Genomic DNA, 60,948 nt, shown 5'->3' with positions numbered 1-60,948 from the left:
AGGTGCAACCACTATTATAGAAATCAATGCGCAAGTAAGCCAAATCTCTTTTTAAATGTATTTATTACATATTATGGGGTCGTCTTGGGTACTTTGATGTATGTCATATCCTTATTTTTCTTTTATTTTTTATTTTTAATAAATTAATGTAATGGAAACCTATTGAACCGGTTAACAAGTTACCCACTTAAATGTTGACATATGTCATTTAAAAAAATTAAATTTACTATATTAATAGCACATTCTTTCTTGATATGTAATATTGTTCAGAAACAAGTAATAAATAATGTCAAAATAATAAATTACACCAGTAGAACTAAAATTACGACTCATGACTACACTGATTGTGGTTATTATAATTGAGTGGTCAAAGATGTAAATATCATAGTAGGACAACTTTTATCAACTGGATAACATTGATTATCAAATGGAGAACCTCCTTACAATACTGAGTACTTACATATATTTTGCTATAATATTAAGTTTACCATGTTCACAACACAAATGTTGTTAGAATTGTAAAATGGTTGATAATCTTGTAAATGATATAGTTTTTGAAGTAGTTACTACAAATAGAACAAAAATTATCACTTTTACATCAATTGTTGTGGGTTGTGGTAACATGTGTAGTAACTGTAGTAATCATTTCATTAATTATAAAAACATAAAGATTTACTACTCTGACAACAAATTTGTTGTCACACTTGCTAAATTGTCCACAAACTAATACATTAGTTTAAGTGGAGTAATTACTACAAATAGAACAAAAATGCCCATTTTTACATCAATTGATGTGGATTCTGGTAAAATGCATACTCATTGAAGTAATCATCTCATTAATGATAAAAACATAAAGATTTACCACTCTGACAACAAATTTGTTGTCAAACTTGTTAAATTGTCCATAAACTAGTAAATAAGTTGTAGGTGGAGTAATTACTACAATTACAAGTTTAGAACAAAAATTATCGTTTTTACATCAATTGTTTTAGTTTGTGGTAAATTGCGTTGACTGAAAATAATTACAACCTCGACGATGGAAATTACACAATATATTAATTAAATTATGCAAGGGAGAACTTCATTACACCAATGAGAACATACGTGCTTTTAGTCCAAATATAATGGTTTACCTATATGATAACACATTGTGGTAGCATTTGTAAATTAGTTCAAAAAACAGTAATAACAAGTTGTACGTGAAGTAGTTATTACATCTAAAACAAAGATTATCTTATTGTGGTTGTCGTAAAATACATGTAAAAAGAATTAGATTTGGTTAAGGAAAATACTAATGCTATAACTAATTAGCAATAAAGACCATTTAATTAATACTAATTCCATGAGCCTAAATTAGAAGTTTTTTGTTTTTAATAAGAAAAAAAACGTAGTTGTCAATAGTGTAATTGTTAATTGATAATCAAACATTAATTGGCTAATGATAAAATTAATTAGTAATACATACTATTTAACTAATAGTAATTGGCTAAGGACTAAACAGGCTACCAAATTTTAAATATTTTGGATTATTGGATATATTACTAATCCAATGGTCCAAAATATTTAACAAAATGGGTGTATGACAAACACCTGGGTACCTAACAAAATTCCACATTTTCTGCGTTACCAGTTGTTGTATGTGTGTGTGAATTCTGTGTGTTTGTCATGGTTTTCAATGCAAATCATGCACTAGTAGCTAGAATTCCATATGTTAATAACCTTCTATCTACTTCTCCAAAAGATCTGCACAACAAACCTGGATATATGCATGCTTCCTTTAATTTTTTATTTGATGTTCATAGCATAGGTGCTATTGCTAATACTATACTCCTTTTTGTCTTGATGTAGTATTACCAACAGGAATCGGCAAAGCTGAGGCACAAAATTTAAATGCTGCAGAATTCTAACAGGTGATATCTCCACTAGTACTATTCATTTCTACATTCAACTGGCCAGCATACAACACATACAGAACATTTGTTTACTCATGAATATCGACTTTATAAACAAAGATATTGAATATAGATCAATCAGTGTCAGGTAAGGGACTGAAATGTTTAAATGGTTGGATAATGCATTTTAAGGGTTGGATTCAATCACGTCTATTAGTCCTGCAGTTTTAAATCCACCCATTGAACGCATTATTCGTCACTTGTCCCTTAACGTAAGTCCCTTAAGGTGAATAATCGGGCAAAATTATTGAGCAATATTCTGCTGTTGATTTGTAGGCACTTAATGGGAGATTCGTTGACTAAGACAGTGAAAGAACTAAAGCAGCTAGAGAACAGGCTTGAACCAGGCCTTACTAGAATCAGGTCCAGGAAGGTAAAAATTGATGAAAACGAATGTAAAAGTTACGAAAATGCATGCATGCATGCATTTCAGGACAAAGACCGAGCAAGAACAGGCTCTATCTCAATGACACACTAATTAACCTTATGATTAGACTTAGTACTCCATCTAGCTAGTTTGTGCTGTGTGATATTGTGACGTACATTTAGTCTTCACATGCATATTCTAGGCATGATATGCTTCCTTCCTTCTTAATGTTATCTTTTTGACCTCTTGCATGCAACAGCATGAAACGTTGCTTGCTGAAATTGAATACTTGCAGAGAAGGGTAAATCTTCTCTTTCAATTCAAGTTTGCATATGTCTAGTTTTGATCTGTTTGAAGAATTGCCAAGTTTTGTATGGAATGATAATGTTCTAAATAATTATTTCTGTGTAGGAGGTTATGCTGGGGAAAACGAGAATGTTTTAATTCGAGCTAAGGTATTCAAAGAAATTGTATTTTTGGAAACACACTGTAAGAGCTATCATACTAGCTAAATCTTTTACATTATGGGTAAAATGTAGTGTATATACACTTGTGGATTTTCATGTTAGTAATGTATTTTCTTATCTAAAGGCAACCAATGAAATCACCTGGGAACTCTTGGAAACACAAAAGATGCATGCACATGTTTTTCTACCATCACTTCTTCTATATATGCATCAAAGCATATATATGCTTGCAAAGATCCTCAAAATACTTGTGACAATGATATGAAATAGTAGATTACCAACTCTTTGCTGCTGCTGCTACTTTCCTGGTATAGCAGAACCACGGAGCAGTGTGGTGATGCTTTACACAGTTCTTGTGTATTGATTAGAGTGATTGAGTGAGTAAGACGTTGTGAATAGTAAAGCGTTACCTCTGCATGTTTTCCTCAATCACCAATTTTTACTAAACTTCATTAGTAAAGCATTACCACTGCCATTGTTTGAGCTCATAGCCTTGTTTCCTTGTCCTGACAAATTGTTTAGGGATGATACTGACAAAGTAATCTGGGGTTCACATCCAAAACTAATTGGCAATGGATGGAGTGGTCCAAACCCTTATAAATTCATAAGCAAAGTCCCATTTTTCCCATGTGGGATTTATACTCTCAACACGCGCCCGCACGTGTGGCGAATTTTCAAACCATACACATAGACAACTTATATTAGGTGACGTGGAGTTCGTGTGGCCGCAAGGCATGCACACGTGGAATAACTCCTTACATGTTCCTTCTTCTCTTTTTGCATCTGCATCTCCCAGTGTCTTCCTTCTCTTTCTCTACCACAATTCCATAGCTGCCACAACTCCTACTCCCTCTCAAAACACTGCCCAATTCACCAAACTTACCAAAATCAATTACTTAACTTGGCTCCGCCAAATCAAATCTTATCTTCATTGTAACCAACTTTGGGGCTATGTTGCTGGGTCCATTCCCAAGCCATCTCCCACCACCGTGACCACTGCCACTGACACTCAACCGGCATGATCTATTCCCAACCCCGAACACGTACCAAAAATGGTTCACAGTTGATCAACAAATCGTCAGTCTTCTGACCACCTCTTTGACTGAAAGTGTTGCCCAGCTCACAATTGGCTTCGACATGTCCAAAGCAATCTGGGACTGCCTTGCCCGCCATTTCTCTTAACTTTCTGCCGCCAGCTCCTCTAGTTTTAAGCTCCAGCTCCTTAAACTTCAAAAAGGCTCTTAATCAATTGACGACTATCTTCGTTATGCCAAGTCAATTGCCTACTCTCTGGCGGCTATCAACAAACCAGTTCCTGATGATGATTTGGTGCTTGCAACACATCATGGTCTTGGGCCCGACTACCTTATGCTCCGGACGGCTCTGACTCAAAATTCGACCCCTCCTGACTTCATCGAGCTCCGTGCTCGTATCCTCTCTTTCGATGCCCAGCAGTCTAGACCCTCTGAGCATGGTTCAGCCACAACACTGTTCTATAACAACTCCACTCACCATGACAACCGTTCCACCGGCCGCTGTTTCAACTCTGGTGGTCGCTGTGAATCTCGCCCAAATGCGTCGAGGCTTCAACTCTAGCGGTCGCAATTTTCAACAGCAGTTCCAGTCCCCTAGTTTCCAGCCGCAGTAGCCTTAAACGCCCCTAATCAGCCTTATAGTCCATACTCTAGAAATTGGATTGCCCGTCCCTTACCATCCAATGGGCTTCTTGGCCCAACTCCAGTGTGGTGTCCCAATTGTCACACGTACAAGTCAGCATGGGCTGAATCAATGCCCTCATAGGTTTTCAGGCCCATCCACTGTTGCGCCATTTTCTGGAGCCCATTTTGATGCTGATCTGACTTGGTACCCCGATACAGGCACCACCCATCACATGACTGCCATGCCTCTCAATAATCCTCAATCATATGGTGGTCCTCATAACGTTTTTATGGGTAATGGGGACTCAATGCCCATTTCCCATACTGGTAACCTTCCTTTGTCGTTAGGTCCTTCCCACTTCTCCTTACAAAATGTCTTTCGTATTCCTTCTATTCATAAAAATTTGCTTTCATCGCTCCGTTCACTAAGGACAATCAAGTAATTTTTCTCTTTGCCCCAGATTATTATCAAATCTATTGCTTACATTCTAGTCGTCTACTGTTTCAGGGCCCCTGTAAGAATGGTCTCTGTCCCCTCCATCTATCCAGCGTCTTAACCACTCCTCAAACTCTTGCTTCTATTCACTCTTGCATCTAACACAACCGTCTAGGCCACCCGTCATCTGATGTATTGTCTCATTTAAGTTCTTCTATTGGCTCAAAGTTGTCTTCTGGTACTTTCTGTAGAGATTGTGCATTCAACAAATCTCATCAATTGCCTTTTAATTCCAATAAACAGTTTGCTACTTCTCTTTTTGATATTATCCATAGTGATTGTTAATGTTAATGACCAAGGAGTCCATTTACCGTTTAGAGAAAAGGGAGAGTGAGAGAGAGAAGAACAAGAAGTATAGTAGTTCGTCTCCCGCCTTAGCAGGATACTACGTCCACTTGAAAGCTTAACTATGTGCGTTGGGCCTTGCAGCCCAAGAGGATTACAAGAGATATAATGGGATGGATGTTTAAGTGGGAGGAGGGGTCCCTTTTATAGGTAAGGGGAACCCCTCTCCTTTACATTTTCTTAGATGTGGGATGTAAAAATCACTATTCTAGTCTAGAAAGCTATATTGTGGAGGCATGTTGGCAAGGCCGGGAAGGTGGCTTCCCGGCGAGGTATTGGCCGCTTCCGACTACTATGGCGTAGCTTGGACATCGAGCTACGAGATGCATGTCTCGGTTGGGGCCCACCATGGCTTGTGGGCCCCCCTAAGAGGGTGTTACTTATGCTTGGTGATGTAGCAAATCCTCCATATTGTTGGAGGTATGTACAAGTCCCCGAAGTCCCCAAATAAGAGGTGCTTCTTGGTTGGGGAGTTATACACATGACGTCATCAAGTATAAGTAACGTCCGCGAGGCGCCTAGCCCCTACAAGTCCCCGAACTCCATAAGCAAGAAGGGACTCGTTAGCCTGCACAACAAAGACAAAAGCGCGCATATGTAGAATGCTTGTTGTATTGGGCAACGTTTGTGAGTTGCATTGATATGCATTAACATATACGAATGTATGAGGTGCATGATACATGTTGATATATACATGTGAATGGTGCCGAGTATGATCGATTATGATGTATAAACTCGAGAACGCGTATGGTTGTGTGAACATATCACGAATAAGCACATGAATTGCATATGATGCACGTGGTGCTCGCAAGAGAACAAACGTGGTCGAGTAAGGACGAGGTTATGCTTGATTTAAGTTGCTTGATCGAGTACCATGAAGGCAAGCGTTTGTAATTCGTGAACGATGAATAAGCGAACGCTTGTGTTTGTTTGGTTTTGTGTTCTTCTTCAAGAACGCGAAAAGAATTCGATTTGTTGCAAACGATAAATGGTAGAAGAATTCAATGTTCCAGTAATGTATATTATGCTGAGGAGAAGTGAGTGTAAAGCTTGGAAATGCCGGAAGGCAAGAGAGTGAAAGCTCAGGGTTGCCGGTAAGGGGTGAGTGGGAAGCTCGGGGGTGCCGAGAAGGCGTGAGCGGGAAGCTCGGGGGTATCGGGAAGGCGTGAGCGGAAAGCTCGGGGGTTCCGGGAAGGCGTGAGCGGAAAGCTCGGGGTTACTAGGAAGGCGTGATCGGGAAGCTTGGGGGTTACCGGGAACGCGTGAGCGGAAAGCTCGGGGTTGCTGGGAAGGCGTGAGTGTGGAGTTCATGAGGGGGAAGCTAGGGGCGAAGGCATGAGCGTTAGAGCTCGTGAGCGGAAAGCTCGGAGGGTGCTGCGGAGGCGTGAGCGTTAGAGCTCGTGAGCAGGAAGCTTTGAGGTGCCGTGAAGGCAAGAGCGTGAAAGCATGGTGGTACCACTGAGGCAAAAGCGTGAAAACTCGACGGTGCCGCTGAGGCAAGAGCGTGAAAGCTCGGCGGTGCCGCTGAGGCAAGAGCGTGAAAGCTCGGGGACGCCATTGAGGCAAGAGCGTGAAAGCTCGGGGATGCCACTGAGGCAAGAGTGTGAAAGCTCGGGGATGCCTGTTGGATCATAATTTATATACATATTTGTGCCCTAAAACATGAAAATTACTTGTTATAAAGTCCAATTTGATGTTGACTAATCCAATTTCATTATTTTTCTAATCTTGTACTTTGCTTAATCTTTGTGTTTATTTATATATATTTATTTTTCTTATCATGTAATTAGGAAATAATGGAGAAGAGAAAGTGAGCTAGACAAGAAAGGAGGGGTAGCCGCCTGACCAAATGAACTCTGAATGAGTTGAAACTTTTCAGATTATTCCTAGACATCCCAAGGATCATTTGTTATGAAGAATACCAGAGCTAGTTTTGAGTGGAAAGCCTTCAAACAGTCACTCCAATGTTCTAAAAGATGAAAACGGGAAAACCTGACCTGTACGTATTTCAGAAGTATTTACGGGTCAACCACAGTGAATTTAACTCTAATATTTTACCAGGATGATATGCACTCATAGAGGAACATTTTATATGAAGAAATCGGAGGCTCATTCTGAAGTCTTGGTGGAGAATTAATTGAAGGAATAAAGGGGCAGAAAGTGACCTAAAACCAGCTCAACATTCATCATGTTCATGTTTCCCACCCACATAAAGAAAGCTAGATGCTTTTTTCTTTTTCCTTGGATATATTTTTCTACTCCATGCTCCTTAATTTATCATTATCACTTCCATATTTCTGCACCTTCATGCTTTGCTTTCATTTCATCATTACTCCATCTTTTCCATATTTTACAAACCACTTCCATACTCCACTTTCATTATTTTTCTTCCTCTCATCATTTCACTCTTCTTTTTCTTCCCTATATAAACACCTTCTCCTCTCACTCTCAATCACCAATTCCACCCCATTACATCTGCTTTCTCTCTTCATCTTCTTCACAAAACCTCCATACCCACCTCCCAAAATCCAAACCCACAATACCCAATCTACTCCATCTCCTCCATCATCACCACCACAACTACCATCTTCCACCACCATAAACTTCATCACCACCACTCAAAGTTAGCCAAAAGAGCATCATATCTTCATCACCATTCCATTCATCATCACCATCAAGAAGTTCATTATCCATCCATTCCACCATCAAGGAGGATTCAACGAGCATTGAAGGAGAAAAATGAAGGAGAAGCTACCCATTGATTTGTCAAGCTTCAACTAGTTCTTTCTTCCCTTAACTCTTTAATTTACTTTGATTTACTTTATAGATTTGATGCTAATTTGTATGACTATGAGTAAGTAGTTACTTTGTTGGGGCTAGGGTTGAAAGCCCTAGCCAAACTTGTATGAATTGATGTTTTAATTTACATTTGATGTTATTTGTGATTTTCATCTTCATATGCTAATTCAAGAAGTGAATGCATTCATTCAAATTTAAGTACTTTGAATGTGTTGTGTTTGTCATCTCATGAAAAAATGTGTAGGGAGTAGTTAACCTTGAGCATTGATAGCATGATAGCATCCTTTATATGCATATGGAGGTTGTGAGTTAAAATCACCTAGATCTAGGATTGGTTTGCTTGCATGATTATCTAAACTCAAAGCTTTATACATCTAGGAACAATGAATTGAGACTTAACCGGTAATATGAATTGTTCTTAGGTAGTTAATTCTAGACTTATCAGGTTGGAATTGATAACATTAAAGGAGTTTAAGCCTTTGTAGTCTTATCCGGATGCAAAGAGGGTAATTGGAAAATTAGAATATCATCACTTGTATTTGAATTTCAATACTTACAAGGGAGGTTAGTGGTAGACAATCCAACCCCTAACTTCATCCATTTTATTACTAGTTTAGTTTAGAGTAATTTAGTTTACATTTGAGCATTTAATTTAATTTGGTTCACTACTCTATATATCCAACAAACAATTTCACTATCACCACAATGTACATACTCACCATGAGCCTAGATTTCCTTGTGAATTTAGGTTTGTGATTATACATTTGCATATTCTAGCTCTCCTTAGGTTAACACCCTAGCTAGTGAAAGGAATCTAATCCTCGTGGGTTCGACAACCTTTCTTAAATCCCTATACTATTACTTGTACCCCTTATACTTGAGGGTGGCTATTTGGCTAACAATGCCGCTGAGGCAAGAGCGTGAAAGCACGGGGATGCCGCTGAGGTAAGAGCGTGAAAGCTCGAGGATGGCGCTGAGGCAAGAGCATGAAAGCTTAGCAGTGCCACTGAGGCAAGAGCGTGAACGCTCGGAGATGCCGTGAAGGCATGAATGTAACCATTGCTAATCATGTTAGGCTGTATGTACAAGTCCCCGAAGTCCCTAGTGAAGGAGGGTTTTCTTGCGGGGTTGATACCAAAGCGTAGTTTTGTGCCGTAAAACGAGCATAATTAGTGCAAGTGCGTCGTCCATCTAGAATTTTGTCAGAGCGAACGCTTATGCCCTTTCAGGTGGGCCCCCTGCTAGGTCCTCAGAGGAGTCCCCAACTCCTAGCTATAGACCTCCGTATGGTCGGAAAATTGTTTGATGAGGGGAGCTGCGAATGAGCAGTGGGTGTTAGGTAGCGAACCTAATCTTTGATACCCAAGCATCAAGAGCTAACTGTCGGTTCAATGGTTGCCGTGGGCTGCATTTAACCGGTCCCTTTACTCTTTCCCAGAGGAGAAAAGCTTGACTGCAATGCCTCGTAGCGGTCATTGTCATTATGAGGCGTTGCCTTAACACTTGGCGGTTGGTCGTGGACCATAGATTCGTGGAGTTTTAGACCAATTTAGGTCTCTTTCCCGTGGGGAGAGTTTGACAAAGTATGGTGCCCGGAGGCTAGACCATATGTGTACATATAGAGTATATGTAAAGTTTGTAATTGTATGAACAATGACAAATACGTATAGCAAGTAATAATATATGGATCTTATGGTCATGTGACATGCATATTAGACAGTTGCAAGTGTGATGGGTGTCCATATAATATTTTGAGAGTAGCTTCCGATGAAAGCTATGAAGCATTGTGAACCTAGAACTTAACTAAAGCATGTTGGATATGTTTGAGCGAGTTAGGTTGTGTTCGAGCAAGTTGGGTGTAGTTGAGCGGATAGGCGCTGTACGAGCATGTGGGGCATGGCCCAAGCAAGTCGTGGCCATGCTCGATACCCAAGCGAGTCGTAACCATTGCAAGTGTTTATCCGAGCATGTTTAATTAAGTCATAAGTGTCACAAGCTTCTAGATGTGGCATAGTTTGTTTAAGTGAGTGTCACGTGTTTATTTAATTTTGCAATTAAATAGAATCATGGCATCTGTAGCATGTACTTGTAGCGAAGTTGCTAATAACATTTTTGTATTTTGTAAACATGCTTAGAGATCATGGAGATATGTTAAGGCATGGCAATAGCATGTACACCTTGTAGGTGTGCTATTAAAATTGATATATGGTATAAGCATGTTTAAAGTCATAGAAGCATGGCATATATCAAATGTGATATATTGTGGTCATGCTTAAAAGTAGTAAAAGCATGTAAAGGCATGGCAATAGCTCTAATTGCAAGAGCGTGTATTGAGATATACTTACTTATCTCATGCCGATTTGGAGTGAATTGGAGTTTGAAATGGATATAAGTTCCCAAATCATGTTGGAGTTGTCCAAGCATGACGCTCCATTGCTCCGGCGAAGCATCCTAGTAGAAGGGTGATGATTTCGCTATTTGGAGAGGTGATCAGTGATTATGTCACCTTAAAACAAAATAGGTGATTAGTACACTAGTATGTAAAATCAACACTAGTATTTTGCATATGTATTTTGCACATGTACTTTGATAAAAATAGATTTGAATACATGTATCAACGAATATGCATGGACTGTTCGTAGATGCCAACAATGGTTTATGACAAACCAAACTAATCTTGTTGTGACATTGCTAACATGTGATATACTAATTATGAAAAACTTTGTGGCGAACACAGCAGGTTTAGTGTGATCGTGCTATGGGTCAAATATGCTTGACCTATATGTCCACTTTGAGTATGATATCAATTAGAGCCAAATATGGCTTTGTAACAAGTATGGGCGGATGGCATATATGGATCATGGGCCTTAGAAATATATGATCTTAGAAATATATGATACAACTGATGAGTTGACCACTAACATGGGAGAGTAGCACATGTCAATGTAAAATTTTGCATGCTAGTATACATGCTACATTTGCAAGCTATCATGTATGTATGTGCTGCGCAAGAGAGAAGCTGGCATAATTTGATTGCTCGTACTTGTACAACTAGTTTATAGAAGGCAAAGACTATCATGCTTATATGAAGTCGTTGGGGTCACAAGAACCTCATACTGTACATGCACATTTCTGAGTGATTGTAAGACGTGTGAGTAAACTGTGCAAAGATGAAGACCGGACGTGGCGTCCATTTAAAATCAGCAAATGAGTTTGTGACAGTTCACCTTGAAAATTTATGAATGTGAGCAATCTCATGTGCCAAGTCTCTGCATACTTAAGAAAACACACACACACACACAGATATATAGCATATTAAGAAGACATACTCATGGCATGTATGATGTATCTTTGGCTAGTGAATAGCAGTCATTCGTTTAGTAATAGTAGCAGAACGAGCTGCTATGCAAGTATATAGCAGTAGCAAGAAGAAACCAGATTGATGCATATTGACTCGTGTTGTGGGCGGTAATTGCATAGGAAGCAACAATAGGCATATCATAATTGATGATTTTGAAGGAAGGTAAGAGTGAATACTTAGCTTTTACCCATGTTTGCTACTCGGAGCAAAATGCATTGTCTTCAGCTTCTTTGAAATTCACCTCTGAGCATGAAGAAAAGTAGTGTGATGAGTGTTTGCTGCGTCAAGACCGGTATTTGATCAGGAAGACCGTTGGTGGTTGCCGCTGATGGAGCTTAGCGGAAGAGAATTGTCGCTGATGGACCTTAGCGGAAGAAAGTGCCGCTGATAGAGCTTAGCAGAGCTTTGTTGTTGGCATTTTGAAGATCAAATTCATGGCTTTCCTTTGTTTGTAATGATTTCTCGAAGAGGAGAGTGAGCCAATTGCTCGCATAAGGAAGAACTCTGGGATGGCCAGAGAGGGGCATGGATTAATTCTTGGATGGATATTACAGATGGGTGCCTAAAGGAAACGTCGGGGTGTGAAGAGGAAATCGCTGAAGTTGGTAGGAGTGCCAGCCCAGCTGGCGGTAGAGCTCGCTGGCAGTAGACCTTTCTGGCAGTAGTGCCTAGCTGTTGGCACCTAGCGGTGTGTGTTTAGCGGGTTGGGGCTGGTCTGCGCACTGGCACTGCCACTGGTATAGGTTGTTTACATGTATGCGGTACTTGAAGTTCGGTGGTGCCTCTGACGACGCTGGCTATCCTTGCTGCTGCCTGAGGTTCAGCGGTGCCGCTGACAGAGTTGGCTACCCCTGCTGCTGCCTGAAGTTCGACGGTGCCGCTGATGGAGCTGGCCGTGCCCGTTGGGTTAGCGCTGGAAGTAGCCTTGCTAGCGGATGTTCAAGTTTGGCAGTGGGCACTTACTGCTTAGCGGAGGCCCTTGGCGGAGCAGCAAGAAGAAGGATGTGATGGTGCTTCAATGTGCTTGGCGCTGACGAAGCAAGCTTCTCTTGTCCTTTCTGGGTGTCCAAAGTAAATGGCACCAATTTTTTTTTTTTTTTGAATAAGTAGTGCAACGTTGACCTTTTGTTGTTGGCGTTGACCGGGCCTTGACTTGGAATTTTTGTAAGCACTGCTCAAGTTGAACTTGATGCCAAAGAAATTTTTGTTTTTGTTTTACCGCTAGGTTGTGTTGGCGGTGGCGCTAGAGTAGCATGTCACTTTTTTTTTTTTTTTTAACCGCTGGGGCAATGTTGATCATAGTTGGGCATAAGTTGCCGCCAAGAAGCAGTAACTCAAATTTGCACTCACTGGGAGCCAATGATAACTCAAGAATGATGATTAAAGAAAAATAGGTGCCTAGTGAGATTTAAATAACTCAAAGAAGAAGGAAAAAATTTCTCTGAGCTCTGATAAGCGGACTTAACGCATGGTAAGTGACGAAGCCATTGTATCGGCTTCCCACAAACGGTATCAATGTTAATGTTAGTGACCGAGGGGTCTATTTAACGTTTAGAGAAAGGGAGAGTGAGAGAGAGAAGACACAAGAAGTATAGTGGTTCGTCTCCCGCCTTAGCAAGAGACTACGTCCACTTGAAAACTTAACTATGTGCATTGGGCCTTGCGGCCCAAGAGGATTCAAGAGATATAATGGGATGGATGTTTAAGTGGGTGGAGGGTTCCCTTTTATAGGTAAGGGAACCCCTCTCCTTTACATTTTCTTAGATGTGGGATGTAAAAATCATTATTCTAGTCTAGAAAGCCATATTATGGAGGCATGTTGGCAAGGCCGGGAAGGTGGCTTCCCGACGAGGTATTGGCCGCTTCCGACTACCTTGGCGTAGCTTGGACATCGAGCTACAGGATGCATGTCTCGGTTGGGCCCCACCATGGCTTGTGGGCCCCCCTAAAAGAGGGTGTTACTTATGCTTGGTGATGTAGCAAATCCTCCATATTGTTGGAGGTATGTACAGTGATGTATGGGCATCATCTACGCTATCTGTTAGTGGTTTCAAATATTACATTCTCTTTACTGATGAATTTTCCCGCTATACTTAGATTTACCCTATGCGTCGCAAAACTGAAGTTCTTACTCATTTTCAAACTTTAGTTGCCATGATTCAAAATCTCTTTCACACCATATTAAAATTTCTTCAAAGTGATTATGGGATTGAATACGTCAATCATGCTTTCTCACACTACTGTAAATCTTTGGGAATTCAACAGAGATTTTCTTGTCCCCACACCCTAACACAAAATGGCCTTGCCGAGCGTAAGCACCGTCACTTCTCCAACATGGCTCGTGCTCTTCTCCTCAGTTCTAGTCCCCCCACACACACACACAACTTTTAGGTCGAAGCTGTCATAACATCAGTCTATCTCATCAATCTTCTTCCTACACCCATCCTCAATTGGGCCACTGCCCACATTCGCCTTTACGGTACTCCGCCTTCTTATTTATCTCTTCGAGTCTTTGGTTGTTCCTGCTTTCCTCATCTTGGACCTTTTGTCTCTAACAAACTCTCAAGTTGTAGTATAGAGTGTGTGTTTCTGAGTTACAGTCCTCAACATAAGGGTTATTGTTGTCTAGATCCCACCACTAGACATGTTTATGTCTCTAGGCATGTTTTATTTAACGAAACATCTTTTCCTTACAAGAATTTGCAGGTACAATCTTCTGCCCATTAGTGCAGCCCATTGACCCAAGTTCCACCTCTGGTCAAACTCCACCATTGGTATCCCTTGCCCCAGATCCGACCTCCACTCTACTTCCACTTCCTTCATCTCTAGCCCAGCCAGCCATCGCTTAGCTCGCCCCAGTCATCACTTACTGGCGCCGTCACCGATCACCACCTACAACTCAGTCTGCCGTCACGCTTGCCCAGCCATCACACCGATGCTACTCCCATTGCCGACCAGCAGCTCGTCACTAATCCTCCACTTCCTAACCCTCTATCACTGGACGACCTTCTCATCCAATTCCGGCACCCGCCCCTACCCCAATTCCTGTAGCAGCCCTTCCACCAATTCCGTCACCCAGTCCTCCAGTTCCTCCACCCATTCATCCAATGACAACATGCCTTCGCGATGGCACTGCCAAGCCAATAGTACGCACTGATGGCACAGTAAAGTACCCTCTACCTCGTGCCCTCCTTACTACTCTTGATTTTGCTGAACCTACAAGTTATACTGAGGCATCCAAGCAGCAGGTGAGGCATTCTGCCATGGTTGATGAAATTAATGCTCTGTTGAAAAATAACACTTGGACCTTGGTTCCTTCCTCCCCATCCTAGAATACGATAGGTTGCAAATGGGTGTTCCGAGTCAAGCATAATCCAGATGGCACAGTGGAAAGTCACAAAGCCCGTCTTATGGCTAAAGGATTTCATCAACAACAAGGTATTGATTATGAAGAAACCTTCAGTCTTGTTATTAAACCTGCCACTATTCAAATTGTTCTTTGTCTTGTTGTATCTAGAGGCTGGTCACTTCGTCAATTAGATGTTAAGAATGCATTTCTTCATGGTTTCCTCAAGGAGGATGTCTATATGACTCAACCCCCAAGGTTCATTGATCAATCTCGACCATCTCACGTTTGCAAACTCAACAATACACTTTATGGGCTCAAGCAGGCACCCCGTGCTTGGTTTCACTGCATGACCTGTTTCTTATTGTCAGTTGGTTTGTTCAAAGTTTGTTGTATGTTGATGACATTGTGGTTAGAGTAGTGAAAATCAGCTTCTCCAAGGATTCATTGATGCATTGGGCCGTGGTTTTGATATTAAGGATCTTAGTCCTCTGCATTACTTTCTTGGTTTATAGGTCTCCTTTCACAATCATGGACTTCATATCAGCCAAATCAAGTATGCATATGATCTGCTTGTGAAGCTTGATATGTTGCTTAGTGAACCAGTCAGCACTCAATTGTCTGCCAAGGCTGTCCTAACAGCCACCGAAGGAAACTCTCTTGCCAATCTGACCTCATTTCTAGAAATTGTTGGCTCCCTCCAGTATTTGACAATCACTAGCCCTGACATTGCATTTGCAATGAATTCCATTTCTCAGTTCATGAGTCACCCCTACACACTGCATTTGATTGCTGCCAAACGTATTCTTCACTACATCAAAGGGACTCTTGCTCATGGATTGTTTTTCAGTCAACAACATCAACCTGCTTATCTTGCTGCCTATTCAGATGCTGATTGGGCTGTTTTTCCTGATACTCGCCGATCAACCTCTGGCTATCTTTATTATCTCGGCACTAACTTGATCTCTTGGTGTTCCAAAAAGCAGCCTACCATTACTTGTTCCAGCACTGAGTCTGAATACCAGGCTCTTTCTCATGCTAGTGCCGAGACCACTTGGTTAACCTTCCTACTTTATGAACTGGGTTCTCACATACAATTTCTTATTTAACTGCATTGTGATAACCTAAGTGCAACATACATGGCTTCTAATCCAGTTTTTCATGCCCGCACTAAGCATATTGAACTTGATTATCACTATGTTCGTGAGAAGGTCACTCTTGGTAGTCATTGTGTTTGTTTTATACCATCCATTAATTGATCAGCCGACTGACCTTCTTACCGAACCCCTTCACAAGCACCATCATACTCTTCTTACTCATAAACTTGTCCATGTAGGACCATCAAGTTTGAGGGGGGATGTTAGAGAGAATAAATCATTGGCTACAATCAAGCCATAACCTAGCCTTCTGTTTCTATTTTGTTCTGTAATTGCTGTACTAACATTAGTTTAGTATCTGCTGTATATTTGTTTGTAAATGCACTTAATTCTCTCTATGTAACGGTAGCATATCTGCTGCCATATAAGCTGTATAAGTTGTACAAACAAACTCAATGAAAATCACATTCAACAGACATAGCTTCATAGGCTTGGCATGTATACGTTGAAGATCAACACTTATAACTGTCTCCAATAGACCCTTCCAATGTTGTACCATGTTGGACGCTATTGGAAGTATGGTTGTTTCTATTTAGTGATGTTAGCATTAACTTTTTACTGTTAATACCTTACCTCAGTTGTTAGAGTTGTTAAGATAGTTATGGTTGGGTTGTTCCTTAAATTAAGGTAAAGCCCTCATTAAGTGTTTTAAGGGTGATGGAAGTCTGTTTCTTTCCTCTTCTTTGTGTCTATATACGATAAAGTTTGTAATCAGTTTTAACAATGAAGTAAAATCAGAAAATCTTCCACAAGTTTCTGTCTAGTTTTCTTCTTGGTATCAGAGCAGTAATTTAAGGCCTGATTATGTATTTTCTTCTTGTGTAGTTCCTGAGTTCGTCAGCTTAGCATAGCTGGGAAAATCTAGTTCTAAACCTGAGGAATCTCTTATAACCTCAAATCCTTCTAATGTTGAGTTTAATCCAAATCAACGCCTTAGCTCTATTTTGTTGAATTCAACTATCTTTCTTGGGCTAGAGCTGTTACACTTGCTCTTAAAGGAAGGTCCACGCTTGGCTATGTCAATGGAGTTATACAGAAGCCTAAAGCTGACTCTCCTACATATGATTCTTGGCTGTGCAAGGATCAACTTGTTATGTCTTGGTTACTTAACTCTATGGAGAGCAGAATAGCAGAGATTTTCAGTTTTTTCTGAGTCTTCTATGCATCTCTGGGAACATGTTAAAGAGATGTGTGGAAATCATAATAATGCAGCTTGAGTTTTTCAGCTCAAGCTAGATATTGCTTATCTGCAACAAGAGAGTAAGTCCTTTGTGCAACACCTTGGTAGTCTTACAAGCATGTGGAATGAGCTAGATGTTTACAGACCTCATACCACAGAGGCTAGTGTTTTGGCAAAGAGAGTTGAGGGGGACAAGATTTTTCAACTCCTTGCAAGCTCAAGCTCAGATTATGAAGATTTGAGAAGTCATATTCTCATGAATGCTGAGCTTCCATCTTTCAACACTGTATGTGCTACGATTCAAAGGGAAAAGGTTCAAAAAAAGGTGATGAATATGGAGAACAAGACAAGCCTATCTGAAACTAGAGCCTATGTTTCAAATCACAGGCAAGGTGAAGTGAGAATATACAAAGGCAAGAAAACTTATTTGAAGTGCAGTTACTGTGAAGGTGTTGGGCATGTCAAGGATAGATGTTGGGCTCTCCATCCTAGAAGAAGTCAAAGTTTTCAAAGGCAAAATTCCTCAAAAAGGCTGGAGTACTTCATCACATAGAACAAACCTTGCAGATGCTTCTTCTACTAGGAGTATGATGAATTTCACCTCCAATCCCACTACTTTGATTAACGAATTTGCTGCTTATCCCAATAAGAGGCGGATGCATGGTGAAAAAGAAGAACTAGCCATAACTGGGAGTGAAAGCCACACTGCAGTCCTTGGAAAGTTTGCTGGTTTTCTTGCTGAAACTGATTGTGTCCCACATGAAGAAGCTTCATGTATTCTAAAATTCTTCTCAACTGCTCTCAATGTTTGTGCTATGGATGATTATTGGATTATAAACTTGGGAGCAACAGATCACATGACAAATAAGCTCGATAATTGCAAGATTTTGAAAAATTTCCAAACATGCTAAATTGAATATTACCGGAAGAGGAAATCTCAGATATATTACGGGAAAGAAAAAGGCTCCGTCTGAAGATGATGATGAATATGAAACATGGGTCCAAGAAGACAGTCTTGTTCAAGCCTGGCTTCTCAATTCCATGCACAGGGATGTCAGAGAAAATTATGAGGCACTTGAAACTGCTAAACAGATTTGGGATGCAATCAAGCTGACATATTCAGTGGCACAAGATGATTCCCAATATTATGAACTGCAAATAGCTACAATGTCTACCAAACAAAATGGGGCCCCACTCCATGATCACTATAGCAAGATTTAAAAAAATGTGGCAACAACTTGATATCCTAGATCCTCTTAGTCTCACATGTGCAAACTGCATTGTTGTTGCAACAGAGAGAATGAGTATACATCGTGTGTATATGTTCCTCGAGAGTCTTGACCCTCATCTTGATGCTGTAAGAAACAGGGTGCTTACTACCATACCATTACTTAAAATTGAGGAGGCATACTTAATTGTAGTGCTGAAGCTAATAGGCCTAAAACAATGATGTTTGACAAAATAAGGAAGTGTCAGCTATAGTGGCTAAATAGAACCCACCACACATATCAATCTCCAAATTTTGTCCAGATTCTGGTCCTTCATGGAGAAAGCCACAGGGTCCTATGCATTCTAGTTATTTCAAATCAACCAAGCACAATGTAGAATCTTGTTATTAGCTGATAAGGTATCCAGATTGGTGGGATGCCTATGTTGCTAAACTCAAAGACACGAAGGCAAAGGAAATTGCAGCCACTCTCAAGAATGCTACTGGTCCAAAACCAAGAGGTAAGGTCAAAGCCTCCCTCCAGGTTGCCTCTCCAGATTTAGAGGTCAATCTCGTATGTGTTGCTTTAGAGGACAATACTTCTTGACATTTGCCTTCGTGACTGATTCAAGTACACTTGGTTCTCCTCTAAAACTTTTTGGCTTTAATTGGAAGGATGTATGGATAATTGATTTGAGTGCAATGGATCATATGATTCATGACCCAAGTATACTATAGACCCTATCTTTAACCCACAGATTAGGTGTCACTAATGCCAATGGTGATTCGTATCTCATTACTGGTGTTGGTACAGTATCTGTGACTCCATCGATGACTCTTGATACTGTTTTGCTTGTCCCTTCCCTTTCCCATAATTAACCTGTTATCTATCAATCAGATTACCAAAACACTTTATTATTGTGTGACTCTTTACCCTTGATATTGTGTTTTTCAGGACATCCTCACAGGAGAGATAATTGGTCGTGGTGTTGAGAAAGGGGGGCTCTATTACATGGAGATGACAGCTGCTAGTAACCGTTGTGCTAGTGAAAGTGCAAACCACTTCTTCTGATAAGGATAAAGTTTGGTTATGGCATAAGAGACTTGGAAACCCATCATTTAGTTATCTTAAAATTTATTTCTTTTGCTCTTTCAATATTGTAAGGAATCCGATTTTCAATGTGAGACATGTATGTTGGGAAAAAAGTCATCTTGTAACCTATCTTTCCAGTTTCAATAAAAGTAGTGCACCATTGATTTGATTCATTCTGATGTTTGGAGCCCTTGCCCAGCTACTTCTTCGGGTATGTGATGGTTCGTACTCTTCATTGATGATTATATGCGAATGTGTTGAGTTTACATTTTAAAACATAAAAGTGAGGTTTCTTATGCTTTCAAGACTTTTCATGCCATGATTCAGACTCAATTTCATACTCCTATCAAGGTTTTTGATTCTAACTGTGGTGGTGAATATGTCAATCATGACCTTCTTGAGTACCTACATAGAAATGGCATTATCCATCAGACCACATGTCCTCAAACACCTCAACAAATGGTGTGGCTGAACGAAAGAATCTACAAATTCTTCTTGTAGCCCGCTCAATCTTAATAGATGCTCATATGCCTGAATACCTTTGGGGTGATGCCATCCTCATAACCACTTATCTTCTGAATCGCTTACCCCCACAGGCTCTTAAGCCACCCACTGAAGCCGACCATTTCACCCCAAAAACACCACTTGAAGCTCTTGGACAATTCTTCACTCTTCCACCCAAGATCTTTGGTTATGTGGCTTATGTCCACATCCCTCGTAATCAAAGGAGTAGGTTAGATGCTTGTGCAAAAAAATGTGTTTATGTGGGATATGCTTCTCACAGGAATGATATAAATGCTATAATCCCTCTACTCGCTAAATGCATGTGACCATGGAAGTAACCTTTTGTGAACTTGATATTTTCTTTTCCTGGAAGACTCCTTTTTAGGAGCGTCTTTCTTGACACTAGAGGACTTTCATTTCATTGTGGAAAATGATATTCAAGGAAGCCAAGACAATGGTGATATGACAAACTCTTCGTAGAACCCCCTTACTCATACGACACCAATACCAGTATCTCCAGAGGATGCTCCCAAGGTAAATTCAAACCCTTTACTCATAATAGATATATAATGTTGTTCATGATGAGTCTAATCCTGAGCCTCATAATGTCATACATGATATGCCAAATCTTGAGTCTAATGATGTTGTGCATAATGAGGATGCCATACTTGATGAGACCAATATTGAGTCTAACGACCGTATACATAGTGAAGGTGACTCTGAAACAAGACCCACCCTGGAAGGAAGTGAGGTCGCAAAGTATCAGTTACCATCTCGATCTATGAGAAGGAGAGCTAAAGTTAATGATGAACCAGATCCTAAAGCCAAGACCAAATATGCCATTAGCAATCATGTATCAACCCATAGATTATCCGAGTCATATGCATCTTTTGTATTCCAATTATCTACTATTGTCATTTCAACTAAAGTGCAGGAAGCCTTGGCAGACGCTAAATTGACCCAAGCAATGAAGACTGAGATGGAAGCCTTGGAAAAGAACGGTACATGGGAGGTTGTGCCAAAACATGTAGGGAAGAAAACTGTGAGGTGCAGGTAGATCTACACATTGAAGTATGCAGCTGATGGAACACTCGATAGGTATAAAGCAAGGCTTGTTGCCAAAGGCTACATAAAAACATATGGAACTGATTATCAAGACATATTTGCATCAGTGGCCAAAATCAGTACCATTCGCGTATTAGTGTCTTTAGCTGCAAACTTGAATTGGCCTCTCAAGCAATTTGATGAGAAAAATGCATCCCTACATGGAGACCTCAAGGAAGAAGTATACATGGACTTACCTCGAGGATTATAGCACCATCACAAAAGGTATGGTGTGTAAATTGAAGAAATCCATGTATGGGCTCAAGTAATCTCCTACCGCAGGGTTTGGGAGGTTCAGTGAGTCAATGAAGACACTTGGCTACAAGCAGATTAACTTTGATCATACTCTCTTCTTGATGACTGCTCTAATTATTTATGTAGATGATATGATTGTAACAGGAGATGATCAAGAAGAAGCAAAGAAGTTGGAGGATTTCTTGTCATCTGAGTTTGAAATGAAAGACTTAGGTGGGCTGAAATATTTTCTAGGCATTGAGGTGGCTAGATCAGAAGAAGGCATTTTCTTATCTCAAAGAAAATATGTCTTGGACTTAATCACTGAAAACATGTGTTTCTGTGTGAGAATTTGGAGACAAAGTATGAAGCATAATAGAGAGAGAGAGAGAGAGAGAGAGAGAGAGAGAGAGAGAGAGAGAGAGAGAGAGAGAGAGAGAGAGAGATGACTGAACATGTATAATGGTTCACCTTGCCCAAGAGGCAAGGCTACGTCTACTTAGAGATTTCACTATGAGTGAGGCTAAGTAGCCTTTGTGGTAATACAAGTGTAGGTATCATGGATCCTTTCCCTTTTCTAAGAAGGGGAGGACTATCTTTTATAGCTAAAGAGGTCTCCTCCCATTTACATATTTTCTATGTGGGACAATATATGCTTATTTGTTTCTCTTAAAGCCTTTTGGAGAGCATAGGAGGTGGCCTCCCAACGAGATACCGGCTGACCTCCACCATAGCTTGGTAGCTCGGGTGTCAGTCTACTAGATGCAAATCGTAGGCTGGACTAACCATGTCACGGGGGCCACTACAAGGTCGTTGCTTATTCTTGACGATATGTAATATAGGTGGTATCTACAACATGTATGTTAGCTTACAAACCTGCTAATACGCCAATGAACAAAATCACAAGTTAGGGGAATATCCTGATCAAGTGCCTACCAACAAGGAGAGGTATCAAAGACTAGTTGGCAGACTCATATACCTATCTCACACATGCCTAGATATTGCATATAGTGTGAGTGTGGTAAGTCAGTTCATGTATTCCCCACGTAAAGCTTACATGAATGCAGTTTACTATATTCTTAGTTACTTAAAGTCAGCTCCAGGTAAAGGAATTATGTTTTCAAAGAATGGACACTTGGAGGTTGCAGGTTACACTTATGCATTTTGGGCAGGATCTATCATTGATAGAAGATCGACGTCAGGATACTTTACTTTTGTGGGAGGTAACCTTATTACTTAGAGAAGTAAGAAACAAAAAGTAGTTGCCAGGTCTAGTGCAGGGGTTGAATATATAGGAATGGCCCAAGGAAGATGTGAAATGTTGTGGCTCCGTAACCTATTGATAGACTTGGGGTTTAAGCCTAAACAAGCTATGAACCTATTCTATGACAACAAGGCCTCCATAGACATAGCACAGAATCTAGTTCAACATGACAGAACCAAACATGTTGAATTGGACAGACACTTTGTCAAGGAAAAGCTAGAGTCAAAGATCATTGATGTGCCACATGTGAAGACTGAAGACCAGCTTGCAGATATTTTGACTAAAGTTGTTTCAAGTAATGTATTTCACAGCTCACTTGACAAGTTGGGCATTCGACACTACTACAGAAATTGAAATAGACAACGGGTAAAAACTGTCGTCTGATATGGAGGCTGACCGTCGTATATCAAGGCGCCGTCTAACGAAAGTCGATTGGAGGGAACCGTCATATGAAGGGATCATCGATGTCAGCAACATATCGGCAGCCTGCCAACAACATTAGCTGTTGGGTGACTGTTATTCACACAACGAGCAACTTTAGCAGCTGTTGTGTGATTATGTTTTAGAGGTCACTTTATTTTCTGGCCGTTGTGTGAGTTTTATTCACACAACGCTCTCTACAAAGCATCCGTTATCTGTTTTGAGTGTAGGTCATAGATGTTATTTTGTGTCCGTTGTGGGACTTGTATTCACACAACTTTTTTTTATAAGCATCTATCATCTGTTTTGAATTCAGACAATGATTGTTTATTTTTGTGCGTGTTGTTGGACTTTTATTCACACAATTCTTTTTTATAAGCATCCATTATCTGTTTTGAATTCAGATGATAGAAAATTAGCCAGATGTAGGCTTTCACCACGACACGCCTAAATCAGAAATTACCAAATGAACAGTAATTAGATTAATATATATATATATATATATATATCAAACACGGACTTACCTCCAGAATTATAGCATCATCACAAAAGGGTATGGTGTGTAAATTGAAGAAATTCCTATATGGGCTTAAGCAATCTCCTAGAGCATGGTTTGGGAGGTTCAGTGAATCAATGAAGACATTTGGCTACAAGTAGAGTAACTCTAATCATACTCTCTTCTTGCTAACTGCTCTAATTATTTATGTAGATCATATGATTGTAATAGGAGATGATCAAGAAGAAGCAAAGAAGTTGGAGGATTACCTGTCATCTGAGTTTGAAATGAAAGACTTAGGTGGGCTAAAATATTTTCTAGGCATTAAGGTGGCTAGATCAGAAGAAGGCATTTTCTTATCTCCAAGAAAATATTTCTTGGACTTACTCACTGAAACATGTATGTTAGCTTGCAAACCTGCTGATACGCCAATGGAACAAAGTCACAAGTTAGGGGAATATCCTGATCAAGTGCCCACCAACAAGGAGAGGTATCAAAGACTAGTTGGCAGACTTATATACCTATCTCACACACGCCTAAGTATTGCATATGCTGTGAGTGTGGTAAGTCAGTTCATGCATTTCCCACGTGAAGCTCACATGAATGAAATTTATTGTATTATTAGTTACTTAAAGTCAACTCCAGGTAAAGGAATTATGTTTTCAAAGAATGGACACTTGGAGGTTGTTGGGTACACTGATGCAGATTGGGTAGGATCTATCGCTGATAGAAGATCGACCTCAGGATACTTTACTTTTGTGGGAGGTAACCTTCTTACTTGGAGAAGAAAGAAACAAAAAGTAATTGTCAGGTCTAGAGCATAGGCAGAATATAGAGGAATGGTCCAAGGAATATGTGAAATGTTGTGGCTCCGTAACCTATTGAAAGACTTGGCGTTCAAGCCTAAACAAGCTATGAACCTATTATATGACAACAAGGCATCCATAGACATAGCACACAATCTAGTTCAAAATGACAGAACCAAACATGTTGAATCGGACAGACACTTTATCAAGAAAAAGCTAGAGTCAAAGATCATTGATGTGCCACACGTGAAGATTGAAGACCAGCTTGCAGATATTCTGACTAAAGCTGTTTCAAGTAAAGTATTTCACAGCTCACTTGACAAGTTGGGCATTCGAGACATCTATGCACCAATGGAGTGTTGACATGAGCTGTATCATATCAATTAGTCTTTATTATGATTTATTTTGTGTATCAATTAGCATTAGTGATCGATATAGTTGACTTAGATCGGCATTTATTACTTTTCTTTATATGTACATGGTTGTAATACTATACAAACCTCCTTAAGAGATGAATATACTTACAACATTATTCCCATTCAGTTCAAGAGTTTAGATATTAAACTTCCAACTGTGAGCCAGCATCTTTCACATTTACACAGGATACAATAGCCATTATCAACCAGACGTCGCAACAGTTGCCGCAAACTCCACAATGTCCTTACCACATAGCCTATCAATCATTACATTAAAGAATAGGACATATGTCTCCGAGGCATATGCGACCTCTGCCGTTTCTGTCTCGTATCCGCTTCGTCTCTGCTTGTGGATCGTATCTAAGCCCTCGGATCTCATTCTCAGACCTTTGTTGAGCCTCTTGGGCGATCTGCAGTTCTGCTCTTAGTCGTGCAGCATGTTCATCTGCTAACTTTTGTTCAAGTGTCATAGCATTCACTCTCATCTTTAACTCAAGCTGCATATTTGTGATTCAGATGAAAGTATACATGAAAGTAAAAGTTCAATATTTACAAGCATATAAAAACAACTTATTAGTAGAGGCAAACACCTTGTGCTTTGAGATCTATATTACCCACTCGATTTTTCAAATCCAGAGAAAGGAAAAATGAATTGTTTTTATATGGGAGACACCTGAATCATAAGATTCCCAATGCAAGATTCTAAACTCAATAAATGAAGATGATATGGCCACTTAACTTGTTTCATTCTACCAATAAGTATTTCATTCTACAAATTTTATTAACTACTATCAAGTACATTAAGCTTCACTTAAGTCACATTTAATGTCGTTGCTATTCTGTGTATCCAGATTTCTACCCAACAATTCAAACTTCTCCCAATCTCGTGTCTCCAAGATTGTGAGAGTTGTGGGGAGTGTTAAACCACCTTAAATCACATTTAGTATGAATGCTAATATTGTGTTTACAGATTTCTATTTAACTGTTCAAATCTCTTACTCTAAATTTAAGTTTTTTAGGCTCTTTCGATTCATTGGACAAATAAGACCAAGAGCTAATTCAAAAAAAATATACACAAATTCATTCTTTACAAATACAAAGATCTCGATCAGTTTAGAGGGGTTGGTCAATAGACACAGGACTATGGCACAGGATGCAGCAAAGTGCAAGTTGTTGTTTTAACTAAGCCAACTGTTAAACATGCTGATGGCAATTATTGGATGCAAACAAAATGCAGATGAAAATATACCATCTCAGTAATTTGTTTAAGCTGCTGATCATGTGCAAGCTGTATCTGCTCATTCAAATGAGATATTTCTTGTTTTGAATACCCCTTCAAAGAAGCAACCCCTTCTTGTTGATCACTAAGTTCCATAGCCCCTTTCTGTCCAGATGCAACAATGTTTTTGAATACCAACATAGTAATAATCTCAAGAAATTACTATAAATAAAAAACAGAAAACAACATAGTAATAATACCTTAACTTCAGCAAATATCTCATCCGTGTATGGGCGCCCACCATTCTGTGCTATAACCGAGTTTACAAGCGAGAGAAGCTGCTGCACTTGTTCGACCCTCTTGCTTTCATCCTTAGTCTTGTTATCAAAAAGCACACAACGATTTCCACACAGACCAAGGATTTCCTAAATTATTGCAAGAATTGATTAAAAGTCCAGTGCATGATAGGCTTATATCAAAGAGAGTACTGGATCAAGCAATAAAAATAAAAGCAAACTTTTACATAAAATATGTCAAAATGATCTTCCATTAATTCCTTGTTGCAACTTCTAATGATACTGGTCGTTTGAACCAATCTACCTTATATCACCACACATCGTTAATAAAGACCAACTTTATTTCAAGGAACAACAAACGACAATGACACCAATATTTTTCGTAAAGAGGTAAAAACACATTTGATGTAAGCAATGAACGGGGAGGAGTTCCCAAGAACTGTCTCAGTTTAGAGAGGACAAGCATTTTCACTAAGTTTGATATCATTTGGAAACAAATTTGGGGAGCAAAGAAAAGAAAAAAATGGAGAACCAACAGGAATGCTTCAACAGAACTTCAATACTTCTAAACTCATGTCCCAACTTGACTATATTCTTTATCAAACTTATAAGTCCAAATGAAATAATACACGATGATGTAACAGATACAGTAAAAAAGAATATCATATCCCGCTCATTCAGAAATGGAAACGAAAGTAGTGATGTTATCATGACATTTTAAACTAGGGAAAGGAAAACAAAATTGAATAAACAAATTTACCTTCAAAGGCACCGGGCAATCACGGCCCAAATAATCTTCCAAAGTCTGATCATTTTCTTCCAACTCATCTCCTCCCGTAAAGACAACAATCATATAGTCAAAGATTTTACTTCCAAATAGAGTTTCCAAGCTACGGATTGCAGACTCCTCTTCTTCAGATAAGCGAGTTTTAGTTGAGAGAACCACAAGAACAGCATGGATTCCATCCTTGGCCAATTTAATGCTTTGGACAATTTCTTTGCCAATGAAGTCTGATTTGGCAGAATTATCAAAAAGACCTGCAGCATACCACACAAATCAAAAGGAAAGAATAACCGTTGAAAAGCAGGTTCTTAAATGCAACTACTTTATATACTCGTAGTGCTACTCCTAGACACATTTTTTAGATACATAATTACAAAACAAATACTTGTCGGCAAGACTTTACCAGGAGTGTCTATAACATTAATTTGTTGTCCATCTCTCAAGATAGCAGTCTTCAATTCAGTAGTGGTCGTGACCCTACTAGAGCTACGCTTGGCCTTGAAGGCATTTTTGCCAAGAATGCTGTTGCCTGTTGCACTCTTTCCATTACCAGTGCGTCCAACTAAGACCACAGTGCGAGCAGCATTAGAAAAGGGAAGTTCCTGGTCAACATCAATCGAACTTCCATCCATCATACAAAATCAGAATACCTGCAACCAATATATGTTTTATATTTTGTCAATGCTTCATAAATAAGGAAAATATTGCAAGTAGAAAGAGTATACCTAGCAAGCATATAGTCTATATTATATTATCTTTTCTCACTGCTTCAGAATGACAAAAGTACGGCAATACTTGCATTACTTAGAAGACTCACGCAGACAATTGCAATGACTTAAGTTATATGAGTAAAGAAAAATTAATTTTTGATTTGAGAAAAAGACACTGATTTTTAAACATGTAAGCCATATGCAGTTCTATAAGTCAGCAGCACAAATAACTGTAGACCTATCTATGGAAAAAAAAAAAGAAAAAAAAAGAAAAAGGAAACAATCATAAACGGTCAACAGTCCAAAAGCTAAACCAGCTGAAGACGCTAACCATAAGATCCACAATCATTCTGTTCAGGGGGAAAAGAGAGAGAGAGAGAGAGAGAGAGAGAGAGAGAGAATCGTCCGATCGATGAACAGCAGGCACGCGGACAATTGGAACAAGGAAAAAAACCGTAGAGTGAAAGAGATGGTACGATTGGAATAAAAGCATATAAGATCGTCTCGAAAGGAAACTCAACTCAGGTAGAGGAAGAGTGAAGCCAAGAACAAAGAGACCCTATTTCAGAGGCCACACAGAGAGAGAATTAGAGAAGTTTTTTGTTATCACTCTGTGTGTGTATGAGTTGTGAATTTATACGATCCCTCCTCGAGGTTTCTGCTCGTATAGTCTCCTACATTGATGCTGACTTAATTTACACAGAAAGAAAGGAATGGAAATCAATTCCTTGCTCTTTCCAAGGGGATGGGAAATTGAAATTCCCATCCATTTTCCTTTCCAGTGTTTGGAAAGGCCAGGAATATGGTCATATATTTTTGTAATAAATGCAGGAAACTTTATCACCAAGGGTTTCTTCATTCTACAGCACATCCATCTGGCTTCACTCATACAAGGCTAATACTTTCTGTCAAAATGATATATCCTGCATTCAAGGCCTTAAATCTTTGAGTACCATATTTGACATGAAGACATTAGGCTTCTGCATTTCTGTGTTTCAAGCAATCCTAATAGTTAAGATCAAAGGTATAAAAGGACTGCAGATCCTTTGTCATGCAGGTTCATTTCTTCTTTTTTTACTGTTATCTTTTTCTTGTTCTATACCACTTGCAACAGCATGAAATGTTGCTTGCACAAATTGAGTTGCAGAAAAGAGTAGATGCTTTGTTTTAATTCTTCTTTCTTTGGTACAATGGAGGAAAATATATGCATTCCTTTGCCGGTGCCGGCACTGTGGGAGAGATCTCGCAAAGGGCACAACAGTTGTACTGTTTAATTCAATTTTGAATGTCTCTGGTTCTGATGTTCGAGCAAAACTGTAGACTTCGACCAAAAAATTAAACAACAAAGCAGTATTGTAAATCCTGCTATGGAAATATCAAATATGGAATGATGAAGTTTTGAATAATGAGCATTTATATCAGTGTGGAAGGAGAAGCTGAAAAGAATTGTCTTTCTGAAACATAATGAAAAGAAAGCAGCAGCAAATAGTTCACTCATTTTGAAAAAAAAAAAATCTCTATCAAAGATTGGTTCTACATCTTAAATCATCCTTCCCTCAGTGTTTAATCTACCTATATTTAGCTCCTACAAATTTCTTTCTCCAAACACAACTAAACTCTGTGTGATACGGTGTGAAAGGTATATTAGAGAAACTAATGAATCGGTTAGTCTTACAAATGCTTGATCTTGGAATAGGCCAAGCTATGTTTGGTATTGAAGTATTAAAGTTAATTCTATTTTGTCATCACCTCGAAAGAGAACTCTTTCAGCTGACACGGCTGTGAATTGAATGAAGGCAGTGATTAATTCGGAACCATCGGCAGAGTTGAGTTGTGTTTGGAGAAAGAAATTTGTAAGCTGTAGAACCAATCTTTGTTAGTGATTTTTTTTTAGGACTCATGTGGTTTTCTTAGTTTCCACAGTTTCTCTAATATACCTTTCACACCGTATCACACTGGCTGGATGCAAAACCTCTTAACAAGATTCTTACGAATCTCTGCATAGATCACATTGTGTAGTTAATTGAAGTACTTAAAGGTGTACTTTCGAACAATCTTAATATGCTACTTTCGGTGAATCAACATGTCCGGAGACAATATGCTTGTTAATTGTTTCCTGTATATGTATTGTTTCTGGTATATGATGAAAAATAACAGGTCCTTCATCTTCAGTTACACTTGCATTGAAGTTTTTATGTATGGAGCCTCTTCACCAGTGGTTCAGTGGTTTGATATGTTAGCCGGGTTTGTACATGAATGATTCGAGTCGATAACCAAATCAACTCTATAACCTGCTTTATATTTTAAAATAGTAAGGGCTACCTTACCTGTCGGTCCAAGATGCAACAGCTGACTCTGAACTTGATTAAATATGACTAGAAGACATATTACATTTAGATGCAACTCATGAAACAAAAGAGATGATCATAAAACACTACTGAAATCACAGGGTTGCTGATCCCATCTTTCAAAGTCTACAAATAATTTTGCGGAAATCCCACTCAAACCACCCAGCATCTCATATAAAAAGGGGGAAAATATGTTTATGTTGACATGCATGAGCTGTATCATATCAATTAGAGTCTTTATTATAATTTATTGCATGTGTATCAATTAGCATTAGTGATATAGTTGACTTAGATCAGCATTAATTATTTTTCTTTATATGTACATGGTTGTAATATTATATAAACCTCCTTAAGAGATGAATATACTTACAACGTTCATTATTCCCATACAGTTCAAGATGGTATCAGAGCAATACACTCTTGAGACCTAAAACTCTCATACCCAATTCCGCTGCAGAAATACAAGTACCATAAGGACTTTGAAGTTCTTCATACTCATATTAGTACCATATTCATACCTATACTAATACCAAGACTAATACGACTATACAAGAGAGTAAGCCACTAGATCCGTCCCAACACCCGACCCGGTTTCATTTTGCCTCAACACCGACGATCAGCAGCCCATCTGCAAGCCAACGTCCTTCGACCAGAAGCCTTGTGCAGCACCGACCTCAACGACTACCGGCCCAGAACCAGTCTCCCTTCGACCGGAAACCTCCATCTGCATCTAGATCACCGGTGATATTAGCTATCTCTGCGACGACCTCCAGCAATCTCAGCGTCCTCCTCGCCGTGAGCCTGAGTCCAGCTTCACCTGTAGACTTTATGCCAATCCTGCCACCGACCTCCTCGGACGCCTCAAGGCCAACCCTGATTCAACCAGCTCCAACAGAAGCGACCTCAGCTGCACGACCGATCGACCAAGACTTGCACTCCACGACCCTACATCTGCAGGTTCAGCCCGACCTAGCCTCGATGTCGACGACCGGCGCAGGGTCCCCTCGTCATGGCTTCAGACTCACCATGAACCAGCACCACCCTTGTAGCCAAACGTCGACCTTGACTTGTCCTTGTACACGACCTGCACCTGCCGCCGGCAATTCCAACCTCGACTGCTCACTTCGACAACTCAGCTCACCGACATTCTTCCCTCGGACTTCGCCTTCGACCCTGACCAGAAGCTATCTGCCAAGGCTCCGTCTTCTGCATCTGATCGAGTCTTCTGCATAGTCAGATCGACTACTAGCTTTCAGACTTCGACCTCGTACACCCACTCTTCGAATTAAAAAAACCAACACTATGGTTGACCAAGAAGTCAACAATGACTCGTCGCAGAAAGACTCTCTGAGAAAGGCTGAATTTTCATCCCAGTTTATGGGACGATCCTACTCAAATGATCATGGTCCAATTGCTCTTGATAAGTTGGACAGCATAAATTTCATCTATTGTCCAAAGTCCCCAAAAACATGCTAAATTGAATATTATTGGGAGGAGGAAAACTCAGATATATTACGAGGAAGAAAAAGGCTCCGTTAGAAGATGATGAAGATGAATATGAAACATGGGTCCAAGAAGACAGTCTTGTTCAAGCTTAGCTTCTCAATTCCATGCAGAGGGATGCCAGAGAAAATTATGAAGGAGTCGAAACTGCAAAACAGATTTGGGATGCAGTCAAGCTGACTTATTCAGTGGCACAAGATGATTCCTGAAATTATAAACTCCAAATAGCTACAGTGTCTACCAAACAGATTGGGGCCCCACTCCATGACACTACAAAAAAGAATTCCAATGGCTACACATAGCCAGCGTTGGCACTGAATCGCCGTCGCCTTTGCTCCGATATTTACTTCGGCAAATGATGCCATCGCGAAATTAGGTTGTGCATGCTTCGGCTACACCAATGCTGTCGCAAAAGTAGATTATGTTTGCGACTGTGCATGTTTTCCGTCGCTGCATTTCTTTTCCTTTAACGATGTCGTCTTATTTTCTTTTCATCGACTTTGCCTATTTTGCTTCACTTCTGGTTTTTGCATCAATCCCTCTCTCTCTCCCCACCATCGTCTCCAGTTTCTCGAGAAGCCTCCAACCGCTGACAGTATCAATCTCGTCTCACACTCGCCGCCAATCTCCATCATAGTTGCTTTGTGATCTCACATCTTTTGAATCTGTGGTAAGTAAGTCTCCTGTGAGATTTGATTTGCAACCCTAATAGAGTAATACTTAGTTCAATTTTTTAATTGTGAAGATTTATCGGTTATAACTTGTGGGCATTATGTGATGAGAGGATTCCTCCATCGCTATTGCCAGTTTCTCTCTCGCAATCTCACAGTCGGCCGGCATCCTTGCTTTGTGGTAAGTCTGTGGTACTTTGAATGAGAGAGGGAGAGCGAATCTGTGGTTTTGATGGGTTTCAATGTCCCTAAAACGCCGTCGTTTCACTGCGATCTGAACCATCTCCACTCTTCGCTTTAGGTAATCATCCTCCTCCCTCCCCATTTCTCAGTCCTCTATTCAATCTTTGATCGCTCTAATTTTTTGTACCGAAGCTTATACTCTTCTTCTGTTAATTTTCCAAAATTGGGTTAGCTCGAGCGAATGTAATCAAAATTAGGGTTTTTCTTGGTCTCCGATTTGTATCCCAAACTTCAATTGGGGTTTTTGTTCATGGATGGAATTGGATCATCTTTCGGTATTGTTTAATAATTGCTAGCCCTAACAAGTTTGGAATTTACATAAAAATGAAGGGGGGTGTATTCAATTAAGAGTCTACAAGATTTTTTTGTATTTTACAAGTCTGTGGGTATTCAACTGAGATTTTAAACAGTCCTTTAAAATCTTGATGTATTCAATTAAGATTTAAAATTATCCATTCAAATTTGCTGATATTCAAAAGTATACTGATTTTTAAGGATTTCATTAAATACTGGATTTTGGAGGATTTTATAGTGCTTTTTATACATATCAAAACTCAAAAACAATCCAACCACTTCCCAAAAGATTTTGATGGACTCTTTCTCACTCAAAAAATGAAGAACCTCTTCACCCAAAAAAATAATTAAATAAAAAGTAGGTATCAATAGGTGACACTCATCAATTTTGTCTTAGACCTATTTTCCCACTATCTTCCTCTGCCTCTGCTCTCATCTAATAATTTTTTCTTTTATTTTTATCACTATAGCTCTAGAAGCCTTAATCCTTCTAGCTAATGAAGCTCATTTTCAATGGTATTATTAAGATGATACATACACACATGATTCTTTTGTAAATTATATATGTGTTTGAGCCCAAAAGTAATTTTGGCAAGATCCTTTGGTGGATTTAGCACAGCGGGCCGATACCTGCGGCCCAAAAATAAGCTTGCTTGGGTTTGGGTTACAGCTTCTCCCATTCCGTAATCCATAAGGAAAACGAAACCTTATTGGAATCAAGTAGCAGAGATTGAATAGGAAACTTCAATCAATAATCCTTCTATAGCAAGAAACAGTCAAAGCCCTAGGTATAAATACTAGGGTTCAAGGACAGAAGAAGGACCTCTCTCGAATCAATCAATCCTAGCGATTACAAAGCCTCCCGGGAGCAAACATTCAACCTTGTTGAAACTCGGTGACCGCACGCCAGTCCTAGTCTCCCCGCGAGCTGACTGTCAGCATCACCAGATCAACCCGGCGACCGTGCTTCCAGTCCTAGTCTCATCGTGAGCCGACTGCCAGTATTACTGCCACCGATACTACCAGCGAAGCAAGGGTAACGCCCTCGCAACCCAGCGAAGCTAAAGTCACGCTTTAGCAAAACCCGTGCTTTCTCCAAACTTCCCAGTGATTGCTCTGCTTAGCCCACAACGTTGAGTATCGATTCGGTGACGCGAAGAGATCACAACTAAAGTCCTTATCCGTAAGGCAAGAAGTCCTTTCTCGGAAGGCTAGAGAAGAACCTTGTGGCGAGGTTGGTGCTCTCCTCGTCCACAAACGCTTGAAGAAGAAGTCAGGTCAAGGGACTTCCCCCAACGACTGCACCCCACGGTGCTGGCACGCCCCGCAATCACAGCAGCAAAAAGAGACAGTTTGCACGCCTACCGGTTTTGGAGCCAAACATTTTGGCACGCCCAGTGGGACCTGTAATAGTGTCTCTTCGTGAACGTAACCATTGGGAAGTCGAGCGAAAACCCTTACCAAAAGGTTTACGCCAACTACTCAAGATACAAGACTTCCAGTTACAGACCGCATTCTCGCGCGGACTGTCGTGGTCTTTCTGAAGAACAGGTGACTCGATGATTTTCTCATCCTACTCAATCATCCAACATGTCTACTGAACAGGGAGAAAATCACCCGACTGCTACTGAGGGTCAGAATGTCACTACCAATCAGGTCAGCGAGCCTGTTATCATTACTGCTGTCCCCAATACAGCGGAAGGTGGAGGAAGAGAGGCTTTCACCGCGAAGCCTATTCCGGAAGGAGTGACCTCGGAGGTGAGGTTCGCGATCATTATGGAGAACATTGAAAATCATCGCAAGAAGATAGCCGCTGATTTTGAAAGGGAAACTGCGAAGACAGACCGACTCATGCGTGAGTTAGATCAACGCATCACCCAGCAACAGATCACACAATCAGAAAGTGCAGTAAGGGCTCATGTCACGGGTGTCGCTAATGAGAGAATCAGTGCCAAAAAGAGATCATGGAGGCAGTCACGAACCAGACCAAGCAGACTGCATCAGATATGGCAGATCTTCGCAAGGATGGCGCTAGCCTCGCAATTGAGGTGGCCATGCAGAGAGCCGAGTTGAACCAGGCAAGAGAAGTGCCGAACAAGGCTTTAGGGGACCCTAATGCTCTCCTTGGTTCAATTGGCCAGCCATCTGGCTCTAGCAAGTACGTGCCGCCTAATCAATGAGAGAAGGCTAGCAGCAGCACCGCTACACCGGCAGTAACCGTTGGCGCTACGCCCCAGAAAGGCAAAGAACAAGCTTTGGTTATCGGCGGCAGCAAAGAAAATGCCACCCCGTCAGGCGGACAGACCACCAGGTAGAAGCATCAGACATCGAGGGTTGGTGGAATCGCGTCTGGCTCTGCCACCTTGTTCAATATGACAGCGACGGGGTCGAAAACGTATATCAGGAGCTGCCAGGAAGCTATTATGGTATTGACCAGGCAGGTAACCTGATTAAGATAACGGCCTTGGCAAAGGAGATGCCCATGCCAGCATTAACTCTTCAGCAACCAGCTACAACCCACGTTGTACATGTAGGAGAATGGGCAGGGACTCTGAACCAAGCGATACCCTTACAGGCTGCTCGCCATATGGTGGCAACACCTCCTCCTCCGCCTCCGGGTCCAGAGTATGTAAGACGTGAAGAGGTCGAGGAAATGATCAGGCTGGCGAATCCTAGGACCCAGGTGGATGGGGTCTACGAGGGACCTTTCCCGCCTCATGTAATGCTCGCGCCCTTTCCCAGTGGTTATAAAAATATTATTTTTTCTACTTTTTCAGGAGAAGATACAGAGAACGCGGTTACCCATCTGGCCAGGTTTCGGGTACAATGTGGCCAGTACCAGAATGATGACATCCTCAAATGCAGGATCTTTGGCACCTTTCTCTCAGGAGCTGCCTTTAGGTGGTTTTCTAAGCTTCGACCGGGAACCATCACAGATTGGCCCGCGATGGAAAAGCTATTCCGAGAAACCTTTGGGGCCATTGAACCTGAGGTTGATTTGGCTTCCCTCACCCAGATGGCCCAACAGCCTACAGAATCTGCCGTGGCCTATCTTCAGCGCTTCCAAATTCAGAAAGCCAAGCTGAATGTCATACTGCCCGAGAAGGAGCTAGTTAAACTAGTGGTCAAATGTTTGGAACCTCGTCAGCGGAAGAAGCAGCATGGCAGCATGATCCAATCAATGGGAGAGCTCATCACAGAGGTAGGCAGCTTTGAACATCTCCTCAGGGAAACAGATGCAAGGAAGAATGCATCCAAAGGGACATATGTGCCAGGAAAACATCGCACCGTAGCGGCCCTGAGCTACCAGCCGGCCACCTATGACCCTTACTACCATCACCATAGTGACGAAGTGGTTCAAGATGACAAGGAAAAAGAGGAGAGTGATATCGCTGCTTACGAGTTAACAGGAAGGAAAAATCCAACCCTGAAGCAACTGAAGATCTCCAAGGAACCTGTCAAGCTCAAATCAATGGCTTTCACCAAACCTGAGTTCGCGACATATACTTATGATGCCCATAAAGCACACGAGATTTTGGATGAGATGATCGTCGCGAAGATGGTGAAGACCGACTTCGGACCTTTTCCTCGGCCAGACCAGTTGAAAGGGAAGAAGTACTGCAAATTCCACAACCTGTGGAACCACAATACCGCGGACTGTGTGAAGCTCAAAGATCAGATTCAAGTATGGCTTAATAATGGCAGTTTGCAGGTAGAAGCCCCAGTAACGACAGCAACGCTCGTAGACCTGAATCTTTTTCCCGACACTGGAATCAACATGGTCAATGTGAACTGGGCTAAGCAGAGTCAGAGAAAACCGACCTTGGATTTAAGGACCAAGGGGAGAAAAGGAAAATCTGCCGAGGCTGAAACCCCTGCAAAGCAGAAGGCTACAGCGGCTGGACAAGCCTCACCCGTGATTCCATGCTCGCGATGCAAAGAAGAGTGTGGCATCCAAGTGTCACAAGAAGAGGTCGAGCAGACATTTCGTTTTGGCTCTCTCCCGCCCATTAAGTGGGCCTCACCATCACGGAACTATCAATCTTCTAGCCCAAGAGGAAAAGAGACAATGGAGTCCCCACCATCCCCAAAGGACTCTAACTTATTCAGGAAACTGAAAGCAGCCGTGGTCGATCAGAAACAAGCGGAGAAGGCCACGAACGAATGGAAGGATATTCTAATCAAGCCCTACATCCCACCTGCTCCAGCTGCCACCATCAAGGAAGGAAAATGGTACACTAGGGAAAAAGGGAAGGCAGTGGAAATAAGCTCTTCCAGGAAAAGGAAACTGCAACGCAGGTTCGGGGAAGCCAAGCGCGCTCTAGAGGCTCTGGATCAAGGCTTGATCAAGCCTTCGCAATTGGTCAAATCACCGGAGCAGTATCAGAAGGAAATGGAGGCACTCGCTGCCAAGCCATTAGTGGCTCCCCACAGCCTTCAGAAACAAGCAATAGGGGCAGATAAGCCCAGTGTTTTTTGCAGGATCACTGAAGAAAGGATACCTCCGCCAGTTCCGAACGAGAGCTCGCCGACAAGGTGACCTCATGTCAGGCGCAGGTTATTTCGCGAAGAACCAGAAACTAAACCATCGGTTTTGGAGAGACTGGGGGGCAAGGAAAAGACTACCGATACTTTACAGTGGAGGCCCAAAAAAGTCCAGAGTGTAGTGTTCGCTTCCCCCAAGGTAAGCGCAGAAGGAGAACCGAAGCCAGACTCACCCAAGCAGACACATGTGGTACAGGAACGCGAGCAGTGTGAGGTCAAAGGCCTTACAGAGGAGTCGTTGGTAGATCGGTTGGCTAAGCAGTTCAACACTGACACCCCTGTCAATGAGCCCAAGCTTAATCGATGATGACATGGAGGAGTCCGACATGGCTGATACATCTTACAACATGGTTTACGTACTTCCCGCGCGGTATGCACTGCCAGTCGCCGCCCAGGAATGCGTCGAAACTGAGGAAACCAATGCGCAGCCATTGCAGATCACATCAGCAATCATGACACCTGTAGAAGAAGCGGTCTTGCTCGAGACGGAGGATGATCATAGCAAAGAATTCTTCATGAGTTTCACAAAGCCAACACCCGCGATGGTCCCAACACATGAGACCTCTATATATAACTGCAGAAGTTGGTAGCATCAAGGTTAGCAAGATCATGGTAGATACCGGCGCTGCCGTTACTGTCGTCACTACCAGAACTATGCACTTGCTCGGAATTAAAAAGGAAAAGATCTAGTCTACGTCCCTTACCCTAAAAAACTTCGTGGGGACTGTAACAAAGACCCTGGGACTTCTTTTCTTGCGCATCAAGGTTGGCCCGGCTGAGGGAGTTTATGCTTTCTTTGTGACAGATTGCTATGCGGCCTACAGTGCTATTCTGGGCTGAGACTGGATCTATAGGAGCTATTGTGTTCCGTAAACTCTTCATCAGGAGCTCGTTATGTGGAACAGGAAAACAGACAGAGCGGAAGTGATCAAAGCAGATCCTCATCCATTCCCCATTTCCGCGAACTATGTAGATGCCAGGTACTATTTGGAGCCTATCACTCCATTGCAGGTTGGTGGCATCGATGACAAAGGCCGCCCCACAAGGGTGACGGCCTCTGAATTGGCACAGTGGGGGCTCACGCTTGCAAAAGAAGGCTTGGAAAGGCCTGGCAACGCTGTGCCCAAACCCTTAAGCGATTAATGGATTACGACCTTCTAGAGGAAGGGATAGAGGCCTTCCACTCGCTGTATGAAAGATTATCGTCGTACTTAGTGGAAAAAGGGGCCTATGATCAGATCGTGACCTTAGAGGCCGTGAATGAGATATTCTCTGACCAGGAACAAGATGATGAGATCGATATTCAGCTCGCACCAGCAGCGCTGGACGATACACCCCCTAAAGTTAGAGATCCTACCGAGAAAGTGAATCTCGGAACAGCAGGTGAGCCTATGGAAGTGGTCATCAGCGCTTACTTAGAGCCTAACGAGAAACAAAGGCTCATTACTCTATTACATGAATTCAAAGACTACTTCGCGGAGAAGTATGAAGACATGCCTGGCCTGTCACCGGACTTGGTTTGCCATCAACTACCAACACTCCCTGATAAGAGGCCGGTGAAACAAGAGCCGCGAAGAATGAATTCCGAGACCCAAGTCCTCGTCAAGGAGGAAGTCGAAAAAATGCATAAATCGGGCATTATCAGGGTAGCCAAGTACAATCAGTGGCTATCTAATATAGTACCAGTTCGAAAGAAGAATGGCAAGATGAGGGTCTGCGTCGATTACAGAGACCTTAATATAGCTACACCTAAGGATGTTTACCCCATGCCGGTCGTGGATATGTTGGTAGATGTCGTAGCAGGACATGAGTTGTTGTTCTTCATGGACGGCACTGCAGGGTATCACCAGATTTCGGTCGCAGAAGAAGACAGGCATAAAACTGCATTCCGGTGTCCAGGGTTCGCAGGAGTTTTCGAATATGTGGTCATCCGTTTGGATTGAAGAATGCCTGCGCAATGTATCAGAGAGCCATGAACTTGATCTTCCATGACATCCTGGGGAAGATTTTAGAGGTCTACATCAATGACATAGTGGTGAAGTCTCAGAAGAAAGGTGACCACATCACTGATCTCAGAAAGGTATTTGAGCGCATGCGACAACACAAGCTCAAGATGAATCCCGCCAAATGTGTTTTCGGAGTTCAAGCAGGAGACTTTCTGGGATTCATTGTCCATCAAAGGGGCATTGAGGTCCCTGAAGACAAAGCGAGCGCAGTCATCAATGCCATAGCCCCACGAACAAAGAAGGGATTGCAGCGGTTGCTGGGTAAGATCAACTTTCTGAGATGTTTCATCTCTAACTCTGCAAGTAAAATCCAGCCCTTCTCTCCATTGCTGAGACTGCAGGGTCAAGCTGAGTTTGTGTGGGAACCTACACAACATCAAGAGGCTTTCGACAAAATCAAGGCCTACTTAGAGAGTCTGCCTGTACTTGTTCCCCCGAGAGCTGGATTTCCATTGAAGTTATATATATCGGCAGATGAGGCGTCCATTGGCAGCCTACTTGCCCAGGATGATGAAGACGGTGTCGAGCATGTCATTTTCTACCTTAGTAGGACGCTCACAAATTGCGAAACCAGATACACTCCAATGGAGAAGCTTTGTCTTACATTGTATTTTTCAGCATGCAAGTTGTGGCACTACATGTTATCCATTACTACTTGCATCATCGCTCAGACCGACCTGGTCAAGTACATGCTGTCGCGACCAATTCTGCGAGGCCGCATTGGCAAATGGGTATTGGCCCTGTCCAAGTTTTCACTACAATACTTTCCCCAGAAAGCCGTAAAAGGACAGGCCATCGCAGACTTTCTGGCACATCATCCTGTCTTGGAAATTCCAGCGGTGCGAGAGTTAGAGATAGCGACCGTCACTACAACCCGACCAGATCTGGCGCGCATTCCAGAGTATGCCTTATGGTATCAAGCCACGGTCTCCTTGCAACCCTGGGTGTTATTTTTTGATGGTTCAAGAACTGAAACATTAGCAGGGGCAGGAATTGTTCTGGAGAACCCAGCGGGCGATCGTTTCTCTTACTCTTTCCAACTGGAGTTTAAGTGTACAAACAACCAAGCTGAGTACGAGGCCCTTATTATTGGCCTAGAAGTCTTACTGGAACTGGGGATAAGAGATGTTCAGGTCCGCGGCGACTCCTTACTTGTGATAAATCAGCTTCAAGAGAAATACAGATGTGCAAGTTGTTTGCTCGTCCCATATTTGAATCGCGCCATCGAGCTGTTAGATCAGTTTAACGACGTGGGTTTGGAATACATCCCTTGAGAGCGTAACTTTGCAGCCAACGAACTCGCTCAACTAGCTACAGGCATTACATTGAAATATGGGGTTCGCGAACACATTTTGAAAGTCGAGCGCTGCACGCTACCTTCATGGCTCGTACGGCCTGACCCTCCTGATGATCCAGTCGTCGCTGTACTCGAGCCTATTGACGTTGATTGGCACATTCCATTGATCAATTACCTTAAACAGCTAGACCAGACGGCTAACAAGAGGACTCGTTTTCTTGCCTTAAATTACTTCCTCAGGGTCGATGAGCTGCATCGACGTGGGGAGGATGGCATATATTTTTGCTGTGTATGGCCACGAAGCAAAACGACTAATGCGCGAACCACATACAGGGGTTTGCGGCGCCCATCAAGCAGGACCCAAGATGCGATGGCTTATCAGAAGAAATGGGTATTATTGGCCTAGCATCTTGAAGGACTGTATCGCTTTTGCTAAAGGATGCCAAGACTGTCAGGCACACGGTCCGGTCCAGCACATTCCTAATATTCCCATGCAACCTATCATTAAACCTTGGCCTGCACGAGGCTGGGCATTGGACTTGATTGGGATAATTCACCCCCATTCTTCTCTCCAACATAAGTTCATCATTGTGGCTACTGACTTCTTTACCAAGTGGGTTGAAGCTGAACCTCTGAAGGAGGCATCTGGTGCCACCATCCGCCAGTTCATCTTTTGTAACATTATTTGCCAGTTTGGCATCCCCGAGGTACGCGTTTCAGACCGGGGGGCAGCATTCATGGGAGGTCCTGTCGAGCAACTTGTCAACGATTTCGGCATCCAGTTCATTCACAGCACTCCATATTATGCTCAGTCCAACGGTCAAGTGGAAGCCAGCAACAAGATTATTATTACCCTGTTAAAAAAGATGCTGGTAGAAAACCCTCGCCAGTGGCACGACACTTTGTATGAGACACTCTGGGCTTACCGCACCTCCAAGAGGAATCCCACTGCTACCACACCCTATGCCCTAATGTTTGGTCATGACGCAGTTTTACCTTTGGAAATCAATGTTCATTCCTTACGTGTGCAAGATCAGCACCACTTGATCGGTGAAGATTATGTCCAGGCGATGTGGCAAGAACACGAAGACTTAAGCGAGCAGCGCTTAGCGGCTTTGGATAATTTAGTAATGGAAAAGCAGCGTATTGCCCGTGCCTACGATAAGCGGACACGTGGTCGCAGTTACAAAGAGGGAGATCTTGTTTGGAAAGCTATTTTACCCTTTGGCGAGAAATTGACCGGTCGCGGTAAATGGACTCCGCGATGGGAAGGACCTTTTGTTGTTCACCACATTTTGGAACGTGGTGCTTTTCACCTCAAAGATTTGGATGGGGAACTTCGTCGCAACCCCATCAACGGGCGATTCCTGAAGAAATATTATCCTAGCGTTTGGGAGTTCGAAGATCCACCGGCTGGGGGGCAATCATAGTTTTCCTTGGCTCGCATCCTCTCTGTATTCGGGCCTTCAGTTGTGGCCTTAGTCTCATGTGCTTGCTCCGCCTACGAACACTAGGGGGGCAACACTCTATATACTCTGTAACATGAGGCCTTCTTCTGAGGCCTTACACTCTATATACTCAGTAACATGAGGCCTTCTTCTGAGGCCTTATTTTTTGAAGAATTTCCAACTTTTGTTGTATCTTTTCCTTGACAATGCTTGTTAAGAAAATTTAAATACATGGTGGCCTATACATGAGGCCTTATTTTATAACAATATTTCTTACTTGTGCTCAAAAACATTCATTCATAGAGTGGCTTTGCAGCCAAAAGCAGTACAAATTGAAATAGTTACATTTACAATTACAAGGCCAAAAGTGGCTTAAAGGATTACAGATCTGCTATGAGTTTCTTGATTTGGTTGCGGCAAGGAAGATGTGGGCAGTACCGCTGGCACTCTTCCTCTCTTCACCCACATCCTCCTTCGATCTGAGTCGCAGCTGCTCTCATTTGTACCGGAGGAAGAGGGAAGGAAATAATCCATCCCAACCCTTCTAGTAGATTGTCCTCCGGGATGGAGATGGCCTCCGGAGCAAGTGCGACTCACAACCACATCTACGTTCCAGGGGAAAAACAGAAGTCTCGTAGTCGGACCCCGGAGGTAGACAGCGGAAGAAGAACGATCAGCCTCAAAGTGGCCTTCCGCCCTTCTCCCTCCTGCTCCACGCAAGCAGTCTGAGAAGAGGGACCCCTCAGAATCTCGTTCTGCCGCGTTAGGAGCGCGACGTGTTTTTCAGTCTAACTGAAACCGATGAATCTCATCCGAATTTCCAGAGACCAAAGACATGTCGCTGGACCTGAGATTAGGCCATTAGACCTACTCAGGTCTTGAGATTAAGCCATAAGACCTAGGGATTTTAAGGCTGGGGGTGAGATCATGAGGAGAAGATTTCAGAAACTGAAGAAAGAGAAGTAAAAAATCACGAAACTATCTCTGGAAAAGCCATATTTGCTTGTGTTTATCACTTCTCCAAAGTACAGGTATTTATAGGGCCAGTCATAGTGGCCTCAGCCGTGTGATGGACAGTTGAAATATTTTCGACGCCATCAATGAAAGTATCAATGGAATTGAATGCAAAGATCTCGGAAATGAAGGCACTTGAAAACGCGTGGGAAGCGGGGCAGTTTTCAAGGAGATAACCGCTCTGTTTCGAGATTATCTGTTCAAACCAACTTCAATAGCAATAAAGGTGAACTTTGAATTGATTCAAAAGTTGAGCATATATTTGGGCCAGGCAAAGTGGGCTAAATATATTAGATAAATAATAATATTGTTCATACATACTGGGCCTAATAATAGAGGCCTAGAGTTTTCGGCCCGCATGGGTCAGACGCAGTAGATGTTCGTCCAAGCGAAAACTGGCATCTGCAGCAGCTTGCTCAGCTTGTCGGACCACTTCACGAGCTTGAGCGAGGTTTTGAGACAAGGCTTTGAAGGCCGCTAAGGGTTGCTCCAGCAAGGGTTCCTCATGCTCAAGCCGGGCCGTTACCGCAGTCAATTGGGCTTGAAGTTCCTGGATTTGAGTCCGAAGATGATTTTGCGTGATCCGCAAGTCTCTAACAAGGACAGCCCTATCTCCTAAGTGGTAGCGGGAAGCATCTGTTTGTTGCGCGAGGCCCCGATAGTGGGCCTGAGCTTGCCTGGCTTGCGCAGTTGCGGCCGCTCTTTCATTAATCCGCTCAGGAAGGTTTTGTAGCAACTCGTATATCTCGGTGAACTCAGCCTCAGTGATGGTTTGCTCACGTCGAAGAACCATCAAGTACTCTTGAGCTTTGGCGGACGCGCCCGGTAGTAGGATCTCGAGACTCAGAAGACGTTGTAGCCCATCCCTTGCGTCATCTATAACTCCGGGGAGAGCCACTTCAAGTACTCGAGCAAGCCTTTCCAGTCTGGAAGGAGGCTCAGGCGGTGGATCTGGGATAACAGCAGCAGCGTGGGCCTCATGGGGCTCCATAGCAGGAACTGCTTCCGGCTCTGGTTCAGCGTTTACCCCCCTCTCCCACTTCAGGGACATGGGGGGCAGGTTCCTGAATCACCATATCTTCACCGACTGGTCCGGTAGGATCAGCTCCAAGTACTTCAGCAGCCGTGGTTGCTTCCTCAGGAGGACCAGGATTCTGTGATTAAGGAAGAATCATTAGGGTGTACAAAGAATAAAATAAGGATCAAGGCATTATGCTCGTCAAAAGGATGTACCTCTACAGCCGTAGACTCGGGAAGAGTTGCTGTCGGTGCAAGCTCTTGAGCCATTTCACCAAAAATTGGACCAGGCGCTATCTGTGCTATAGGATGAGCAGCGATGGGTTCCTCAGGCGATACGTCCAAAGGAGTTGTTCTTTCTTCCGTTTCAGGCGAGCTGTCATCTATAACCTGTACCGGGATTAAGGCCAGTTGCACGTCGCTCGCGGTACTAGTGGGAGGTGGAGGATTATCGGAACCCATAGGCGTTTGGGCTTGCGAGGCAGATGTGCCTTCACCAGCGGCCGAAGAGCCTTCTCCAGCTTGGCTGATGGACTGACGACGAACCTGCAAGTGAGGACAGTTATAGGAATACGCGAAATGGGAAGTAAATTCTAACTGGGGTTTCCTGTTTTGTACCAGTCGATCAGCGATTAGTTCATCCTCTGCCCAGGGGTCAGTACGAGGATCCGAGCGATTGCGCTTGCGAGCCAAGGGAGCGGCAACCTACCAAAATTAAAGGATTAGGCTTGGCGTGGGGAGAAAGCGCGGTCCTAAGAATGAAGGGTTCTTACCATTTGCGAATTATCGTCATCAGAAGAGGAATCTTCAACCTCAGGTTCCGCGATCACCGTCTTCTGCTTTCCAGACTGGCCAGTGGCTGGAGAAGCATTAACTGCACGGTGGCCAGAAGGTGGCACATTTCCCTAGTACAACAAAGTTTGAGTTAAAAGGAAGAGTGAAAGAAGGAATGAAATGAAAACTAAGGTACTCACATCTTGAGGGGGCTCGCGGATCACGATGCCAGTCCGGGCTTGCCGCGGGGCTCCTACCAGTTGCGGAGCAGGCTCAGGAGGAGGTGGAGTTTGTGCAGCGTTTTCAGAGAAGCGATCAAGTAACTTGATATCAGCAGCATAGGGGCATCTCAGTTCCCCAAAGATGGTCGCGAAGAGTTCATCATCTCGCTGGCTCCAGCAATTGACAGAAACTTCTGCCCACCATTCCTCATATTCCTCCTCAGTCCCATCCACAGCTTTGATGTATTTAGCCCAATCGGGAAGGTCAACTAACGCGAGCATACTCTGTGCCGGCGCAGGCCCAGAAGGGGGCCCAAATCTACGCCAAGAAGTGTTGAAGTTCCAGGTGTCATACAGCAGGAACGGCACTAATTGGGCGAGGCTGAACTGACGAGTGAAGTGGTTAGGGGCATAAAGCTCATAACTAAGCTCCTCGACAGCGATTCTGATATCTGAGCAGGAGATCGAGCGGCGAAAAGCCAAGCGCGTGCAATCACTGTAGCGAGGAGCGCCAGAAAGGAATCCGTTTTCAAGCGGAGGTGGGAATCTTCTACCCAATATTATGTCGCAGTATGGCATCTCATCAAGGAGATACAGGTAGGTGAAACATTCGAAGTACGGAGGAGATGAGTACCTTTCCTCGCGGCTGAACCATTGACCCAAGAGTTGGTCGGCCGATGGAAGCAGCGGAATGTCATCGCGACGGAAAAATGGAAAATAGGTTTGGATCCAGAAGTCCAAGATCCAAACGGGACCAGATATGCTATTCTCAAAGGGATGCATAGTGGCCTAGTACAAAGTGCGATAAAGGGCTCCTAATACCTGTTGCCCGAGCCCGACATTACGACCGTTGTAGAGGGCCGTTGCCAGCAAAGTCCAAGCACCAGTGGGCTTGCAAAAAGAAGTGCAGAAGATGAATTTACAGAGCCAATACTCCTAGAAAGCGATCCCGCCGGTCGCATTATGCTCTCGACTGTAGTATGACAACCATCGCGGATAGGAGCTACTGTGAGCGCTGCGACCATGTTGGGCCATGGTTGATGTGAAGGTGATAGAGTCAAATTGACCATGTAAATAAGGCTCGCCATCGATGGGTAGGCCGGTGATGGCAAGAATATCCAGCAGGGTGATACTTACTTGACAGAATCGAAAGTCAAAAGTGTTTGTGGCGGTATTCCATAAACAAAGAAAGGCAGCAAGTGGCGAACGGTTGCCGCCGCACGGAAGATTAAAACAGAGATCGATAGTATGTGTGATACTTGCTGCGTTCCAGCGAGCTAGATCTCGTGTGCGCGTTTTGCAATACCAGGAGAGCTCCGCCGCACTGATGGAGGATGGCCAGTGCCCTATCTTTGCTCGATGATTCTGGGCACCCAACTTGTAAAATCTCCAGGAGTCCTTCGAAGGACCGGGATGGGTCGACGAACAGGCAGGCCATAGAAGGCGATTGCATCTGCCGGAATAGAGTCTCGTGGCGCGGGGCCCAGTCCGGCGTGATGATTCGGGAGTCGAAGGAGTATGGGTCTTTGAATATTGGTGTGAAGATGAATGCAGGCACCGATGTTGGCTCCCCAGGCGCGGGCGGCCTGTTCATTCATTTCCTCTTCTTGGTCGATGATTATCTTCTTCGGAGGAGCCATTTTTGGGTTTCGATGAAGAAGTTTTGGCTGTAAGAGGGTTTCGGGGTTTTAGGAAACTAAAAGGGTTTCTGATGTGACAGGTTGGAAGTGGCTATGAGTTTAAATAAGAAATTTTGTGAGGGAAACGATACGACAGAAAGGCGTTTTGCAAGCGAAAGGACGCAACCTTCATTAATGACATTGTTACAAGTAATCGGCGCGTCGTTTTAGTCCCCTTCAAGCAGTTACATCTTCACGGGCCTGCTTTCGGGGCCTGGGGGCAATGTTTGAGCCCAAAAGTAATTTTGGCAAGATCCTTTGGTGGATTTAGCACAGCGGGCTGATACCTGCGGCCCAAAAATAAGCCTGCTTGGGTTTGGGTTACAGCTTCTCCCATTCCGTAATCCATAAGGAAAATGAAACCTTATTGGAATCAAGTAGCAGAGATTGAATAGGAAACTTCAATCAATAATCCTTCTATAGCAAAAAACAGTCAAAGCCCTAGGTATAAATACTAGGGTTCAAGGACAGAAGAAGGACCTCTCTCGAATCAATCAATCCTAGCGATCACAAAGCCTCCCCGGAGCAAACCTTCAACCTTGTTGAAACTCGGTGACCACACGCCAGTCCTAGTCTCCCCGCGAGCCGACTGTCAGCATCACCAGATCAACCCGGCGACCGTGCTTCCAGTCCTAGTCTCCTCGTGAGCCGACTGCCAGTACTACTGCCACCGATACTACCAGCGAAGCAAGGGTAACGCCCTCGCAACCCAGCGAAGCTAAAGCCACGCTTTAGCAAAACCAGTGCTTTCTCCAAACTTCCCAGTGATTGCTCTGCTCAGCCCATAACGTTGAGTATCGATTCGGTGACGCGAAGAGATCACCACCAAAGTCCTTATTCGTAAGGCAAGAAGTCCTTTCTCGGAAGGCTAGAGAAGAATCTTGTGGCAAGGTTGGTGCTCTCCTCGTCCACAAACGCTTGAAGAAGAAGTCAGGTCAAGGGACTTCCCCTGATGATTGCTCCCCACGGTGCTGGCAAGCCCCGCAATCATAGCAGCAAAAAGAGACAGTTTGCACGCCTACCAGTTTTGGAGCCAAACAATATGAAATAAATTATGTCATTAGTTTATTACTTTATTTTTTGTGTAACATTTTGGCTGGTTAGTTTTCTCTTATTGTTCATATATCATTATACACAACATAAAGAATGGTAGATTGCCATACTTTCTTGTCATTGATATAGCATTATAGTTGGATCCATACAACCATTGCTTAATTAAAGAAGAAGAAAAAAAAATTAACCTACCAAAAACATCATAAGGATTTGTAAAATCTAAACAAATACTAGTAAATCAATCCATTAGAATTAATCAGAATCCATATAGAATTTAAACAATCCATGGATTTACTATTCTAAAAACTCAAACAAAGTCTTTTAAAATCTGAATTGAATACACCCCCCGAATTCTTTGAGGGAAAATTTTTTTTTTTCCTACCATTATTCACATTTTAATGGCTCTCATGAGTGTTTTTAGTTGGAAATTTTATAGACATTTGGGCATTTTCAGTGAGTTGGTCAAATAGTTCAAAAATTCTTTAGTTTCCTTATTGCATGTCATCTGGGACTCTTTGTCTAGGTTCCGCATTACGCTATTTTACATTCAGTTAGCTTCTTTTAGTTTGGTAATCGTTTGGATACTGAAAATGTACGTTTTACTTTTACAGTGAACTGGAAAGTCGGTAACTTTACTTTCAGCACAGCTTTTTAGAACTCAACAGTCATGAGTTTTGTTTTCCGGGGGACAAGAGGTGAGTATTACACCCGGGACAGTGTTGGTTATATTGGCCGGAAGGTTTAAGTGAAAGAGAGTTGTTTTCCTTAAGCAACTTTCATCTGGCTTACTTCTTGTTACTGGTCAGCTTCACTTTCATTTTCTCTTACAAAAATATTCAGTTTTGTTCTTCCTTTTCTGTATGTTATGTGAAAATTATTGCCTCTTATGCACTGCAATTATTTGTGGGCACTCTAAGCTAGTTGCTGTTTAGTTGTGTACAGATTGATAATGGTAGGGTGGAATTTTTTTAGGGGGAGAGAGAGATGTGGAGCACCCTTCTGTAGTAGAATAGACAGGGTTTTATTGGAAAGAAAAAATATCATCAATTTCATATTCAGAGAAAGAGCATGTTCAGTTAGTGTTGCAAGTTAAATGACAAATCTCCCTTATACATTACCATGGTTCTTTTGCTCTTTCCATGTTCAGTTAGCTCCTTTGGTAGAATGATACTGAGACTTCAATACATTGAGGGATGCACAAATCTCCCTTATATATTACCATGGTTCTCATGTCAATAACCATTCTCATGCTCCTGTAGATAGCTATGTACCATTGGAACAAGAAATTGTTTGTTAATGTGCTTCTCCTTGTTTGATGCTCTTAAATAAACTAGTTAATTCATGCCTTCCTTCCTTCGTCTGTTGAAGCTTCTTTGGAGGAAAGGGAAAAGGCTGTTAATCCTGAAGTCTCTCATCAGAACTGTGATGGTAGAGTGGAGCCTCCCTGATAAATGCTTAGATTGAATTGTTTTTATTTTTATTTCTTATTAATTGTTATTATTTTTGCTTCTTGTTCAAACTTCTCCCCTAACCTTGGTTTTTGGCTTTAGTGAATTTCTGGTTGCTTTTTTGCTTTTTAGCTCTTGGCTGGGTTTAGTCTTATTTGATGATTCACCATTGCAATTTTGTTTGGTTTCCTTTTGCTTTTTAGCTCTTGAAGCATTGCTGCACATTAGGATTCCTTGGGCTTGAACTTTTAACATTGGAGACTATAGTTAAAAGATGTGAACGCAATGTCCACATTTTTATCACAGGATGGGTGCTTTTACAATATCACAGTACCATTATACTCTTATTTTCAAATTCTTAATCAAGTGATCATTTTGACCATCCATCACTCATCTGTGCTATACCCTTGTTTTGTTTAACTGGGTTATATGTGCACTTTGTAAGTTGGCTAGATTTATTTTACTAGGTATCTTGTAAGTATGGCTAATTCTTTCTATTGTTCTTTTAATTTCTTGCATTTAGATTTCTTCTATTGCCTGAAGGCGCTCTTTGTCTGATTGATGCGCATTCTCTGCGGAATATGTCTTGTTCTACTTTCACTCAACAACTCATTAAGGCCTTTGATCCTCTTTTTATACATAGAAAATAAGAAGAAGAAAAAAAAAACTCATTAAGGCCTCGAGGGGGGGGGTCACATCATCGTTGTCCTTCTAATTGGGCTCTCTATATTATCAACTGTTATAGGAGCGCTCCTACCAACCAGCTTTCCAGTTGATTTAGATGTAATTTGTATGCCTCCTTGTGATTATGAGCTTATTGGGAACATGTTGTGCAGGGAATGGGTGCAAAGTTTATCTTGAAGTAGGGGAAGATACCTGCCTTGTAAAGCTTATTTTGTAAATTTTTGTATAAGCTTAATTTGCTTTTTCTACATCTTTTATCCACACACACAAAAAAATAAAATAAAATAAATAAATAAATATATTGGCATGCATGCCTAATTTTTTTTTTTTAAATTTATAAATAATACTTTGTGACGGCATTTTGCCGCTGCTAATAATCTTGCGACGGTGCATTTGCCGTCACTAATATCAATGGCAACGCCACCAACGGCATCGGCGTATTTGCCGTCGCATAGCCGTCGCCATTGGTCTTTTGCGATGGCACAACGCCGTGGCCATTATAATTTTTTTTTTTTTTGTAGTGTGATTACTATAGCAAGATGAAAAAAATGTGGCAAGAACCTGATATCCTAGATCCACTCACTCTCACGTGTGTGAACTGCATTGTTGTTGCAACAGAGAGAAAGAGCAAACATTGTGTGCATATGTTCCTCGCAGGTCTTGACCCTCATCTTGATGATGTAAGAAGCAGGATGCTTACTACCAAACCATTACCAAAAATTGAGGCGTACTCAATTGTTAGTGCTGAAGCTAATAGGCTTAAAACAATGATGTTTGGGCCAACTATGGAAGGGTCTGCTATGGTGGCTAAATATAAGCCACCACACACATCTAGCTCCAAATTTTCTATAGATTCTGGTCCTCCATGGAGAAGGCCACAGGGTCCTAAGCATTGTACTCATTGCAAATCAACCAAGCACAATGTAGACTCTTATTATCAATTGATAGGGCCGGTATCCAGATTGGTGCAATGCCCATATTGCTAAACTCAAAGATGCAAAGGCAAAAGAAAATTGCAGCCACTCTCAAGAATGCTAGAGGTAAGGCCAAAGCCTGCCTCCAGGTTGCCTCCCCAGATTTAGAGGTTAATCTCATATATGTTTGATTACACGCATTTATATGCATGTAATTGTATCTAAAACACTAGAATTAAGTTAATCCTCAAGTCAATTATTATGTAATTAATCCATTTTTATTTATTCTATAGTAAATAAGCGGAGTTGTGGATTTCGGAAGAAGTTGTGCGAAATTGGAGCAAAATGAAAGTTCCGAAAAAATAACAAAAAGTCAACCAAGAGCGATATTGTCGGAAATGGAGAAACTTGAACACACAAGGCAAAAGAAAAAAAGGAATGAATTAAACTAATTAAATATTAGTTTAATTGGAAGTGTGGCAGCTTAACATTTAATTAAATCAAATTGGTTTAATTAACAAGGTGGTAATAAGCAATCTTCCACGTGCAGCAATCAAGCTTATTCTCTTCTTTCATCTCCTAGCCACCCATATGCTGACACGTGCGTGTCCCTCTTTCACACCAACCAGACCACAGTTCCCATTCATTCCTTTACCTCTCGGAGAACAGGAGCCGCACACCAAAAAATCCCATCAGACCCTCTCTCTTACCAACCCCATTTCCTCTCCTTCCTCTCTCACGCCCAGAATTCATTCCAATTCCCATTTTTCTTCATCAGCCGCACCACCACACCACACATCCTTCTCCATTTCTACTCATCACCAAGAACCACACCACCCTCACCAAAATCTCTTCTTCTCACCAAGATATACCTCACCAAGATTCACACTTCCTCACCAAGATCTACCTCACTAAGATTTCATCTTCTCATCAATTTCACAAATTTCAAAGGGGAAGCCCAAGCATCAAGAACTTCATCACCATTAAATTTGGGTAAAAGTGGGGAGTTATAAATCAAGGCTAGGCTAGCCATTTTTCTTCATCAGCCGCACCACCACACCACACATCCTTCTCCATTTCTACTCCTCACCAAGATTCACACTTCCTCACCAAGATATACCTCACTAAGATTTCATCTTCTCACCAAGATATACCTCACCAAGATTCACACTTCCTCACCAAGATCTACCTCACTAAGATTTCATCTTCTCATCAATTCCACAAATTTCAAAGGGGAAGCCCAAGCATCAAGAACTTCATCACCATTAAATTTGGGTAAAAGTGGGGAGTTATAAACCAAGGCTAGCCATAATTGCTTTATAGTAATTTGTGGCTTGTTCTTGTTACTCCTACTTCTCTTCACTTTGTTCCTCTTTAAATTATGTATATTGATGTTTATTTAATGATGGGTAGTGAGTAGATTTGTTGTTGGGGGCTAGGGTTGTGTGCCCTAGTCCAAATCTTGTGTAAAATATGCTTATTTTAATGTAATAATGCAATTTTCATATGATGGATGCTTATATCTATTTTTGTTGGGTTAAAATGCATGTCTAGAAAACTAGTCAACTCTAGGGTGTGTATTTTGAGCATGTCGAGGATGGAGTTAGAGGCTTGACCCCCTCTAATTCCTAAGCTAGAAACCTTCAATTTCGTATTCGAGGGGTTATAAGCATGGTGATTTACACCCGTTGCGTGAATGCGCGGTGCGGGTCTCTTAATAGTCTAATTCCCCGATCTTTAGGCCTCTTGATGTGAATTAGAGACCCTTGAACCGGCTCTAATTCATGCCAAGTGAGTTCCTACGACCCTTGAACCGGAGTAGGAATACCATGAAAGGGAATTTAGGTCATTGAGCCTTAAACCGCCTTGGATACGACTACCGCCAAAGTAGAAAATTTGCATCTACATTAGATTAGATTCCGATACATGAGATTTGGGTGAAGGAACCTCCCTAGCACCCGACATTCTCATTATATTGTTCACACTTTTCTAGTTTAATTTCCTTGCATTTTTATTAATCGCTTTGCATTTTATTACTTTTTGTTAAGTTCAAATCAACTCTCAATCATTGAATCCATCGACTCATTGTGCATATTCACCTTGAGGCTACAAGTTAGTGGCTTTGAATAGGCTTGGTGTGAGCTAAGCCGAGCATTGCCAAGGCTTGGTGCCTTGATTGTTTATAGTTTTTATTTTACTTTTATTTTTTCTTGTGTGCTTTTTGTATCCTACCGCCAATTATCTTGGTTAGGTCCAACACTTAATCCCTGAGGTACGATAAACTAAGGTCAAATACTTCCTTTACTTGACACGATTTGTACGCTTGCGAGAGCATATGCATCAAGTCAATGGCGCCGTTGCCGGGGATTAGGGTCTTCGGATCTTAATCCCTTGGTAATTGGCATTTAGGGTCACTTTTAGCATACTTTTATTTTTATCTTTATTTTTATTTCTTGTTTCTTTGTTTAGTTTCTAATTTTAGTTTTCACTACTTGTTAAGTTTCTTTTCTTTTCTCACCCTCTAATTAATTGTCAAATTTTGTGGTTGGTATTTGGTGAATATTTTGTGTTTATTTGGTTATTGAGGTGCTTACTTTTCTAGTGGTTCTTTATAGGTGCATGAGTAGTACGTTACTACCTATCAATTTGAGAAGTGGTCGCACTTTGCAAAGACTTCCTAGACAAAGGCCAAGGAATCGTTCACGAACACCTCCAAGGCTAGGAGTACCTCCAAGAGATCCCTCACCGAGTCCAATTAGATCACCGGTTAGAGAGATGGCGAGAGACCTATTCGGAAGTTTTCTAGACCTTCCATGACCAACACGGCATCATGCTTAGTACTTCCGGATAGAGATGTGGAATTTGAGATCAAGCCACAACAATTGAGCATCTTGCCTATTTTCCGTGGGATGCCATCCGAGAAGGCCATCAACCACATGCAAGACTTTGAGGCGATTGTGAGCACTATGTCAAAGGGTGGACTTCCGGAAGGTGAGTTCAAGATGCTGTTGTTTCCTTTCTCACTTAGAGATGATGCAAAGGGATGGTTTTTGAAGCTACAACCAAGGAGTATACGATCATGGGATGAGTTGACTGATACTTTCTTGGATGCTTACTACCCACCACACAAGACCACTAGCATGAGACATGAGCTCTTACTCTTCGCTCAGCGCGATCATGAGACATTTTGGGAGGCATGGGATAGGTACAAGGATATTTGCAATGCATGTCCCCATCATGGTTTGACTAAGTCAATGATGATTGACGGCTTCTATTACCACATGAGAGGAGGAAGGTTGATGTTGCCGCACAAGGTTCACTACATAGTCATGGTCAAACCGAGGCATGGGATATACTTGAGCACTTGGGTCAACGCATCACCCTCATCATGATGACTCCACAACACCTTAACCAAAACAACCTCCTTCCTACGAAGCCTCTTCGTGGACCTATCCAAGATACGAACAGGTTCAACGACGAAGGTCACATCCTGTTTCACCTCAATAGTACCATGATCAATCACATGGGACTCATCTCAGATGTACTTCCTGAGCATGGACACATTGAAGACATTGTGTACACCAGACATGCTAACTGGTAGAGCAAGCCGATACGCCAAGTCTTCGACCCTTTCCAAAATCTCAAAGGGTCCAACATATCTCGGTGCCAACTTACCCTTCTTGCCAAATCTCACCACACCTTTCATAGGTGAGACTTTCAAGAATACATGATCACCCACCACAAACTCCAACCGTCTCCTCTTCAGATCGGCATAGCTCTTCTGTCTACACTGTGCAGTACGGATCCTGTCTCGGATGGTCGTAACCTTCTCTGTAGTCTCCCCAACAAGCGCAGGACCCAAGAGCTCCTTCTCTCCAACATCCGCCCAACAGATCGGAGTCCTACATGGCCTACCATAAAGTGCCTCGTATGGAGCCATACCGATGCTGGAGTGATAGTTGTTGTTGTAGGCAAACTCTACCAATGGCAGATGATCCGCCCGACTTCCCTTGAAGTCCAAAACACATGCTCTAAGCATATCCTCCATCACCTGGTTCACCTTCTCGGTCTGCCCATCTGTCTGTGGATGAAATGTAGTGCTCATAGCCAAAGATGTGCCGAAAGCCTTATGGAATCTACGCCAAAATTCCGAAGTGAAACGAGCATCCCGATCAGAGACAATCGTTACAGGCACACCATGAAGCTTCACTATCTCATCAAGATACAACTTACACAACGCATCACTTGAGTAAGTCTTCACCACAGGAAGAAAGTGCGCTGACTTTGTCAAACGATCAACAATCACCCAAATAGAGTCATAACTTTGTCTGGATCTAGGCAATCCGGTCACAAAGTCCATGGAGATATCTTCCCATTTCCATACTGGAATCGGCAAAGGTTTCAACATTCCTGCAGGCCTTTGATGCTCTGCCTTCACCCGCTGACAAGTAAGGCACCTAGATACATACTCAGCCATATCCCTCTTCATCCCAATCCACTAAAACTGTCTTCGTAGGTCCATATACATCTTAGTACTCCCTGGGTGTATCGTATATCAAGATCGATGTGCTTCCCGCATGACCTCCTCCTTGAGGTTATCACCGCCCGAAACATACAATTTCAATCAAAATCTCAATCCACCATCAACTCCAACTGTCCACTCAGCGGGACCTTCCACGTTGGCATCAAGAATCATCTCAGAAATCACCATTTGAGCGAACTCATCTTGTGTTTGACTCTGAATGATCCTGGAAATCAAGGTCGGCTGTAAAGTGATACTACCCAGAAGGATTCCATGTCCTTCTCCTGTGGGCATAAGATCAAACTCAGATGCAGTCTCCAGCATGAGCCACTCCTGGACCATAAGTGATGCTATGATCCCTTGGGGTTTCCTGCTCAAAGCATCTGCCACTATATTGGCCTTCCCGGGATGATACTCCAAGGTGAAATCATAGTCTTTGATAAGTTCCATCCATCTTCTTTGCCTCATATTCAACTCCTTATGGGAGAATAGATACTTCAAACTCTTATGATCAGAAAAGAGTTCGAACTTCTCACCATATAGATAATGCCTCCAAATCTTAAAGGCAAAAACCACTGCAGCCAGCTCTAGATCATGAGTGGGGTAGTTCCGCTCATGCACCTTCAACTGTTTAGAACCATACGCGACAACATCACCATTCTGCATGCATCAACACACAACCTAATCCCTGATGAGATGCATCACTATAGATAACTAGGCCGCCACCACTAGATGGGACAGACAACACTGGAGCAGTAGTCAATCTAGTCTTCAGCTCACTAAAGGCCTTCTCACATTCATCCGTCCATACAAATTGAGTGTCTTTCCTTGTCAACTTGGTCAAAGCCGAAGCAATACTAGAAAACCCCTCAATGAATCGCCTGTACTACCCTACCAATCCAAGGAAACTACGGATCTCTGTAACAGTAGTGGGGCGACTCCAACCCATCACTGCTTCAACTTTCGAAGGATCCACAGAAACTCCATCCTTCGAAACTACATGACCAAGGAACTTGACCTCCTTTTGCCAAAATTCGCACTTCTCAAACTTTGCATACAACCTTTCTTTTCTCAAAATCTGTAGCACCACCCTCATATGCTTCTCATGCTCGTCAAACGACTTTGAATAAATCAAGATGTCATCAACAAACACTGATCTAAGTAAGGACTGAACGTGCGGTTCATCAAGTCCATGAATGCTGCAGGTGCATTAGTTAGACCAAAAGGCATGACAAGAAATTCATAATGCCCATACCTGGTCTTAAATGCTGTCTTAGAAATATCTTCATCCTTCACCCTCAACTGGTGATATCCAGATCTCAAATCAATTTTGGAGAACACTGTAGCCTCCCTAAGCTGATCAAACAAGTCATCAATCCTAGGCAAGAGATACCTATTCTTGATGGTCACCTTGTTCAGCTGCCGATAATCCACACATAATCGAAGTGAATTATCTTTCTTCTTCACAAACAGCACTGGTGCTCCCCAAGGAGAAACACTAGCCCGAATGAACCCTTGTGCAAGTAATCCTTCAATCTGAACCTTTAACTCCTGAAGTTCAGCTGGAGCCATCCGATAAGGTGCTCTCAATACAGGTGCGGTACCTGGTATCACATCAATGGAGAAGTCCATTACCCTTTTCAGAGGTAATCCTGGTATCTCCTGGAACACATCAGCATACCCTGACACTACCAGAATCCCTGCAATTTCTGAACTACTACCCACTGATTCAATGTGTGCCATGATCCCTGCCCTCATGGCGACATCAAACTTTAGACAACGATAGTGAAACACTGGTTGTCCATGAATATGAAAAGACACAATCATCTTAAAACAATCGATCACAGCATGGTTCAGGGCCAACCAATCCAATCCCATAATCACATCATACGTGTGATCCGGAAGCATAATCAAAGATGCAATGAACTCTCTACCACAAATTACTATAGGGCAATCATCACAAATCATACTAAGCTCAAGAGAGACGCAAAGAGGCGATGTAACACACAAAGACCTAGTAAGCGGTATAGCAGTCAAACCCAACACATCTACCACAGAACTAGATATGAAAGAGTGGGAGGATCCAGTATCAAACAATACTCTAGCAAGGTAGTTATAAACAGATAAAGTACCTTCCACTCCCATGCCTCTCTAGCCAATAGCGAAAACTCTAGCCAGTGCTGGTGGTAGTGGTCTTTGTTGGTTCCCCTGCCTGCCCTGCTGAGGTCGAGTACAATCCCTGGAAAAATGCCCAGTCAGTCCACATCGATAGCATGCCCCAGTCCTCGGGTTCGGGCACGCCTTGACAGTATGACCCATCTCATTGCAGTTATAACATCTCATAGGTGCTGCTGGTGCTACCTGCCTGATAGGTGCAGCCCGAATAAGAACAGGTGCTGCTGCCATCCTAGCTGGAGCTTGATGGTGAAAATGAGGCCGCTGTCTCTTCCAGAGTCCACCTCGATAATCTCTGGAACTGCTGCTCCCTGCAAAAGCCTTCCCCTTTCCTCTGGAATCTCTCTCAGCTGTCTGATTGGTCTGACGAGGTGGGTTCTCCCATTCCAGTAACATTGCCTTTGCCGCAATCTGAGCCACAGTTGGCAACTCAAACGATGCCATAGTAATCCGAAGATAATCATTCAGCCCTCGCTAGAAATGCATAGCTAACCTCTGTGCATCCCATGGTCGCACAAAGCGATATAATCGAGAGAACTCTGCCTCATAGTCCCTAACGGTTATCGATCCCTGAGTTATATCAAGAAACTCCTTCTCTAACTACTCTATTACCGCTCTAGGGAAGTATTTCTCTCTGAAACGTCTCTCAAATTCCGCCCAGGACATGGCAGTCACATCCTCAGTCCTCTCAACATACTCCCACCAAACTCATGCCTCATCTTGCAACATGAAGGTGGTAATCTCTCTTTTCTCAACATCAGTACAGATGACCATTCTGAAATAGTTCTGCATATTCCTGATCCACTGATCAGCCTCCAAATGATATGTACCCCCTTTAAAAGGGACAGCTCCCAGCTTGGAAATCTCCTTGGCCAATCTTGCCAAGCGTGTAACATCCACCAAATCCGCTACTGGTGGAGCAGGCTGCTCAACAAAAGGCGCCTCCACCTCTTCCTCATATACTTCAACATGTGGAATCTGGCCCCTACCACGTCCTCTGCCTCTACCTCTGGGTCTACCTCGACCCGTACCTCTGCCTCCCACAGTATCCATTACCTATGGAGCATAGCATACCTTGTTAATACATGTATAACACTTAAAACACAACATAAGTTAATACAAGTCCATATTAACCAAGTTACTAACACATTGAGGTTAATTCAACTCCTAATACATCCTAACATCCTAGACGACTCCCTACACTCCCACATACCCAATGACATTGTCAATACCGAAGAGCACATGATGGGGATCCGCTGCAGACGGGCCATCACTCGAGGAGTATTGACTTGTCACCAAATATGAACCTTACGCTCTGATACCAAACTGTCACGCCCCAAATTTTGAATAACAAATTCAAATATGAAACATGAATAATAACCAATACAAATAACGTCCTGAAATTTTTTCTTAACCAGCGTCTCACAAACTATCATACAAACCTCGTAGCAAACTATCTATTGAGTCAATTATTACAATACCAACAAAGATAAAATGTTTAAGTCCGAAAGAGTCTACAACACACTAAAATAGGTTAAGTGCAGCACTTAACACCGATAGCCTACTTCACTCGATCTCCACCCTGATACTCCTTACCTGCAGGGTTATCCGCTACACCATTTGAATAGTGTACCGAGATTGCAAACATAAATCCCGGTAAGCTTTTTGCAAAGCTCGTGAGTAAATAAGAAATGAACAGTTGATTTATTAAATCACAATTCTTTTAATTCAAGTAAAACAATCCAACAATCCGAACACACACAACAACCCCAACAATATAATCACCAACTCACGTGGCACAAAGTACTCACAATGCAATAACCTAGTTACCACGATGACCGTACTCCCACAACAGACTAGAGCTCTATTTGAATAGTTACCTGTCACCTTGGCCCAGGTGCAAGCATCCGATATACTTCGGTTACTACTATAACCGTCGAACTTTGGGCATTTCTGCCCGCAGAACAAAAATACTTCATTTATCACAATGATAACCGTCGAACTTTGGAAATTTCTGCCCTTAGAACAAAACACTCTGGTTATTATAACCATCGAACTTTGGACATTTCAATCCGCAGAACAAAATATAAACAGAATCCCACCCGTTTCACAATATCACGTCTCCACCCAAATCATACTCACAACAATACCAATTATCATAATAATCATGGCAAATAAATCTTTCATTCAAGTATAAAAACGAAATCATCAAAAAACCACATAATTCAATGTCACACCATTCCGTATAAAATCACGCAAATATATATATATATATACGTAATCATCCACTCAGGAATGACCACTAATATCAACTATAGTTCACACATAGTAAAATCAAGAAATTCATTTTCTTATATACTTTAAATCTCATTTTCTTAAAACCATTTTCTCACACATAACAATTAATTGTGCTATAAGGAAATTCGGTTTGTAAATGAACCATGTGAGATTTACTCACCTCCAATCCCGCTGCGTCTTCTCAACAACTTAAAATACGGTTTACAATCGTCCACCAACTCAAACCGTCAATCACCTAACCAAATATGATAATTAACTTAGCGTACAATTCAAAAACACACTTATATGAAGATCCAACGGTCCGATCTTCAGCCGTGACCACACAAAGTCATCGGGACAGTCCTACGATCATCATATCAAACTACAAGTCCAACGGACGGTCCGATCTTCACAGATCACAAATCGAACGATCGAAATCGATTGAAATTGTAAAATTCATAACTTAATCATACGATCTCCAAAATTCACATGCTATATATCGAAATGATTGTATGAACACGTAGAACATAAAAATGGGTAGAAACTGCCCTTGCGACCCCCGGAGGTGGCCGGAAAAGACCGCCAGAGTTAGGGACAGATCCGCCGCTGACCACCGCCAATGGTGTCAGGGCTGGGCTTTTCCTCTTCGTTTAATCATTTTGAGCAACTTTCATAACTATCATGAAGTCAGAAAACGAGTGGAAGTGGTCGAAAATTACCAAAACAGTCTGGTTTGGCCTGAAAATCTGCGGAAAACGGCAAGGCCTCCGACGAGCGTGAAATCAATCACTTCAGGTGCTTTCCTTCTTGGTTCTGGTCTAGCAACTCAAGGTGAGTTCAAAAAAACAAGAACATCGAGTTTTGGTGGCCGGTAGGTCGAGATATTCACTTCGCACTCAAAACAGCCTGAAATGGAAACAAGCTTCCTGCCCCCGCTACAAGCTGTGCCACGGCCCAAGGCTGCCACTAGAAGCTGCACAAGGTCAAGACGAAGACGTGGGAGGTGGTTTGGTATGGTTTGGTGGCTGGAGGAGGGAGAGAGAGAGAGAAAAAACTATGCGGCTGCCAAAAATGGAAACCCTAGCTATTTTTGGAAATTCCCAAAAATAGCTTGGTATATATACCCAAAATGGA

At 42.2% G+C, this 60,948-nt stretch overlaps 2 protein-coding genes, 1 long non-coding RNA gene and 1 other non-coding gene across 6 annotated transcripts; 2 read left to right on the top strand and 2 right to left on the bottom strand.

Annotated features, from left to right (window-relative positions):
- The first annotated feature begins 1,718 nt into the window (after window positions 1-1,718).
- Window positions 1,719-2,769, top strand: LOC121050778. Of its 2 annotated transcripts, none has more exons than XR_005803834.1 (3): window positions 1,719-1,910; window positions 2,229-2,325; window positions 2,731-2,769. It is a non-coding gene; the product is annotated as an uncharacterized LOC121050778 (long non-coding RNA). The 2 variants fall into 2 exon arrangements; XR_005803835.1 differs by lacking the exon at window positions 2,731-2,769 and adding an exon at window positions 2,579-2,606.
- Window positions 2,770-14,552: 11,783 nt separating this feature from the next.
- Window positions 14,553-15,900, top strand: LOC112178145 (secreted RxLR effector protein 161-like). The gene is made up of 2 exons (XM_024316338.1): window positions 14,553-14,693; window positions 15,307-15,900. Exons 1-2 carry the CDS (start codon window positions 14,553-14,555, stop codon window positions 15,898-15,900), a joined length of 735 nt encoding a protein of 244 aa, XP_024172106.1.
- An 8,824-nt stretch (window positions 15,901-24,724) lies between these two features.
- Window positions 24,725-28,293, bottom strand: LOC112175432 (immune-associated nucleotide-binding protein 9). 2 transcript variants are annotated; one of them, XM_024313107.2, is made up of 6 exons: window positions 28,203-28,293; window positions 27,375-27,621; window positions 26,948-27,225; window positions 26,152-26,316; window positions 25,922-26,056; window positions 24,725-25,169 (listed from the first exon to the last, which is right to left on the bottom strand). In XM_024313107.2, exons 2-6 carry the CDS (start codon window positions 27,604-27,606, stop codon window positions 24,945-24,947), a joined length of 1,035 nt encoding a protein of 344 aa, XP_024168875.1. In that variant the 5' UTR covers window positions 27,607-27,621; window positions 28,203-28,293; the 3' UTR covers window positions 24,725-24,944. The 2 variants fall into 2 exon arrangements, with proteins under 2 accessions (XP_024168875.1, XP_024168876.1); XM_024313108.2 differs by lacking the exon at window positions 28,203-28,293 and adding an exon at window positions 28,013-28,142.
- A 25,684-nt stretch (window positions 28,294-53,977) lies between these two features.
- Window positions 53,978-54,084, bottom strand: LOC112181105. Its single transcript, XR_002928709.1, has one exon. It is a non-coding gene; the product is annotated as a small nucleolar RNA R71 (small nucleolar RNA).
- Window positions 54,085-60,948: the final 6,864 nt, after the last annotated feature.

Source organism: Rosa chinensis, chromosome 7 (assembly GCF_002994745.2).
Source record: "Rosa chinensis cultivar Old Blush chromosome 7, RchiOBHm-V2, whole genome shotgun sequence".
Classification (NCBI taxonomy): Eukaryota; Viridiplantae; Streptophyta; class Magnoliopsida; order Rosales; family Rosaceae; genus Rosa; species Rosa chinensis.
This window is presented reverse-complemented; position numbering and strand designations above follow the sequence as displayed.

Excerpts from the sequence above, each read along its gene's own strand:
- LOC112178145 (XM_024316338.1), top strand. The coding sequence starts at position 14,553 with ATGACAACATGCCTTCGCGATGGCACTGCCAAGCCAATAGTACGCACT. Across the intron at positions 14,694-15,306 it reads CTGAGGCATCCAAGCAGCAG|GTCTCCTTTCACAATCATGG; the intron begins GTGAGGCATTCT and ends CTTGGTTTATAG.
- LOC112175432 (XM_024313107.2), bottom strand. The coding sequence starts at position 27,606 with ATGATGGATGGAAGTTCGATTGATGTTGACCAGGAACTTCCCTTTTCT. Across the intron at positions 26,317-26,947 it reads ATTGCCCGGTGCCTTTGAAG|GAAATCCTTGGTCTGTGTGG; the intron begins GTAAATTTGTTT and ends GCAATAATTTAG. Across the intron at positions 25,170-25,921 it reads TTAAACAAATTACTGAGATG|CTTGAGTTAAAGATGAGAGT; the intron begins GTATATTTTCAT and ends ACAAATATGCAG.